Source organism: Dreissena polymorpha, chromosome 8 (assembly GCF_020536995.1).
Source record: "Dreissena polymorpha isolate Duluth1 chromosome 8, UMN_Dpol_1.0, whole genome shotgun sequence".
Classification (NCBI taxonomy): Eukaryota; Metazoa; Mollusca; class Bivalvia; order Myida; family Dreissenidae; genus Dreissena; species Dreissena polymorpha.
In genome coordinates, this window is record NC_068362.1 from 97,838,877 (window position 1) to 97,910,965 (window position 72,089).

General features: G+C 36.4%; 3 protein-coding genes across 3 annotated transcripts; all 3 read left to right on the forward strand.

Annotated features, from left to right (window-relative positions):
* Positions 1-3,202: 3,202 nt before the first annotated feature.
* Positions 3,203-14,233, forward strand: LOC127841941 (cell surface hyaluronidase-like). Its single transcript, XM_052371091.1, has 16 exons — positions 3,203-3,407; positions 3,846-4,007; positions 5,014-5,152; positions 5,628-5,816; positions 6,093-6,305; positions 6,742-6,846; positions 8,085-8,269; positions 8,560-8,763; positions 10,140-10,273; positions 10,906-11,122; positions 11,731-11,860; positions 12,214-12,277; positions 12,478-12,513; positions 12,723-12,851; positions 13,229-13,411; positions 14,102-14,233. The coding sequence occupies exons 2-16, from the start codon at positions 3,861-3,863 to the stop codon at positions 14,175-14,177; spliced, it is 2,151 nt and encodes a 716-aa protein (XP_052227051.1). The 5' UTR covers positions 3,203-3,407; positions 3,846-3,860; the 3' UTR covers positions 14,178-14,233.
* Positions 14,162-22,868, forward strand: LOC127841942 (uncharacterized). Its single transcript, XM_052371092.1, has 8 exons — positions 14,162-14,324; positions 15,107-15,303; positions 15,662-15,841; positions 16,448-16,616; positions 18,184-18,243; positions 18,596-18,692; positions 21,699-21,809; positions 22,071-22,868. Exons 1-8 carry the CDS (start codon positions 14,301-14,303, stop codon positions 22,262-22,264), a joined length of 1,032 nt encoding a protein of 343 aa, XP_052227052.1. The 5' UTR covers positions 14,162-14,300; the 3' UTR covers positions 22,265-22,868.
* Positions 22,869-30,860: 7,992 nt separating this feature from the next.
* Positions 30,861-50,011, forward strand: LOC127840754 (cell surface hyaluronidase-like). The gene is made up of 23 exons (XM_052369170.1): positions 30,861-30,983; positions 31,390-31,606; positions 32,030-32,190; positions 32,928-33,066; positions 33,582-33,770; positions 34,559-34,768; positions 35,123-35,227; positions 37,197-37,381; positions 37,657-37,860; positions 38,207-38,340; positions 38,676-38,892; positions 39,473-39,602; positions 39,938-40,001; positions 40,467-40,589; positions 41,152-41,335; positions 41,941-42,162; positions 42,713-42,909; positions 43,288-43,467; positions 45,804-45,972; positions 47,573-47,632; positions 47,998-48,094; positions 49,182-49,292; positions 49,652-50,011. Exons 1-23 carry the CDS (start codon positions 30,861-30,863, stop codon positions 49,843-49,845), a joined length of 3,615 nt encoding a protein of 1,204 aa, XP_052225130.1. The 3' UTR covers positions 49,846-50,011.
* Positions 50,012-72,089: the final 22,078 nt, after the last annotated feature.

Genomic DNA, 72,089 nt, shown 5'->3' on the forward strand with positions numbered 1-72,089 from the left:
TATTTTATTATGAGTATGAGCGTTACGCGAATTTAAATTTGGTTTAAATGTCGTTGATAAACAGAATTTACGGCAAATTTCACGTTACAGCGCCGCGTCGTCTTTAGACGCTGACTGGTATAGAGACACTTTTGACAAGTGGATTTCCCGACACATAAAGTGCATTCGCGTTGGAGGTGATTATGTGAAAAGATTTGACAGTTGTTAACTTCATAACGTCATTGACGTTGAACAGAAACGTTACACGTGCGTCGGTGTGCGCATTGTGCACATGTTTAAATCTCTTATATATATTTATTGTTTTATGTATTTCCATGATATTTGGAGAGTAGATTTGGAAAGGACGAAATATTCTTAACTTGCTATTTTTTGTCCATTTATGTTACCAAATGAAAGTTATAGCGAAAATCCACAAACTTCTGAAACACCCCTCGTAAGTTTAGATGCACATCGTACATGTATGGTATACATGCTGGCGATATATATATATATAATAAGTTTTTTTACACAGTTTATATAAATTCATAAATATTTGACAAAATCGTATATACCCGCTTTAAATACATCAAAGAAGCTTTTGTTATTAGAAAAAAACGATCCTATATAATACCGTAAAAATAATTTTCATCACCGTCTCAATAGAACGTATGTGTTCTTGCTATCAAGTCTGTCTGTCTGTCTGTCTGTCTGTCTGTCTGTCTGTCTGTCTGTCTGTCTGTCTGTCTGTCTGTCTGTCTGTCTGTCTGTCCGTCCGTCCGTCCGTCCGTCCGTCCGTCCGTCCGTCCGTCCGTCCGTCCGTTCCGTCCGTCCGTCCGTCTGTCTGTCTGTCTGTCTGTCTGTCTGTCTGTCTGTCTGTCTGTCTGTCTGTCTGTCTGTCGGTCTCTCCGCCATTCTGTCTGCCTCTCTGTCATTCTATCTGTCCGTCCACCCGTCCGTCCGTTCGTCTATCTGTTTCTGTCATGTACACATATCCGAACATTTACGAGCGATTGCTAGACTGGCTTCGAGCAGCGTCGGAAAAATGACGTATTCATGAGAACTTCCGATAATATATAATTGTTTGAGCTAGTGTTTTGCTACGTTATATTTATTCAATAATATGATTCATCAAACTTTTATTCAATAAACTTATTTTTTTTTGGCACATATTAAACATTCAAAAATTTTAATCAACACAACACATTCAGAGGTGCTGAATATGAAAAGAACGAGTGTGGTCTTCATAAATAAATTCTTCAGAAAACTTTCGAAGACCGTAACGCCTCTGTGTTTTTAATGCTTGAACAATAAGAATAACATCGTCCAAAATCAAATCAAAATTTATAAACTATTATGTATAGTATGTGCGTAGGCGTTGACACCAAAATAAAGCTTTATTAAGCTCTGAACCAGTATTGTTCCACCAGACAATGAAACATTACTCTTACATTTAAAAATAAATTACACAATAACATCTATCAGGTCGTTATAACACTGTGTCAACAACAACACCAGGAAAAATTGCCAAACAATAATAACCTATGACAATAACTTTTCCAGCGGCCTACGTCATGCGTAGGTTGGTACTTAACCACCCCGTACCCCCGGGCCAATACAAACCATCGTTTCATTAAATATCAAGTCTTCCATAAATAAGTATAAAATTAATTATCTAAAATCAGATAGGCATGTCAACAAATATTGTTGTTACCCACGAAATTGTTATGACACAGTGGCAAGATGCGCTTAAGTTTGTGTCGCCTTTCAATATTACTTACGTCATGTTCTAAATTAAAATCTACCCTACATCAGCTTTATTACACCACAACACATTATTGTATAATCATTTTTTCATTTATTTCCTTTATTTCGAAAATACTTCAAATCAATTACATCGCGGAATGCAGGATCTGCGCTCGAGTGCAATCGCAAAATATCCGGATCGCAAAATAACTGTTTTTTGTTTTGACGTTTATGAGGTCCTTTCGCGTCTGAGGCTGCATTGTGTGAGGATCCGGATTTCGCGTAATTAAATGTCCCTGATTGAACGCGTGCGAAAATTATATTTAATGTACCGTGTCGCGTCATCCACGTGGAATGCGTGGGTTTTAATATTTGATTGCTTCATAAAGTGCAGGGAATGTTGAGCTATGTACTTGTTTTTTTTTTAAATGTGCGCTGCATTTTCTACAAATATGGCAATTTTCCTTTCTTTAAGAAAACATGTCAAACAAAAAAGATACGTCAGTATTGATCTAATTGCATTCACCTCGTCGTGAAAAGCCTGTATTCGGCTGCCTGGTTGCTGATTGGTTGATAATCTATGGAGAAGAATTGATTGACAGCTTGCATATTGTCAAATTCAAAGATAAGACGTTGTAAAGGGTTGCAAGCGCAACGACGATAAACTGTTAATGTTGTTCCTATAGAACTAGCAGGGTTATTGTTGTCGCACTTCGAAAGCTAGAATGTGACCTACCATGAAAGCGCACAAATCTGGACCAAACTGGAAAATGTATTAAACAAACTGTAAAATAATTCGTATCATTTAATCATCTACATAGATCCGCGGACCTTACGACGAGACGCATCAACGTGCACACGACAATATCTATCATACTTGGGATTCAATCAATTATAGAAATATTTAAACATATATGATAACACGTATTTCAACATCGGTTAGGAAATCTCGTTGCAATGTTTGAAGGGCTGCTGACTGGGGCGGTGCTCATTAGTTCCGTACTGAGCGCGACGAGCGTCTGTCCGCACGAGAGCGGCTACCGGAAATGGTCGAACCCCGGCGGATGGACCGGCGGAAAGGCAAATAGCTCTTTTCTTTCACAGTACTGCGCATTTTGGGTCGTGGACACTGTGTTAATTATGATATTTGACAACTGAAACACATTTGCCTAAAAATAATTTCCTATCATAAATTTTGCATATATAATAAATATCGAACTGTTTAGTCTGCTGTGTAAGACAGAACATAAGTCGCACACGATGAATACACTGTCGAAAGTATGTAATGCTTTGTTCGTATATTATTCAATTGTTTTCAACAAACATTTATATTTTATGTAGGTAGCTATCATAAAAATAACGTTGCAAATCAGTTTCGGGGGAAAATATTTATCGAAAGGCTTTTAAAATTAATTCAATAATTCTAAGAATTTATGATGTATTAATGCTATGCAATTCACTATTTAGCCGACGGCCGGCTCTAACGTGATGATCAGCGACTCGGTCATCGTCGATGAGGACACGCCCGGGTTTTATAACGTCACCATTGCTGCTTCCGGCGCGCTGACGTTTGACCCGAAAGTTGACCTTAAGTTTCGAGCGGCGAACATTCATCGTCAACGGTCGGTTTGAGATTGGTAGCGAAGACTGTCATTACACCGGGAACCTCGAGATAACTCTGACTGGTGGGTATTGCATTTAGTAACGGCTTTTAACTTTTAATGATAAGTGTTCTTAAGAAAAATCAAATTTCTATGTGTATGCCCAAACAATTTATCTAACGCAAACACATTCGAGGCCCAATAAGATCACTTACATCTGCATACACGCGATCAATTTCTATATGGGGATGCCAACCGATACCATTGGTCGAATAAGGGACCATCCCCTTGCGTTCGAAGCCTACGGGCACTATTAGGAGAAATACTTTGTATTATCTGAAGCCAAGACGTAATACTAAATATTTCACATGAATCAACAGCAGTATACTGATCCGTTAATGACAGAAGAGCAGATGCACCACAAACTTATCCTTTAAATACTAATAGATGAAATGAGCGTTAATGCTGCACCTATAGAGCCGTTTTCACATTGTTAATTTCGCCGCTGTTTTGACACACCAGGAACGCGCACGGACCATGCTGGCGAAAGGGACCCCAAGGCCATTCCTGGTGACGTCGGGTGGCACCCTGGAGATCCACGGAGATCCCAAGCGCGCCTGGACCAAGCTACAAGGGACACTTCTTACGGACAATAAAAACAAGGCCATCCTTTATGACCATGAGGTAATGTTGACAATGAAAATCATTGATGTTCCATTTTAGTTTTTCAAGAATAATTATCCCAAAGGAACCATGTACTTACCGCTTTAAATTTAAAAAAAGGTTTTATTTGCTAATTGTACTTAATCAGTGATTCCCCCCTCCCCCCCCCTTCAAATTTGGGTTCGTTAAGGGGATCCATTCCCAATGGAAAAACATATTTTCCCCAAATAGGTCCCCAATTGAAGGTTTCCAAAAAAGAATATTTTTTTAATAAGTATAAACGTGCAAATTATCTCCAAGTCCAGCCCTATAAGTTTAACCGTAGAAAATATTATATTGAAATGACTTTTCAATTTCAAGGTATTTGTAAGCATAAAATCAACAACATTAATTTCTAACATTTATTCAAAAGAACGCGATAATTCCCAATTCAAAGGGACCCGGCCCAATTCCCAAAATGGTGGAAAAAAAACAAGAACTGGTATTCGTGTTATCCCTTCAGCAAGTTTGGAAAGCCAAATAAAGAAACATGAAAATATATAATTTTAGGTACCTTATCATAAATGACGAGGTATGCTATTTAAATATGTTGCCCGTGTCCATTGACACGCCAAATCGTTCCAAGTATTCTGGAGTTTATGAGCTATAGTGATTGAATAAAACAGTAGACATAAATATATTGCCATGCCTTTCGGATCAAAGGGTTAACAGTTAATCGATAAGATTATGCAAAAATGTTTTTTTTTAAGTATTGTCCAATGACTGGTCGCTAAAAATCTTGATTGATAAATATCTGAATGTCGTGTACCCGCGGGTCTTCTGTTTCGAATGCTTAAATACCTGGTATCGACACGGACACGTGTCAACTAGTATACATGCTCTCCTCAATAAAGTTTAGTCAGGCGGACATAGGCAAGAAGGTCCCGGACGTTTGCTTATATAATGAAATACCTTACGTTATTATACGAACACTGCACTGGCACGTTGTTATATGTCGATAGTAATTTTTAATTTGTATAAATTACAGATAAACGGAACAGAAAACACATGGATCGAAGGTATCGGGGCGTACACCGTGGCTCTGAAAGGGAACTCGTATGAGATTGTCAAGTGGGGAATCTACCACCTGAGCTGGATGAGCCAACAACTTGCTGCGCACATCAACAGTGAGCTTTCATTTGATAACAAAATTGAATAGTTCAGCACGATGTGGGTTTCGTGTGGACCAAGATGCTTCAACCGCGTACAATCACAATGAACTGTATAATTTAATTGTACTTGTTTTCAAAATAACGAATGCTGGTACTTTGCATACTATACAATACCCTGAATACTACCCCATTTAACTCGAACAACAGCAGCATTTACCCGTCCATTGTGGTCTCGTTCCTTTATGTATCGTCATTCTTAACAGCTCATTTTAATACGTCCGGTTCATAGGCTCCAGTCGCGGCAATTTTTCAGGAATCCGAGACGAGGCGATCCGAATAAGGGCCTCGTTCTCACACATGCCAATAATTCCGTCGTTACCGGAAGTACAACTCAAATCGTGATGATTATTAAGGCGTCTGAGGCCTAACGAACTGTTTCTGTTGATGACCATTTATTTTGCGCTTGTTTAAAGTCGCAGTTAATATTCAGGCGTTCGAGACGGAGAGATCCTGATGATGGCCAGCCAAATGCGGATATTCGTTGACGTCATCATAAAAGACCGCTTCCTCGTATACGACGCGCTCGAGACGCTGGTTTCCGGAGAGCAAACAGGGAAGTCCATTCTCCGGTCGCTGGACACAAGTGATGGAAGCACGTGGGCATTCATTATGCAGAAAGGTGAATTTCTCATATTCACATGCTGTATACTCAATCAAAGCAAATTTCACTACATATCCATCATACGTAAACGACATTTTCATTTTATAAATGAACATTTATGATAAACTGAATGATAACAATACACATATACTAATGGTAATTTTATATTTAAAAAGAAGATTGAGAAAAAATATCATACATGTAGTATTGACCTGTATATTGTATTATTTAGTCAACGAGATGGGTAACCATCGTCGTTAGCTTCTAGTTTAATCATTACCAATCTTAACACAGGAAACCCGGGCAGCGTTCAGGAGACCAGTCATCCCAAGGGCGTCACATCCCAGGCCGTGTTCAAAGCGCCTAACGGTCTCGTTCTTATGTCTGAGACCAAGGGAGACGCTGGTGCCCTATGGAACCAACGCGACAACTTCCGGATCGCCTCTAGCCTGGACGGAGTGTACCCACGTGTTACGGTCATTGATGACGTTACCACGTGGCTTCCAGGTGCAATATTATACAATATCACGGTGTTCACAAGTGTTCGTTTCTTATATGATTTCCCGGTGAAATTATATGATTTCGGATTGAAAAAGGAAATAACAATGCATCAGATATACTTTTATTATTTAATACCGTTTTCATACTTTCATAAAAAATATTTTATTTACGAAAGTATGGATCTTTTAAGTTGTTTACAAATGATGTATTGCAAGGTTACACGCAAATGTGGATATAAATTACCCAGCTCTGAGCTTGTAAATATGATGGATGCACTTTACATTTTGTATAAAAAAAATTCTTGTTTCGTGTAATCTTTTTTAAAAAAAATTGTTTTAGTACACATCTTTCTACATTCATAAAAGTGTCAGCTTTTGCATTTAGAAGGATGTTTTATCACCAAGAATTGTGTAACCATAGCTACGCATTGGTCATGTTGCAGGAGACAAGGTCGCCATAGCAACCACGGACTTCGACCCGATCCAGACAGAGGAAGCGGAGATAGTGTTCTGTGGGGACTGTCTACACAACCAGTTCCGGATCAGGCGTAAATACTTTGCTTTAATATACTTAGAACTACACTACGTTTTGATTTACCCGACCTGCATTAACAAATGCTCAAGTGCTACTGGATAAATATAGTTTTGTCATCTTTATATTGATTTGTTTAAGTGTTTGATTTTGCTATATTTTATTAAGATTTTCCCCGTTTGTTGGAATTATTGAATTTGTTGTTTTTTTGGTTTAAGAAATCTCGTTGTCAAAAGCATTTTCTTCAGAAAAATGCCGGTTATTACGGATACGTCTTCAGACTTAATTTAGTCAAAGAACGTGAAGTCTAATTATTTACTGAATTATTAAAAGAATGAGTAAAAAATTCCCCCACCGTCACGTATTCAGATTTATCTTTAGTTTAATCTTAACCAAATTTCTTTAGAACTACACAATCAAACCAGATGGTGTATAGCAAAATAAGTGTAGTTGCTATTGTTACAATACCACTTTACGACTAAGACGAAACAAGTTGTATCATTAAAATTTTGTCAAGCTATAAAAGTGTAGAGAAAAATTCTACAATGAAATTATCTGATGCATCTCCCCATTCTTAATAAACTTACATAAGGTATATACTAATCTTGTATATACTAATCTTGTTTTTCATAGATATACAATAAATTAAATATTTTATGGTTGGGATGTGCTAACCAAAACCATATTAATGAAAAATACAAGTTTTATTTTTTACATTTCGTAATTTCTTTTATACCTAATGAAAAAATATGACATTTCTGCAGTGAAATAAAAGCAGTGAAAATAAACAAATGGTTATTTTCACCGGTGAAAATAACAAATTTTCGGAACTACTTTTACTATTTTTAGATTATCATATCAAGCTTTGTTTAAGATTTATTTAATTTGTTATGATCACGAGTGACTTAAAATCGGTATTTCACCGAATCCAACAAATTTCATTTTTATTTTATGCTGTTTTCATCGTTTATTTAAGAGGATGATGCAAACACTAATGAGGTCATTTTGTGTATAAAAGGTATTGAGGCACGACACGGGAGAAAGGGTAACTTTTCAGCGAAAGGGACACAGCTGTTAATTATTTTATTGAAAAAGGGGCATGAAAGAAACAGAAAATTTGTTCATGTCATTGTAAGATCGTTTGCTATTTCACTCGTGATCATAGAAAAATAATATAATTTCTATGATCAGTCGTGAAATAACAAACGAACTTACACTGACATGTTTGTTAACATGTTCACGCTTGTTCGACAGAGCGTCCAGTGTACGAGCATTACGGAGAGATTGTGGCCGGAAGTGTGGACATGCGGGCGGAAGTGGCTATGCTGACCCGGAAGGTGGTTATCCGTGGAGCGATGGAGGCAGTGTGCCCGCAGAACAACGGAAACTGCCAAGACCCAATCGTAAACGGACTCGATACGTTTGGAGCGCACATCAAGGTTACTACTACTACAACCTGCAGATATTTACGTCTAAACGAGATCCAAACTAACGATATATCCTTAATCTTAGTTTAAATATACTAATTTTAGGTCGACTGCAAGTCGCAATCATTGTTGTATTTGAGTGATATCGTAAGATGGCTCTCACAGTGTTGATCGAACCCTGGCTAATCGCTTGGTTTACAGCATATCCGCACTGGCGACCTTCAATCGTTAACATGATGATGTTTTCAAATGTTTAATATGATATAATTATAAAATGGCACGCTTGATTTTGTTGTTAACAGATTCTACGTGGCTTCGCAAATGCCCGGATGTCCAATTTTGAGCTCCGCCAGGCCGGTCAGCAGACGGATTTGGGCCGCTATCCGATACACTTCCACATGACGTTCAACAAGACTACGTCTGCCGCCGTGCCTTACATCCGGTCTGTCAGCATTCACAATACGTTCGCCAGGTGCATCACGATACACGGTTCCCATGGCATAATGGTAAGTTCAGCTCTAAAGAAAGACAGTGGGAGCAGCGAACAGAATCATTACAGGATCCTTACCAAACGCTTAACATAACCTTCTGATCATAAACTGAAGCTTTTACCATTTTTTTTGTTTGTTATCATTGAATACCAACTGCTAGATATTCTGCATATATAATATTATTATACCTCACTTTTATTTACAATGCTAAACTCCCATAGGCCATCGTGACATAGAAAGACTGTCAGACCCAGCGGGAATAAATTTACTGTCCAAAATATACTGTATCCCGCTGCCATAGCAATCACGTGCCACCAGCGGGAAAAAATTACTGACAAAAAAATACTGCATCCCGCTGCCTTAGCAATCACGTGCGGAATGTTCGAAAATTATACTGTCCCATTCGCGCATGCGCAGTACGCAGTTTTTGCGTGTCCGTTGTATTTGGATAATTAAAATATCGATTGCAGCTGAAACTGTGCGGTAGAATAGATTAATGCCATTATTTAAGCTTTGACGGGAGTCAACAAGAAAATCAATTTAGTATAAACGACACGCTTACCTCAAAGGCAAATTTAATCCAATGCTAATAACAATAAAGTTACAACGATATACACTTCCAGTGTCTGTTCTTAATGTGTTATGCATGACAAACACGCAATCCGAAATACGTTTTGGATTCGCTCGATGCTTTAAACAAATATTTTACTGTTAAAAAAACCACCACGTCCATATTGTTGTCCCAAAATGTTTCGTCACCGAAATGACGCCACACAAGTACGTCATAAATTGCGTAATCAAGTGATGAAAATAAAATACGGAAAGCTGGTTCTGTAATATATTTTCAAAGAAATAATTGACGACTAAGAAAATTGATGAGATAAATTGATTACTAGGTCGGTGCCGAATAAAGCGAAGTTCATTTTGCTCTTCCCGTAAATCTGAACCACTCAACATATTAATGGTTGTTCATTGCTGAAGTTAAATTCAATTATTGAATATTAAAATTGTTCATGGTTCATATAAATTGTTCATGTTTGAATAGTTTATTCGGTATAATTATATAAATATTACATGGCTGACAGGGTGACAGTAAATTTGTCAACTTGAGGAAAAATACTGTCAACCTTGGCTTCGCCTCGGTTGACAGTATTTCCTCAAGTTGACAAATTTACTGTCACCCTGTCAGCCATGTAATATTTATATACTGTTAAAACATCCATACATTATGCATGTTGATAGAATCATAAAGGATATGTGTCCAATCAAAGTGGTATTTAATTTTAGAGCGAAAGATCTGTCCAAAGGGCGCCCGACCTTAAGTACAAACTTTTTCAATTAGCACAATAAATAATTGATGAACCCATGTTAAATTTCGCTTGACATTCCAGGTGAAGGACAACGTGTGCTATCGACCCATGGGCCACGGCTTCTTCCTGGAAGACGGCGGTGAGATGAACAACGTATTCGACGGCAACCTTGCCATGAACGTCCTAAAGGGCACGCTGGAACCTGCAGACAAGTTGTGAGTCATTCATTCACTTTTTATAGTATCATATTTTTTTCCAGTTGTGTACAACACATTTATGAAATCAGTTATTCAACTTCGCTTTATTTGTATGTACGTATGATGATGCTTGCATTCCTTCTAATTTCCACCGGTCAAAACTCGTCATGGAAATAAAAAAAACGTTAAGAACCAAGGTCATGTTTATAACGAAAATTGCTATTTTATAAATACACTTATCTTAATTCGATTGAAATCGTCAAACACATTTTGATACTAAAAATTATTTTTGATCGGCATTTCCGTAAACCGCTCGCGTATTGGTGGTTACGTAGACTCTTTCAAACGCACATGAGACGGAACTCGCCAATTCTTATTACGCATTGGAGCTTGAACACTTCGCGCTTAACGTCAACTTTGACAGTCAATATCGCTCATTTTTTTCTTACAACCCCATAAACATACTATAATGAAAAGTTTTGCATCTAATTGTAGAAACCAATGTATTATGATAAGCATTATACATGTATATAACAGAAGAAACAAAGGACCGATGATGAGCGACAGAACATAAATAAATAATTGCACATACATGTATATGCAGCGCATCTGTATAAACTTACCACGCTACCAGGCATTCACTGTTTCAGTCGCCCATCTGGATTCTGGATAACGAACCCCAAGAACTCCGTCCTGAACAACGTGGCGGCCGGAGGTTACGGCAACGGCATCTGGTTCATATTTCCGGAATCGCCACTTCCGCCCTCGAGGGACTTCATTCAGCAGGAGGGATTGATGACCGCGGGAGAGGCTAAAAGGACTATGATATCCGCCTTTGAGAATAACCTGGCTCACTCGCAGGACGGGGTATGAACAACGCACCAGTGCTCCAGTTGTCCAAAAATGCCCATTTGTTAACGAGGACATCGGTTTATTTTCTTTCGTACATAAAGACTTATTATAGATACTCATTGGTATATAAACACTTGTTCTGCAGAATTAAGCCTTTGTAGCGACCTAATTGCCATAAAAGAAAGAATAGTATGCCCAAACATTTAAACCATGGTTTATTAAGCTATCAGTAACACTTTTTAACAACTGCGTCCACATGATATGATCTTGTTCGTAGCATCGTTAGTACAAACTGTTTCTTTACTTTCAGCATCATGTCCAAGTTCTTGCGAATCAGCGCACTTTAACCTTCGCATTGTGATCTTTTTTCATTGAAGATGAACCATATTTTAAGAAAATAAAACAAAATCACATCGTTTTTATGGATTTAAAATTATAATATACACGCATTTGGGAAAAGTTAATTTTTCTTTTAAATTAAAATAACGAATTGCTGAGTTAATTCTTCTTATCCGAAAACGAATTACAACCTAAACAAAAATCATGTACTATGTACAATATTTAATTTAGCGGTTGCTACATCTATCCATCTGTTATCGTTGTGCTACCTGTGACTGTTTCAGTTCGGTATCATGATTGGCAACCGGCTCAAGGATGACCGCAACCTGGACTGCTGCAACATGTGGCAACCCCTTGCAGACCCCAAGAACAACACGTCGGCCGAGCTACAAATACCCCTGCAGCGGATCACAGGTATGGTGCATTACAACACATTTAACGTGCATAATGCAATGTTTGAGTATGTATTCGAACACCATTCTAAATTCTTTGGTATGCTGTTTTGCTTATTCTCATCAGTGAGTTTGTGCACGGACGAAGGATTGAAGCTTCATAAATAGATACATGTACAAGTTAAACTTACAAAACAAATAACGATAGCACAATCAACAACAAGCACACAAACAATAACGTCCATTTCTACTGTTCTGTCCGAATTAAACACTCAAAATATAGATGCGTTAGTCTTGAATGATAGTGGAAGTTATTCACATAAACTGTGAAGATAAAATGGTGGTTACTTTATTTACGTTGCGTTCATGTTATAGGCTATAAGAACAGGGGGGTCAATGTTTGGATCGAAGGAGGGCTTCTGGACGTGTCTCGTGTGTCGTAAGTCCACTTTAACATTGTTCGTCCGAATAGTCTTCTAGTTTCACGAACATAATTTGCAGCAAACTAACAATGTCAATGAAATATATTTAAAGTATTATTTTATATATAGACAAGCAGTTATTTGTTTTGATATGGTATAGTTTTACCCTGTTTTATTTTGATATGTTGTAGATTTACACTGTTTTGTTCCTTTTCAGATCTGCTGACAGCTTAAATGGCGTCTTTGTTACAAAGTGGGTACTTTTATACATAAACATTTAAATAAAAATATGGATAAAGAAAAGCACAAATTTCGTCGTCGTTGTTGAAAAATATGATCTTAATTATATAAATTAAAAACCCCAATAACAGGTAAAATTTAAGCATATAAACTTTATAACTTCACAATTAAATATCTATATGCTTGTCTCCTGACTTATCAAGTTGTTTCGTTCACTTTTAGCGAGGGTCAGCAGTTTCAGAGGGCGGGAAAGTTAAGCCGCTCAGTCGTGATTGGTCAGAGTCCCAACAAGGGTGTGCCCACCTTTGCTGGTGTGGACCACAGCATTCCCATCCCTTGGGCACCATGGGCGTAAGTTCCGGCATATTTAAGTTATTTTAATAATCATAGGTCATTCGGTATACCACACATAAATCAATGTTAAAAGAAATGTTAGCAAATCAACCATAATATGCAGAAAGCAAAAATAATTTTGCACTTCTATTCGCACCAAGAGAAATTCGGTAAGTATCTACAATCACAATGTTTATACCAACTATATAACATCTTATAAATTGTCTCTCAAAGCGCTCTCTTAAATTATCATGAATTAATAAATTTCCATTAACTGCTTTTGACCATATTTGTGATTATTCAAGATTGATTGTGGAACTTTATATGGTAACACATGTATACAACGAATAATTGCTAAAATGCGCGTTACCAACTGTTATTACTTCGTGCCTCAGGCATTTCGTCCAGACCGGGATCACGATGTGGAAGGGACCCACCAAATATAGCGACATCTGGTTTGATAAGTTCACCTCCAACAGCGTTTACGATATAGCTGCCATCGGCAAGAATCGCCAATCGCCTATTTCTTCTCCGTTCAGACAGAGTTCACAAATATCAGTTTCGCGTTCGACGATCAGGTAACAGATATTGGGACTGAGCTTTGCTTTTAAATAAAATACACCTACCGAATATTATAAAGGTTACCAGGTTAACGTCACAATGATATAATATTTGAAATTTTCTATCGTAATAGTTGACTGACTGGACTAGTCACAAAGGTACGTGACCAACTTGTACACATTCTTTACGTATACTTCAAGTTTAAAAAAAACTTTCGGCGGATTTGTCGTGATAGAAAAAGTATGGGTCTCTCACTGTTCATTGTGCTTTTATTTACGAGAAGATGTCTGATTATAACTAAACACGAGCCTTTGCTAAAAAGGCTTGATATGACTCGCCAACATAAGCTTCTTAACTCTACTAGCATGAATTAAACGCTTGAAATATTTTCTTTTCTTTATTATTACTCAACTTACATGTAACAAAGTCGATAAATGTACTGTTATTTTCTGGTCGTATCGTTCAATTTTACGACTCGTGTTATTGAATGATCTAAAGATCACATGGCATATTGTCTGTATGTAACGTTTTAAAAATATCAAACAAATCAAATAGGCTGTCGTATAAGAACGTGATTCACGCATATATGTGCAATATTCGGGAGTGTTTCTTTTTTCTTACATTTATATTTGTAGAAGTTTATATTCGAACAACACATGTACTCTTGCATTTATAACATAGTGAACAGTTAGTTGTTTTTTTCACAGGGAGGCGGAGGAACTTATGCAATTTCCGGTAACAAGACACATCGCGGCTGGGAAAACAATCTCGACGGAGAGCTGATTTCCGGTTTCACTTTAAATACCCGAACGGACGGATCTAACGTCAAGCAATACGTAAGTGAAACCCGATCCCTTCTCGGCGGCCGCTGCGAATTGCAAGCTCCGTCCCAACTGGCGTCTGGCAATGTGCACGACCAAATATGGAAATGTGAGACTTTGTTAAAACGTATTAATGTACACTTCATTGCGCAAAAAAATCGCAGAAGTTTGACATTTGATACCGCGGAGGTCGTATGCATCTCATCATTTGATTTTTCTTAAGAATTGTAAAGAATGTTATATTTTTCTTATAAATATTGACAACATTTCGTATTTCACAATGTTAAATATATTTCTATACTCAACGGACATGTGAATGCCATCATTTAGGTACACATAAAATTGACGCCATCATGACATGTTACTATTCATGTAGTTGAATAAAATGTTCTGGTTATGTTTGGAAAATATGCCTCATCTGATGCGCATGTGTTGATTCTTGTCATCTTAAGAAGTTAAATAATATAATATATATAATTCAGATGTTTTGTATTCCACTCGTTGATTGTGCGACATTGTATTCCACTCGCTCTGCGTAATTATGAAATACAAGGTTACCCTCGTTATCAACGTTATCAACTCGTCCAATACAACATTTCGGGACACCACATTCATCTAATATTCCCTATAAATTTAAATCTTGGGATTTCAAATGTTTGTGGTTAGGCCGCTGCTGTTGTTTTTATGATAAAGTAGCTGCTGATGCTGATGGTAATCATTGTAGTGAAGATTGATGAAAAATTATGTTGATGGCAATTGATTTTGCGAATGATGACATTATTAATGATGGTATTAATGAGTTTGATAATGATGATAGTGCTGGTTATGGTAATAGTTAAGATAATTAATTCTCGGCGCCCTATTTCTATTGTTACCGTGGATTGCTTTCAGCTGCAGTACAGCGGTAAAACGGACGATAAAATGAAGGTACAATTTGTGCGGGACCAGGTCCCCAGCGCCCAACTGCAGTTCGAAATGAAGACGGGCACAGGACCTCAAGTCGTGCTGGACGGAAGCAGCACATACACAGTCCATTTTACGCCTTTCATAAAAGACTGGTTGTGGTTCCGGGTTCCCGGGATGGAAAGGTACAGTGCGCTGACCACTAGTTATGCCCACTGTTTGTGTTCTGAAGCAATTGTAAGAAGGAACAAACTAGTTTGCTAAAGAGCGATAATAATACTTCTCAATATTAATTATTTTTATATAAACAAATAATTACTTATTTCAAGGACAACCAAATTGTATTAGTTTAAAATAACATGTGAATTGCATGCAAAATATAACACTTAGTAAAAATAGCCCGCTGTATTCCTCTATCGGCCATACTTCACAACAACAACAACAACATTATCAAAAGCCATCCCACTAGCTACCGATGTTTATATTATTAGAATCCGATATGTATATTATTAGAAAAATACATTTACTAACGTGCCACTGCAGAGGCGACGTTCTGCGAGTGGGTGTGTGCACTCCCCGAGGGGCCGGCTTCAACCTGCAGTCATTCTTTCCATACAATCTCTGGGGGAAGGACAGGTTCACAGCGGTAAACTCTCTTGCTGAGCTCGACCGTACGGACCCCTTGCTCGATGGCAAGAAATACTTCTACAACGCGACCACAGGGTGAGTTGGAACGACTCCATAGTAATTCCATGTAGGTGCACTTGTATTGAGTCGCGCCATGTTCAAGTTGTTCAGCATACGTAGTTTGTCATTGATAATATACAGTCATTATCCATGCATGATAGACCTGATCTTGAACGTGAAAGATTTTGGAAGAACAATACTAATCTGAGGATACCATCAAAGCTAAAAAGGTTTCGGGAAATGAGGAATCATTGTGCAAGTGCAGGATTATGGAATACTAAATACGAAAGGAATTTACCAACCATCCACATAATAAACTGTTATAAATAACCGTTCATCATTGTTTGACAGTGCAAATATTCGCCCAGAACCCGGGACTTCGAAGATCTCTAGAAAAACAAAACTGTTTTTCAAAAAGGTCTTATTCACATCTTGGTGATTTTAAATAATTACATTATTTTAATAAATATTGTCGGTTTTATATAGTTTGATTTAATGCTAGATATTGCTTATTCGAAATACAAAAGAACACAGAAAAAATGAGTTTTTATTTTAAATTTACCCGGTTTTCAAGAACCTCGAAACAATCACCGGTAACTCATACCTAGCTCTCTCTCTCTCTCTCTGTCTCTGTCTCTGCAGCATGGTCTACTACAAGTTCATCAACACGCAGACTCGCAACCCCGACGAGGACCTTGAGTGTAACAACGGCAGATGCCCGGAATTCCGCGTGATCATCAGTTCTGGTAACTGGAATGATAGCGACTGCAGGGGGAGGATTTACACCAGCAACCAGCTAAGCATGGCAGTGGTAAGCTTTAAAAAATGACATCTGTATTATATTTGTTGCGAGTTGTCATTTCATACCATATTTTATCCAACTAATACAAGAATTTGTTCTTAAATAGAAAGCTGACGAAAAAGGGAGCCACACATTTTTATCCTACACATGCTATACACATAACAAAAGGTTATATAAATGTGCAGATACGTTAAAATAACGAGGTTTAGACGTCCTTAACCGCAAACTTTAAGTTAAAGTAATGTGCAAATAGGAAAACATTCGGTCATAAGGTCAACGACTTCAATTAGTTGCAATAATCCAAATCCCAGCAATTGACCCTCCGGGTCGCTGCGAGTTGCAACTGGTAACAGCATCTTTCATGTCAAGTCTCCTTCCTGAAATCCAGGCGGCACTTTAATATGTCAAATGTGCAAAATTTGCTATTTTCTGGAGTTTATAACCACAAACAGGTAATAAAGACGTCCCTAATGTGCAAATTAAAACAATTTACTTGATATGGTGTGCACGCATAATAATAATATTAATCCAAATTTCAAACACGTCAACGGTTCACGAAACTGTGTTAAGTTTTTGGAAAGGAAAACGCCGAGTATTCCGATTAAAAAAAATGCTAATTTATACATCGACTAACTCCTGAATCTTCGGCAAGATAGATCTCATGTCTAATCAACCAATCGTGCTTCACCGACTATCTCCGGAATCTCCGTAAGATAGATTTGTAGATCAAATCGTCAATTCAAAACTTTGGCTTTCGAGTTGGTTAAGGTTTTTTTTATCAACTTGTTGTCTTGATCATTTATCCATAAACAACACTCAAATTCATGTTTTTTCGCAATGTTTAGGTTGATTGAATTTGATTTTGTAGACAAAGTTGAGACTTAATTTCAACTGAGGAAATATCTATATATACTAAAATGTGTTAAACACTTACCTGGCCTTATGTTTCCCATTAGTTCTGGCTTCCATAACTTTAAATGTCGCTTTTTATGATTTTTGACTGGCAATACTATATAAACTGTTCACTGAAGTTTCTTTAGCTAGTTTACCATCAGTTTCGCAGTGTTTTCTGTCTTTATTTCAAATGTTAACAAAAATCGCCGAAAACAACATTTACACATTAAATGACGTCATGAAAACCAACAAGATTACATCATTTTTATTGCGAATGTTTGCTTTATCAATAGTTTTGGATACACCTAAATTTATCAGATGGGATGTAAACTCGTGAAATCGTGGTTAATGATGGGATAAAGTAATGTATTACTACAAAGCCTTTTGAACGCTTATCTTTTCTCAGAACTGTAAACTTGTAGTGTTATGTGTTTTTATGGTACTGCGGTCTTTATTTGATAGACATTTATTTCAAAACACTTTGATTTACAATGTGAAAAGTGTTGTGCAAGTAGAGAATTTACTTACGTTGGCATTACTTTCAAAATATCAAAGGTATTTCCGTACATTACACGTTTTTGTCAGCATGTGTCAACACAGGTTAAATAATATTTGTCACAAAGTAAAGAAGTGCAGAAAACGCAGTTAGTTACTTAGCGATCGACACTTTTTTATTTTGCAGCCGACCCTCCCTGTGTTCAATGACGTCATTCCTGCCAATAGCGGCAACACTCCTCCAGTGGTACGTAATTGCATGCACATGCATCCACAAGCTACGATTCTATAGTTGCCAGGGTTGCGAGGCTTCAGATGTGTTCATTGGTGCTATGTAGAGAATGAATAATACTTATTCTAGTTTTTGATGGTATTTTTTTTAATTAGTAATCAGTGTTGTTTTTTGTAAATATTGTGTCCATTATGAGATGTCAAAACCCAAGGTATATGCTAATGTGTAACTTTTTCTAGCCGTTATGCCGTTGAAAAAAAAAACACTGTCGTATTACGTATACTTCTGAAATCATTCATTTGTAATAATGCAAAGGTCACGAACAAATTAATTCTGTCCAATAACTTAAATACACGTACATTTCCAGGGTTACGGTGCGGGTCCTATGACGCCGTTCCGGGCAGACGTGAATGGTGGATGGTCAGACTGGCAAATGTGGTCCGCGTGTAGTCGAACATGCGGTGGTTAGTGTTTTTATGAAAACATTATTTTACCTATGAAACGCGAATCGCGTGCTTTCAAATTTGTAGAAGTCAGTGCTTTCAGGCAAACAGTACATTTACTTAACAAACGCGGTCCGCATGCAGTCGAACATGCGGTGAGCAGTGCTTTTATGAAAAAGTTATTATATTAAACAAACACATGTTGATGGGTATACACAAAATGCCCGAATTGATTGATTGGTAGATGGGTCTGTTAGCATTTTTTAATCTTCACATTCGAACTATTTCTCCAATTGTTGTTTGATTTACCATAAACTCCACGATCTACATGCTCGTTAAGAGTAGTAATGTTTGACATATTTATTTCGCGATAAAATTCAAAATGGCCGAAACCCGGCAATAATTGATTCTTTTTTGTCATTCGAAATACTTTAATATTTATTCGATTTACGAATTTGAAGGAAATTTTACAGACTTCGAACTGAAACTATATAAACCATAAATGAGAAAACATGTTGCTTTTCTCCGTCAGATGGCACACATCTTGGATTTTACTTTGTTTTGAGTAGAATATTTTTATTCAACATTATGTAGATAATTAACAAGAAATGTCCATAAACATAGCCACAATATAAACATTACATGATGGACTATTTTTTTCTTTCACAAAAATCAAATGGTCTTCTTGCGGATATAGTGGGTTGTATTTTGACCAACGTTTGTCAATTTTGTCAAGCTAAATTCTTCTACGTTGTCTGATTTTCATGAAACATTATGCATCATCTATTGGATAAGGTATAGTGTGTGACATTTTCTATCGATCAAATTCATAAAGGTCGACTGGCGATCATCTCGGATAAAATTGTGTCGTTTGAAATTATTTTTCATTTTGGTTTTTCGATTACCATTCAACTATTTTAATTTTATGTTCAAATTAAAGGGGCCTTTTTACAGATTTTGGCATGTTTTGAGGTTTGTCACTAAATGCTTTATATTGATAAATGTAAACATTGGATCTAAAAAGCTCCAGTAAAAAATCAAGAATAAAATTGAAAAAAGGAAAAAAGTAGCCCGCAGCAGGGCTCGAACCAGTGACCCGCGGAGTCCTGGAGTAAAAACCTATTATTCCGCTCGGCCATCCTGCCAAGTATGCATGAGAGACGTATTTTATTCTTTATATAAGCAATCTTCGTAGTTTCACAAAATTTAACGACAACAACAGAACTCTCCAAATTATTCAATCGTTTCGCGTTGCAACTCTTTATAATGTTCAGATTTTGAAATCGTCAAAAGATGCATATAATAGCTATATAAGACCATGGTAAATGTTCAGTATTACTGTTTCCTCACAAATATCATAACTAAAACGAAAATTTGCAAATCTGAAACAACTTTTTTCAATTTTGTCAATTTACCAAAACGTAAAAAGATTCCTTTAAGATGTACAATGTGTCATTTTTTTGTTTGTTTAGTTGATAACATTCACAGAAATATATTTAAAAGTATATTCAGCGTATATTTACACGCATCCCGCAAACGCTTATGAGATACCGTGATATTATATACCGGGGCATGTTTTAAATAAGTTACTAAATTGATGTGTTTTAAACACCGACATAATATATACCACATATTATTAATTTAATACGAATTTAAAAAAATGTATTCTGTATGATCGCAATTATTTAAGATAATATAATAGCACATCTATTCGAGTCACATAGCGGCGAATATCAACATATAAAACAACAGTGTATTTACTTAGTTATATTCAATAAAGGTGTTTGTCTTAATACAGTTTGACCCTAGAGTGACCAGCCGAGAGCGAGGTATAGTCATTCCCACATTTCGCAAGTTTGTACCAAGACTATGTGATAAGCCGATCTTGAACACGAATGTAGGAAAAGTGTCAAACAAATAAATTGTTTCATTTATTAAAAATGTCTCTAAAGTTAACAAATCACCATAAAACCATATAAGCATAACACGTATACAATAAGCCGAGTTATCAACTAGTCTGCTCTTTTGCTGTATTTAGAACGTGTTCGTGAACATGACTTATTTCATTCCGCAAGAGGATTAGAGTAAGAGAGCAGTTCTTATCAATTACGAGATCACTGGCATTTAACTCATCGACGTTTTAAAGAGGTGAATACAAATGGTAAATTAGAGATCTATACTTGTCTAGTATATTACCATATGGTAAATAATTTTACTGACTGGCCTTTCATTGAAAACCCGTAACATATTAGTACATAATATTAAGGTAAAAGTCAGACTTACAAATCGAAAAAATCTTTCGAATTAGAGAATGGAAGCCAACCTTTGGTTGGAGGGATATCTCTCAAATAAACAAGGATTTATTTTTCGAGTTCTATTGATTGGAAAACTCTTCAACGTTCTAATGCATATTGGTAAAGGTCAAAACCTGGTTTAAACAATTACGTAAAAAGTCTGCCTCAAATTACTCTTCAATTGTAGAACAGTGTGTCATTTTGTTTAAATGACAACTTTAACTTTTTTTTTCATTCGAGGTACTTGTTAATTACTAAAATTTTCACTTTTCATAATCAAAATGTAAACTGTATGCAGTTCATGAACATAAACCCTAGTTTAAAATAATATTTTCTTTGACAACAAACAGAATGGCCGACTTGCACCTATATAGAGACAGTTTGATCTAACGAACTGCTTCTACATTATTTGGCAATTTTAATTTAACTACATCTACTTTATCTACATTATCAGATATCATATTTGACTTCTTGTCCCTATCAACTTCTAAAGGGTCGAGTGGCAGGCATATTTCATAACGTCTTTGTTTTAATTCTGATGAACTTCTCAAACTTCAATTTTGAAAGTAGAAGAGTGTCTATTATGTTTGCATTGATCATATTCTAAATGACCGACGATCTCAAATAAAAGTTTCATTGGTTAACCGTTGCATTAAAAAATAACTTGGTACAAATGTTATTCTTTATAAGACGGTGTGTCGCGTGTGTATAAAACTACATAACTATATTTAAGAGGGCATCCAGTACAGACTCCGGAAATGCAACAATCCTCTACCGGAAGGAAACGGCGCCACCTGTATAGGACCAAACTCCGAAACACGTGCATGTCAACTACGCTTCTGTGGTAAGAGACTGTCGGTCGCTGTCGTCCGCCAATAATTCGTTTACACACATTTACTGACAGCATATGAATTGTTATTGGACAGAGAGCGTTGAACATCTATACAGAAAAAGCATTTTTCCCCGTTCACGATTCGATAGAGATAAGTAACAAGTTTAAATGACCATAACGGCGTGCGAACACACACAATTATTACGAATTGGCCCATGTTTTAAAAGGTATCTTTACGTCATAACTGCAATAACCTTTGGTGTTCTTTTCAAGCTATAAACGGCAAATTCTCCGACTGGACTACATGGAGCGCGTGCTCGGCGTTGTCTAGCAACGACGGTACCTACAAGTGCAGTGGGGTATCAGAGAGGACACGTGCTTGTGACGCCCCACCCACGCAGTATGACGGAAAATTGTGCGAAGGGTTCAGCCGTGAAATCAAATCCTGCAGTCTTTGTAATAACTAGATCTGATTTGGCGAGAAATCTGCCCCTAAGCATGCTAGTATCAAATTGCAAACTTGTCGAATATAGTATATAAAAGCATTCAATATCTATTAACAATATACAATTATTCTAATTTGGCATCTACCTATCATTGTAGCAAATCCAAAATATGAAACAAACATATCTGGCGCTTTTCATGTATAAGATTTATTGAAAAAATGCTTCTTAATAAATCATGTTTATTGTAAATAAACGTTTTTATGTATGCGTAGATGTGGTTTTATTGTACCACACTAATCGACTAACATACATGTAGTTTTATTTCGGCTAAGCATAACTTTCTTGTTTAGTTCTATTATTTAGCATATGGAATAAAACTTATTAGTAGTTATTCAACCACCAATGTTTAATACATTAGTTTGATTAAGATACAATTGTCTAGCGTAACATGCATGGTCTGTTCAACACAGTTGTAGTTATACACCTGAAGCCATCACAAAATGTAGACAATTGGAATTTCAGACACTCCTAATTACTTTTCCATCAACTGATGCTTTGCATGTTGTTTTTTATTGTATGTTTTCCTACAATGTTCTTTGCCGCTGGTTGGTTAATATGTGTCCTTGGGTCCAGCAACACCAAGTATAAAATATACTTATAACTTAAGAATACTATGATTTGCGTTGTTCTAAAAACGTTTGGCATATACAGAAACACAATATACCAGAATAAATCGTCCGACATCACATGAGGAAACCAAAACTATAGTTGTCAATTTCAAAATTTTATTAATTGACTGGGTTTTTCCTAGAGCTGGCGCAATCATATTGGGATCACCGGATTGAAATGACAGAGCAAACAGTCGTTTCGCATATTGCAATTCTATTCGAAAAATATTTTTTCACTTTAGTGTGCTGTTCTTATGCATATCTGAAATAACCACAGACACAAGTGTTACTGCAGTATTCTAAATTCGAGATCATTACTTATCCTATAACCAGAAGAAAATTGATAGTATAACAACGATCGTATAAACTTGAGCTTTCTACTATCGCTATTTTTAGATCAGATTGAAGTTTTTCCAAAAATTGGAGATTCTGTTTTTGTCAACTACGGAAAACAAAATTGTCAACAAATGCGATATTTGATAATTATTAATGAAAAATAGGAAGGGAATAATAGGATGAATAGAATATTTTGTGAGTTTTGGATAAATATCAAGTTTATCAATCTCGGCTCGAACCATGTTAGCGCTCGGCAAGCCTCGCGCTACATCGGTTCTAAGCATCGCATGATAAACTTGATCTTTATCCAAATCTCACATAATATTCTCTATTTATTATGAATGAAGACCTATTTTAGAACAAAATCGTTGTTTTTTTATCGATCAAATATTCCATGGGGAGGAATGATCTACAAAATAGCATATCATTTGTTTGCCTACAATACCATATTTATACGATACAAATGATTAAAGTACATCCATACATCCATAAATAGTTGAGAGCTGACCGAACGTTATTGATGAAATGGTTAAACTAACCGAATCGCTAATGTGAACTTCCAAATTTGTATCATTAACCTTTTTATATAAATAAAAATTATAAAAGCGTTGATAGTGCGTTTTAAAAGTAAATATAGGATCTTGCATGACTGAGTGGTCGTTTTGTATCGAATTTATTAAACAAGTCATCTAAATAAAGATAAAAACGAGACTTATCGAGTTTTTATCTTCATTAAGATGACGAGTTTTATAAATTCAATACAAAATGACCACGAATCTAAGATTCTATTTATCACATAACCAACAAATTGTCGGTGAAATGACGTCATTATTCCAGCGAATTTCTTCTGTTAAACTTCACAGTTATTTAACTAGTGTTATAACACCCGTGTAATAAACAAAATTGAGCATTACGTTATCTCACTCCTGGAGCGTAGGTCATGTTATAAATACTATAAAATCCATGAATAAAGTAACGTTGTTTATCTGACGTTGGTATCCCACGATTGTAAAATATCATGTTAAGATCAGCACGTTCAATATTGCAAATTTAACGTGTTCTGACAACGATACATAATTCCGTATGAATAACTAGGAATGCACTACAATTATTGTTTTTCTTGTCGATCAGTGTATTGGTTGAAAACTTGTTTATACTCCCAATTACGGAATTATGAACTCAAACAGTTGGATCATCATGAAACTTGGTGATCATGTTAGTGGGCAAAATACATCGGCCGAGTTAAATAACAAGCCAGATTGTGTTGAGAAATTTTAAATTATGGCCCTTTAATGTAAAAAGACCATATTACATTGTCCACTCTCTACGTTAGATAGTTTAAATCGGATTATCATATACTAAGTACCTTAGGGATACTAGTTGTGGGCATAACGTCTTTACCATGTTCGATCAGGGACCTATACAAACAAATAGGTCCCTGGTTCGATAGATAACCATTCAGATTGCATCCAACTGATGTTACTTATTGTTGACGAATTACAACAGCATTTTGAGTTGAATAACTCTAACATTTTAAAAAGGATCATCATAAAATACTATATTTGATAATGTCTGTGGATATGTAATCTCATCCAAGTTCGATAGAAAGCTGAATCGAATTAAGCACTTCTAAACTGCAGCTCTTGAATTCAACAAATAAATTGGTACTTTTTATCTTTTCCGCGCTTAAACTCAATCAGTTCTAAAACGTAGCAGCCATGTTTGCGGGTAAAACATCGCAACCAAGTACGATAACCATGACCTTAAAACGAGCGTCTTTTTCACAAATAAGTAAACACACAATCGTATAAAAGCAAAACCAAATATACGAATGAATATAGTATAATTAATTTCGTTATCCAATTGTTCATTGGAATGAATGAGTAAATGTACATACATCCGGAAACTATTTGACATACATGATTACTGTTTGTTAAAAATGGACTTTACTTTACAACGTCATATGTTTAAGATTATAGATAATATGATTATAGGTGCTACCTAATTTACGGGCAAAGCTTTTTTAAGTTTTTTTTGATAACCATGTATTTTTAATAAATATATAGGGACATGATTGTGTTCAAAATGTTATAATTGTTGCAATAATTAAGTAATGCATCCAAAAAAAAAATCAATCTTAAAACGAGTTACATGTTCCTAGCTAAAAGATCTAGCATTTTATATATTTTTTGTTTTCTAGCCGCAGGAATTTAAAGCTGGTTCGGTGGCTGTGGTATAGTGGATGGGGTGTCTGCTAACTGGCTAAGTCACTGGGAGGTCTCTGTATTGATCCCCTAAGTGGGAGCATTCTTTAGATAACCCTAAAGACATACTATGGCGTACCATTTGGGTTGAAAGTCAAGATGACCTACAAGGTAAAAAGAGAAATGTACGTCGAAGTACAATAATTGTACGTCGACATACAAATATAAAATACACTTCGAAGTATATATTTGTACGTCGAAGTACATTGTGTACTTCGACATACATGTTTGTACTTCGACGTACAAATTTTCTGAACAGCCAATCAAAACACTTGTCTCTTGAGCCTCTTTTCCTTCAGATTTATTCATAATCAATGTTTAAATTCTCTTTTTTAATTGAGGACAAAATGAAAAAAATATCAGAATGGCAAAAAAAAAAACACATAGAAGTTTCAAGTATTTAATGCATTGAAATAGATTATATACAAATTTGAAGAAGATTAAATTGTTACCTTTTTTAAAATTAAAATTATTCAGCATATTGTGAGTATTTATTGATCATGCGGGCGGAGTATCACGACCGTCCAGCGCATTACTGTGTAGGAAATTCCCAACGGTAACCAAACAGTTACCAAACGATAACGGGATAAATAATGTATAATAACCTCCCCGGTTGATCGTATATTGTGATAACCATAATTTGCATAAGTCAGAGGTTTATTCCGCCACGCCAGGTCAATAAATACGCACAATATCTATGAGTTAGCGGTCGATATTCGCATAATTTGGTATAAATTATAATAATAATAATGTTTAATAAATACGCACAATATCTATGCGTAAGCGGTCGATAGTCGCATAATTTAGGATAAATAATAATAATAATAATAATAATAATGTTCAATGTCAAATATCTCTAAAAGCAACAGATGTAAGGTGTCTTCTGATTGGCTAACACTCAAGGGTCGGTTAACATTGTACGTCGAAGTATTTTTCTCGTTCTACCTAGTAGGTCTTGTAGACTTTCGACGTCATGGTACGTCATATAGACACTAAGTACTGGTCCTACCCAGGAAACAGTTTGTTTCATCAAATGTCTCAATTCAACTTAACAGCTTGCTAAGGCAGTTGCATTTAGCATACAGTACAATGATTTAACATAATCAAAATCATGTGATGTGTCAAATCAATTTTGATTGACAAATTTGACAGGATTTTTTTAATCCAATAAGTTTTAGACTGTCAAATTACACACACAACGTATTGAAAACCATACCTGGAGCTTTCGTCTGTATACCACTGACTTCATCAGCAGAATGATTTCTACTGTTGGGAAACGTTAACACCGCTAATTGTCTTCTTATTTATTGTCGATAATGTAAAAGGCTGAACTCATTTAGATCAGATAACACTTCCGCGCGTTCCTTTTGAAAAACTCTTCGTATATGTCCGTCCTTTCTAAACACTGTAAGAAACACCCCAAACATACTAGTTAATTTATTAAAAAATAAATATTTATCAAAATTTGTGTTCAGGAGAGTGATTTCAATGTGCAACCCAGCAAAGATCACAAATTACATGGCCAACATTTACTGCGAATATAGTCGAGGTCTACACCGAATTTTAATATAAAAAACGCTAGTCATTTTCTTACTGAAATGGCTAGAAAGTGGACTGCATAATGTTTTTAATAGAAGTAATAAAGGGTACCAAACGGCGGAAAATATCTGTTTCGGCATGGATGTCGCCATTTTTACCATCTTCTGATAATCACGTTATTACTCTCCCAGCTTGATGAAGGAAAATTTGTTAGAGCTGTATTGTGTGACATTAAAGGATAGGGTGTATAGTATAACACGATTGACATATTCATAAGCACCGACTGTGTGGTATATCCGGCTAACACGATTGACATATTCATAAGCACCGACTGTGTGGTATATCCGGCTAACACGATTGACATATTCATAAGCACCGACTGTGTGGTATATCCGGCAATCTTCTATCTTCGATAAAAGGCTATCTTAATGACAGAAGACAGTGTGTTGTAATTTCCAACTCATCAATGCTGGCGTTCCTAAAGGATCGATATCAGGTCCCTCCTTTTCCTCGTATACATACATAACATAGTGCGATATATCCACTGTACAGTTCGTCTTTTTGCGTCGATACTGCGCTATTTGTAATCGTCGACAATCCTGTTGATGCGGCTAATCAGCTCGTGTTCGATCTTGTCGAAATCAATACCTGGGTTGATAAGTGCTTGTTAACCTTCAATACATCCAAAAAGGTGTCCTTAGTAATATCCAGAAAAAACAAAACGGCGGACTTTTAATATTCTTCATGCACGTTTGCGAATGTATTGTAGAAACTTAAATGAAACTTAAATGAACTGTTGTACGCGAAATAATATATGGAATGTTTATTGTAAATGTAATGAGATTGAAGTTACAAATCACGTTTTCTTCGCTTCCCCAAATTAAATGAAATAAAGCTATCCTATTTGACAATCTGTTAAGTTTCAAACCCATAACTTCGCAAGCTCCTCGGTGTTGAATAGGGATCATAGGCAGCAAATGCGTCGATATTCAAGCATGTTGAGTATTTCACCAGAGATAATCATAGATTTTAACTTTACTCTATCTCACGACCAGTGCCTTTTTCATTCATAACATATAATACGTCTCTAACATTAATGTTATGCGACATAAAACAGCTAAAACGTGTTCATCCCATAAAGTAAATTATGGACAATGCCTTCTTTAATACTATTTAGTTTCAATGTTCTGATTTCTTTCGCTCGTTGTTATTTATCAGTGCAACATGCGGTTTAACTATTGGGTGGAAGGGTTTCCAGGGTTTTGCGGGATGTAATGAGTGGAGAGTTCGAATGAATTTTAAACCGATTATATATTTGATGAATAGACGTTCTAATCAATCCCTTCCTACCTATCTACGGTTCATGATTAATTACTTCGATACAAAGATCAGTATTTAGTATAAATTATAAACAAGTGAAATCATTATAAATTGTAAACTTAAATATTGTTTTAACTAAAGTGAAACCAACAAAAATGTGATTTCAACGCGGCTTAGCCAGCTTTAGCGACTTATAGTGTAAAATATACGACCTTTAATACTATAACAACAACATTTCTTATAAAACATATATTGATACGAGGAGAAATATGAACATTGCAATGAACACATATAAGCATATGCATAATATGCTTAATATATTCCATTCGAATGCTCTTGAACAGCAGCGTAATACCAACATTTTATTTTTCGATAGTGAAATGTAACTGGTTCGCAATAAAATACATTAAATAAAATGCATATCAGACTATCTGTTAATGAAACTACGAAATTAGGCCTATATTAAATTATTGCTACAATCAAAATTTAAATTATATCTAAATAAAAAGAAGCGGTGTTTAAAAAAAATATAACACAATAAACAAAGATCTAAACATTTTTAATAAACAAAAAAACATATGGATATATATATGTCATTTGCATTTAAAAACAAAAAATCAAAAAAATAATTATATATGAATAGCCATCGGATTCACTGTAAGGCTGTTTAATACAAGTTCAAAACCAATGTGAAATAAATGCTCATTTTTACAACGGATTTTTAGATGGTCGCTTCTTTGATACAAAATTGAATTTAAAATAGCAAACTTGTTAATAATGGCAGCCTATCCACACATTCAGGAATGATTTCCAGACGTGCTGTACTAAGTACGGCAAACATTGTGGTATGATATTTAAACGATTTCCACTATACTATTTCGCTTATGATTGTTTTCTCATCTTGGTGGCGAAAGTGAAATTCTGCGAAATGGATTGTAACGCGTAATTGTAACAGGGCCACAATTTGTGTCGTTTGAGCATACAGAGAGTAGTCCGGAATTCCTTACACTGAACAGTGCTACATCCTTTGAATTGAGCACATACGCAGTGATGTAGCAAAAATTCAGAGGTTGTATCTCGAATCAGCTTATTAAATATTCGAAAATATTCATGCGTGTCTGTTGGCGTTATGTAAAAGTCACTAAGATGAAAACTGAGTAAAACAGCTATGCCTAAAAGCGTATTAGTGCTCTATACCTATGTTTATGTCAGCGTTGTTGACACCGTGTGAACTGCTCGGGTAACAAGTAAAGCATAAACAGCAATGTTTATATACTTCTATTCCTCCATATACAAGATACGAAGATTATTGTATATTTTGAATTTGTATATGGTGTCAAAAATCAAAAGTTTTGTACACGGAACTTTCATTATGAATTTATATTCTTGGTGAGATAGTTATTTGATATTAAAAAAATATTCCTTTAATATGATGGTGACTGCAAAATTTCTTTATATTAAGTTCTCATTACCATTTTCATCATACTTTCTATGCTTTCAGAACGTCCAAAAAGCATGTTGTTTTTATTTTGTCTAAGTTATTTCTATGAAATAATAAGGATGATAAAAAGTGCACACAAAACTCGACCCGTGCGCTATGACACACACTGTATAAAGTTGAATGGCGTGTGTTCATTTCAAACTTGCAATTGATTTTGAAAAATGAATTGCGTGTTAAATTATGCAATAGCGAACATCTTCAGTGCCTTCAGCGCTTTGATTATTCAACTTCCTATAATATGTATATGAAACGTTTCTGATATTCTGTCGTTTACTCATTTATTTTGATTACGCCATTTCTCTCTAAAGCCTTTATGATTGTATTAAAGTTGTACACAGCAGTTTAGTTTAGTGTTTGGACTTTAACAATTTATGCTGTAGAAAATAGCACGAAGCATCGTTACAAATATAGTATTTTACTCGCAAAATCCACTATTTTTTCGATCTGCTTGTCGGAGTTTTCTAATCACTAGACCACGTGACTATGTGGGCGAAGCGATCGATAATTTGGCGACTGGTCAATTGTCCCATCAGACTATGGCGCATAAATATATAATTTATAAAACAAGCAACAGTAACACAATAGCCCTTGTCAGCCACTTTACCAACACAAACACCAGTAACAATGATCAGGCAACAATCAGCTCTGTTGACCACTTGTCAGCGGTCAAGCAAAGACGTCATTCGTGGGTTGAAACCAAGCCGCCACGACATCCAGACGAACAAACATCATCGCTTCATTAAATACCAAGTCTTCCATAAATAATTATCAATTATCTAAAATCAGATAGGCACATTGATAAACATATTTGTTTTCATAAGTGGGCTATAAATTTATTCGAATTCTTAAATCATTATTTATACTTGCTGATCGTACGACTATACGTACACTAGTGGACATGAGCGTGTCATACATTGGATCTGACTAGTAAAGTACTTACAAAAATACGACACAAAGTATATCAACATCGGTTGAGAAATCTCTTTGCAATGTTTGAAGGGCTGCTGACTGTGGCGGTGCTCATTAGTTCCGTACTGAGCGCGGCGAGCGTCTGTCCGCACGAGAGCGGCTACCGGAAATGGTCAAACCTCGGCGGATGGACCGGCGGAAAGGTACGTAAGCAACGTCTTTCACGGTTTTGCTCCTTCTGCGACATAAGTATGAGCAGTAAATGTATGTCAAGTATTTTATATGTAAGAGGAAACACCTTCTCATTTAAACTTCTTTAATAACATGTGCGTGCTAGAAGGAATGTCGAACTATTTAGTCTGCTTGGTAGGGCAACACATGTGCTGCCTAAAAGGAATGCACTGTCCTATCTCTTAAGTCAGTTGTTTCTATACTTTATTATGGATTTAACAATACATGTGTATTTTATAATGCACTTATGTACTTAGCTTAAATGTAAAAATATCATTGCAAACCAGTTTTGGGAATAAAATATTCAACGACGGATTGTTTAAATATTTGCCATAATTCTAAGAGTGAATGATGAATAGATACTCTGTTACTATTTAGCCGACGGCCGGCTCTAACGTGATGATCAGCGACTCGGTCATCGTTGACGAGGACACTCCCGGGTTTTATAACGTCACCATTGCTGCTTCCGGCGCTCTGACGTTTGACCCGAAAGTTGACCTTCAGTTTCGAGCGGCGAACATCATCGTCAACGGTCGTTTTGAGATTGGTAGCGAAGACTGCCCTTACACCGGCAACCTCGAGATAACACTGACTGGTGGGTGTTGCATTCCGTAGTGGCTTGAACATGTTAATGATTAGTATTCACAAGAAAATTCATTTTCTATGTTTTTGCCGAATCATTTATCTTACGAGAACACGCGCTCGAGGCCCAACATAATAATATTTATGTGCATACACATGATTAATTTCATACGAGGATGCAAACAGCTATACCGGTTATATTGATCTATCTTGGTACCAAACTTTTTTGCCCAAAGCCTGAGTGCACTTTTCGGAATAAATATTTTGTATAATCTGAAGCCAAAAACGAACTACACAACTAAATTCTGAATCATAAATGGTAGATGAGAAGAAAAACCACAATAGCTTACAGTAAATAGATGCTATGAGGATTAGTGCTGCACCTATAGAGTAGTTTTCACACAGTCAATTTCGCATCTGTTTCTGACAAACACAGGAACGCGCGCGGACCACGCGGGCGAACGGGACCCCAAAGCCATCCTGGTGACGTCAGGGGGCACCATTGAGATCCACGGAGAGCCCAAGCGCGCCTGGACCAAGCTACAGGGGACGCTTCTTCCGGACAATAAAAACAAGGCCATTCTTTATGACCATGAGGTGCTGTTAACAATGTGTTACCTTCTTTTTTTTCAATAAAATTTTCTTAAAGGAACCAGTTGTTTTAAAGCTTTTAACGCTTAAATACGAATTATTTGTACGTGTACTTAATTCGTGTTATTTTTGCAGTCAGTTTGTAATCAAAATGACGAAAATATAATTTAAGGCACTGACTCGAGAATGGCTGAGTATACTAGATTGCTCACGATGCTGGGCGATCGGTCCGTCGGTCGGGCGATAGACGTTCGTCATTTAACTTCTTTGGGTCAAATATGTTTTCAAAATTATATTGCCCAAATCCAACGACCTTCCAATTTTATCTAGATATTCTGTATACTATGACTTTTCAAAACAGAATATACTAATAAATATAAGGCCACGCCGTTCGGATCCAAGTTATAGCAGTTGATCGATTGGATCATGCAACCATGTGTTTAAGCAAATATTTCCAATGGCTGGTCACTACAATCTCTGATTGACAAATAGCTGGATTGTGTGTACCCACGGTTCATCTGTTTTGGATGCTTAAATGTCATAAATACATGGTATCATCTAGGACATGTGTCAACTAGGATATGCCCCCTCCCAATAAAGTAAGGCGGACATAGCCTGTAGGAGCCCGGAACATTTGCTTATATAGTGAAACGCCATACTGTATTCTACAAACAATGCTCTGGTTCCGCTGTTATGCCGGGCTGTAGATAATGATATTTTTAACGTCATGTTTGCCCTTACAGATAAACGGTACAGAGAACACATGGACCAACGGTATTGGAGCGTACACCGTGGCTCTGAGAGGAGACTCCTATGAAATTTTGAAGTGGGGAATCTACAATCTGCGCTCAAACAGTCAACAGCTGGCGGCGCACATCAACAGTGAGCTTTACATTGTGATCAGCTTTGAATATTTAAGCTCGATGTGGCTGTTATGTGGGTTTTATCTGGGCACAGATGCCTAAATGTACCTGTATGCTTCTTTGGGACGTCAAATCCCGGTCGCCACACATTATATCAATATGAGAACCTCTTATCAGGTCGTGTCAAATCGTAATTTTGTCGTCCATGATGGGTTGGTATGAACCACATTTTTTTTTATAAACAATAACATTTACACATTGATTGTAGTCCCATTTTAATATGTATTCATCCAGCTTAAATTCTCCTAGTCCATAGACTCCAGTCGCGGCGATTATGAGGGCATCCGAGCAGGGGCGATCTGGATAACGGCCTCTGTCTCAAGCATGTCAATTTCGTCAGTACCTGTTATGAAATCGCGATGATTATAAAAGGGTATTGAGCGAAATTATTTTGAGATGAGGCATTTCTATTGAAGACGTTGTTTTCATATATGCCCAGCTTTGACACTTTTTAAAGTCGCAGTTACTATTCAGGCGTTCAAGTCGGAGAGATCCTGATGATGGCTAGCCAGAAGCGGATTGACGTCGACGTCAACCAAACCGACCGCTTCCTCGTATACGACGCGCTCGAGACGCTGGTTTCCGGTGAGCGAACAGGGAAGTCCATTCTTCGGTCGATGGACAAAAGTGACGGAAGAACGTGGGCATTCATCATGCAGAAAGGTGACTTTCTCATATTCATATGTTGTAGACGCGAAAACAGCAAAGAACATCACATATTATTCATCATACGAAGACAATCCCCAGATTTGAAGGCAGATTAAATTCATATTATTATTGGTAAAATTGTTAAAGGGGCCTTTTCACGTTTGGGTAAATTGACAAAGTTTGAAAAAGTTGTTTCAGATTCGCAAATTTTTGTTTTAGTTATGATATTTGTGAGGAAACAGTAATACTGAGCATTTACCATGCTCTAAAATAGCCATGATATGCATCTTTTGACAATTTAAAAACCCGAAAACTATAAAGCGTTGCAACGCGAAACGAATTAATAATTTGGAGAGTTCTGTTGTCGTCATATTTTGTGGAACTATGAGGATTGCTTATATAATGTATAAAATACATTTACCATTGCATCCAGAAGAATGGTCTAAGTCGTAGACTTTTTAATCCAGGACTCCAGGGGTCAGTGGTTCGAGCCCTGCTGAGGGTTATCTTTTTTTTCATTTTAATTTTTATTCTTGATTTTTTACTGGACCTTTTTATATTCAATGCTTACATTTATCAATATAAAATATTTAATGACAAACTTCAAAACATGCCAAAATCTGTGAAAAGGCCCCTCTAACCTGAATACTAACTATATACATACGGGTATATTAATTGTATATGTGGACGAGATATTAAGATTAAGGTTTCATAGTATTAAGCCGTTTATCGGATTATTTGTGAACAAGATGGGTGACCACAGTAATAAGCTTCTAGTTTAAACCCTACGCATCTTTCCATAGGAAACCAGGGCAGCGTTCAGGAGACCAGTAACAACCAGGGCATCACATCCCAAACCGTTTTCCAAGCGCCCAACGGCCTCGTTCTTATGTCTGAGACCAAGGGCACCAAGGACTTTTTTAACCAGGGCGACAACTTCCGGATTGCCTCTAGCCTGGACGGCGTATACCCGCGCGTCACAGTTATTGATGACGTAACCACGTGGCTGCCAGGTGCGATATTATACGATATTATGGTGCTTACAAGTAAACGTTTCTTATATAATTTCATATCTGTAAGCCAATTACTTCGGATTTTTTAAAGAAAACAACCTAATTTTTTTTAATAAGAAATGGATATAGATAAACCGGCCCAAGCTTGTTACAACGACGAGCGCACATTTACACATTTTACTGACTATGAATTGTGTTTGTATTTCTGTCAGTAACGTTTGTTTTTTAGTACAATATCTTTCTAAATACAGAAAACTGTTAAGTATTTCAATTTAAAGGATGTTTTTACAATCGAAAATGTGTTACCATAGTAACGGAATGGTCATCATATTAAAGAAAATGGTCATGTTGCAGGTGACAAGGTCGCCATAGCAACCACGGACTACGATCCGATCCAGACTGAGGAGACGCAGATAGTTTTCTGTGGGGACTGTCTACACAACCAGTTCCGGATAAACAGTAAGTGCATGTGAACAAGAAATGCCAATCTTAGTTTAACCCACGAATGCACGGTGGAGAAAGCAAAAAGCAAAAAAGTTTTTCACTTTAGGCGAAAATGCTATTTCTGTTTACATTTACCCGACCTGCCCTTTAAGTAGACCAGTAATATTTATTTGTTGTATGTGTTTCATTTTGCCATATTAAAAAAATATATGTTCAAGTATTATTTGGTTAAATACATATCTTTATTTGGCGCAGTTACTGCAGAAAAAATCTCGGTTACTACCGATACGTTTTCAATCTTTGTTTTGTTTTAAAATACGCAAGTTATTTGTTTTTGGAGTTATAAAAAAACTATGAAAAACGTTCCCAAACTACATTCTCTTTAATTTTAGTGTATGTTGCCTGAAGCAAACACATTTCTTCATGACTTCTACACAATTAGACTAGAGCGTGCAATACAAAATATCAATAAGCCAGAGACGTTATCGTATAAAGCTTTGTCAGTATTGAACAGTTGTGATTTGTATGCAGGGGCGGTTCCAGGATTTCTGGTTGGGGGGGGGGGGGTATTGAAAGATTTGCTGGGGGTCTAGAAGGCCGATAGGGCCCCTGGTGGGTACATGGCAAAGCCCTGGTAGGTGGTCAAGGGGGGCGAAGCTCCACGATTTTAGTGATTTTGAAGGCTTTGACAACCACTTCTCGAATAAGTCACGCCTTATATGTTTTTCATCAAAGTACCTTCGTACATGTATAATGCCCAAAAAGTGCATAGTTTATCGTTTAGGGGGTCCAGGGGGCGAAGCCCCCCCGGAAGATTCACGATTTTAATGACTTTAAAGGCTTTGACAACCACTTCTCCAGCATGTTGCGCCTTATATGCTTTCATCAAAGTACCTTCTTATGATGCCAAAACAGTTCATAGTTTATAGTTTTGGGGGTCCAGGGGAAGCCCCCCGGAAGGCCGATAGGGCCCCTGGTGGGTGCATGGCAAAGCCCTGGTAGGTGGTCAAGGGGGGCGAAGCTCCACGATTTTTGTGATTTTGAAGGCTTGACCAGTTTTAATAGGTGATTTAGATCTAGTTAAGTGTGAAACATCAAATGAATGTACTTTACTTTGGCGATTTTAGAGGGGGGGGGGGCGTACGCCGCGTCCGCCCCCTCCCCCCCTGGATTCGCCTATGGTATGGGTTGTTTATGCTCGATACTCAATAGCGGGGTATATTGCTCTGCAAATGTCCGTCGGTTGGCCACGCATTTTCGTTTCTGCACGAAATCTAGAAAATGCTTCAACCTGCAATCATACAAATTGGTTTGATGGTTATATTGAAGGAAATGAAGGACGACCCGTAATCGAATTGAGGTAAAAAAAATCCAAAGTAATTGAAAGTAACATGTCAATTTAGAGATCGTCGATAACATATTTTGTAGTATTTGAATATAGTATATAAATATACAACTAATTTAACTAATTTAACAATTCACGAAATTAACGTTAAATACACAATACACCCAAACAAATCATTCCGCTGTCCGTGGTATACGCTCGTTCATTGTGTGCTGGGCTATACGTAAGTTTCAAAGAAGCCTCCATAAAGCATACATCCTTTGCAGTAGAAAAGAACTGTCTTGAAGCAACCAGGTGTAGACTGCCGGTTGTTCAATACATACCACCAATTTATACATATAGATAATACCCAGAAATACTTTTATTGCGTTTAATATATCAAGTACCATAGGCCAGAGCAGAATTCCGTATCTTATTGTGTGGAATCTGATCACGTTCTATACTGCTGGAAAATAAATAATTGGTTGTGTTTGTGACATGTTATGATTTTCATCATTTGAAAGTATTAACTAAATGTAATTAATGGTTGTGGTGTTCTTACCGCAAACGATTGTCGTGAAATATTTTCTTTCTATTGTGTAATATCGTTATTCGTTTATTTCTAACATGCATGTGTACATTTTCACGCCTGTTTGTTAGGGCGTCCCGTGTACACGCACTACGGTGAGATTGTGGCCGGAAGTGTCGACATGAGGGCGGAAGTGGCTATGCTGACCCGGAACGTCGTTATCCGCGGAGCGATGGAGGCGGTGTGTCCGCAGAACAACGGAAACTGCAATGACTCGATCGTAAACGGACTCGATACGTTCGGAGCGCATATCAAGGTTAGTACAACAAAATAATGCTGATATTTACATGTGAAGATAATCCAAACCACATCGTTAACCCTAATTTCAATCTCCTAATTTAGATCGACTGCAAGTTGCATGTAGCAATCATGGTCGCATTTGAGTAAGAATTTAAGAACGCTCCCACAGTGGCATTTGAGTCTGACCGCTTGCTTGGTGTAAATCATATCCACCATAAATCGTTTAGGATGTTTTTAAATGTGTAATATGATATGATTATAAAATGACACGCTTGATTTTGTTGTTAAAAGATCCTACGTGGCTTCGCAAATGCCCGGATGTCCAATTTTGAGCTCCGCCAGGCCGGTCAGCAGACGGATTTGGGCCGCTACCCGATACACTTCCACATGACGTTCAACAAGACTACGTCTGCCGCCGTGCCTTACATCCGGTCTGTCAGCATCCACAATACGTTCGCCAGATGCATCACGATACACGGTTCCCATGGCATAATGGTAAGTTCAGCTCTAAAGAAAGACAGTGGGAGCAGCGAACAGGATCATTACAGGATCCTTACAAAACGCTTAACAGAACCATCTGATCCTAAACTGAAGCTTTTACTATTTGTTTGTTTGTTATCATTTAATACCAACCGCTAGATATTCGGCATAAAGTATACTGTTAAAACATCTCTAAATTATGCATGTTGATAGAATCATAAAGGATATATGTTCAATCAAAGTGGCTTTTACTTTTAGAGCGAAAGATCTGTCAAAAAGGCGCCCGACCTTAGTACAAACTATTTCAATTAGCACAATAAATAATTGATGAACCCGTGTTAAATGTCCATTGACATTACAGGTTAAGGACAACGTGTGCTATCGACCCATGGGCCACGGTTTCTTCCTGGAAGACGGCGGTGAGATGAACAACGTATTCGACGGCAACCTGGCCATGGATGTCCTAAAGGGAACGCTGGAACCTGCAGACAAAACGTCAGTCATTCATTTCCTTCCCTTTTTATACTAATGCATTGTTTCAAGTAATGTACATCAAATTGATTAAAGCAGTTATCCAACTGCGCTCATGTAAATCAATGCTTTTCTTCAAATATCCACTTGTCCACAATTCATCATGTCAATGAAACACTTAACAGTTAAAATTATTCTTATCAATTACTGTTATTTTAATCATTAACATAATACAACACATTGCATTTAAAAAAAGAAACAAAGGGGCGATTGTGTGCCCAAGACCATTACATACTTAATGCACACATAGTCAGCGCAACTGTATGAACATACCACGTGACCAAGCATGCACATTTTAGTCGCCCATCTGGATTCTGGATGACGAACCCCAAGAACTCCTTCGTGAATAACGTGGCGGCGGGCGGTAACGGTAATGGCATTTGGTTCGTATTCCCGGACACGCCACTTCCGCCCTCGAGGGAACTCATTCAGCAGGAGGGACTAATGACAACGGGGGAGGCTAAACGGACCATGATATCCGTCTTTGAGAACAACCTGGCTCACTCGCAGGCAGGGGTATGCACAACGCACCAGTGAACTAGCTAGTTGTCCCAAAATGTCTCATTGGTTAATGATGACATCGGTTTATTTTCTTTCGCGAATATAGATACCCATCGGTAACTAGACTATTGCTCTGAAGAATTTATCATTCATAGCGACGTTTTTGCCAATAAAAAGATAAATTTGTGTATCCAAACGTTAAAAATGCTTAATAAAGCAATCGCTTAATTTTTTTGACAACTGTGTCCTTTTGATATGATCTCGTTCGAAATATCGTATGTACAAACTGTTTCAGCATCGTCTTCACGTTCTTGTGAATAAACGAATGTTGGTCGCAATCAAACCTTCGTGGTGTGATATATTTTTTATACTTTGATAAATCACAAATCCTTTTGATAAATTTGAAAATGTTGTTTGACACATTTCTATAAATGTAACACATTTTTTATAAAGTTTAAATAAAGCATTACCGAGTTTACTTCTGCTTATCAGACAACATAAGACCTTTACATAAATTACTATGTAAAATACTCCATTAAATGATTGTTACAATTAACCATCTATTATTTGAGTGTTTCCCCTACGCCTGTTTCAGTTTGGTATCCTGATTGGCAACTCTCTTAAGGATGACCGCACCACGCACTGCTGCAACATGTGGCAACCTCTTGTTGACCCCAAGAACAACAAGTCGGCTGAGCTACAAATACCCCTTCGGCGGATCACAGGTTAGGCGCATAACAACACATTTAATGTGAACGACATCGCGTTTAAATGTGAAGTCTAACTACTTTGGTTTTGTGTTTTTGTTTATTCTCAACGGCGAGTTTGTGCGCAAAAAAAGGTTTTGAAGCTTGATAAATATATCATCAGTTTCAACAGAAAATAACGATAGCAAAAGCAACAATAAGAACACAAACAATAACGTATAATTCTATAGTCCTGCCTAAAATAAACACTTTTTCATAAGAATCGCTTTTGCCTCGAAACAATCTAGAAATATCACTAAACGGTTAAGATAAAATGTGGGTTAATATATTTACAGTGTATAATTATGTTATAGGCTACAAGAACAGGAATTTCAATGTTTGGATCGAAGGCGGGCTTCTGGACGTGTCTCGTGTGTCGTAAGTCCACTTTAACATTGTTCGCAAGGTCCAAATTATTTAACATGAACATGTCTTAAAACAGTCTGCTAGTTTAACGGAGTACTTTGCAGCAAACATTCAAGTTAACAACATCTAGTTATTGTACAATTTCTCTATATAGATAAACATTTATTTGTGTTGATATGTTGTAGTTTTACCTTGTGTTTTCCCGTTGCAGATCTGCTGACAGCGCTAATGGCGTTCTTGTTACAAAGTGGGTAGTTTTATACGTAAACATTTAAGAACACATATTGAAAAAGAATAACACAAATCGCGTAATTTATGCCTTACCAAATATTTTATAATTATATCATGTTGAAATGGTCGAATGGCACTTAAATGTACACTAGCATGTAACATTTTAAACATTTAAACAATGTATTGTCACAATTTAATATATATATGTTTATCCCACAACTTACAATGCGTTTCGTTCACTTTTAGCGAGGGTCAGCAGTTTCAGAGGGCGGGAAAGTTAAGCCGTTCAGTCGTGATTGGTCAGAGCCCTAACAAGGGTGTGCCTATCTTTGCGGGTTTGGACCACAGCCTTCCATTCACATGGAGTCCGTAAGTTCCGGCATACCTGATTTTTGAGGACTACAGGAATAGCTCATTCGTAATGACATATATAACTCTGTTTATAATGAAATAATGTAATTTTGCGAGAAACATAAGGATCGATAAGTTTAACAATATTTTGAAAATAAACCACACTTGCAAGAAAACGTGAATGTTTTTAACCCTGTTATTCGCACCAAAGGGACTTTGTGATGTTTCTACAAGCTCAATTTTAATAATATGCTACATACTACATGTAATATAATTAATCGTCCCACAAATCGCTCTCTAAAATTATCATTAATATTTACATTTCCAGACAGTGCTGATGTCTACATTTGTGATTAGTCCAGTTTCATTGCTATTGATAGTTTATTCCTCGAGATTTGATAGCGATCTCAAGACGCCTCCTTTAATGTAGAGTAACGCATGCTCACATTCACTCGTCGAGTATGCGGCTGAATATGAAATATGCAGAATGACTTTAAGACCCATTATTTTGTAACTATATATAGTAAAACATTTATTAAAAAACATGCATGTAATCAACTGGCACGCTTTCGTGTCTCAGGAATGCCGTGCAGACCGGGATCACGATGTGGAAGGGACCCACCAAATTCAGCGACATCTGGCTTGATAGCTTCACCTCCAACAGCGTGTACGATATCGCTGCCATCGGCAAGAATCGCAATTCACCTTATTTCTTCTCCGTCCTGACCGAGTTCACAAATATCAGTTTCGCGTTTGACGATCAGGTAACAGACATGGCTTAGCTTTAAAAAAAATACACGAACCGTTTATAATATTTGAAAAGTCATAAGGTAAACGTGGCAATTTTATGTACTTGAAAGTCAACTGTTCTATCGTAATGGTTTACTTACTGGGCTAGTCACAGAGGAACGTGACAGACAACAAATTCGCTACGAAGACTTCACAATTGTTTAGTAGTTTGCCATTTAAGTAAAACTATGGTTCTCGCACTGCACACGGTGCATTTATAAATGATAACAGAAGAATGATTGATTTGTTTAGCAATGTCAAAATAGCACGAGCCTTTGCTTCATTTGGCAGGCTTAACGTGTAAACTCTCTTAGCAAACATTTCAGTACGAACGCTAGTTGAATACCTTCATATAACAAAGTCAATGTATTTTTTTTTCTTACCGTGTCTGTTCAATTTCATGACTCATGTTATTGAATGATTTAAATAACACATTCACAATCGTCTTTATATAAGTTTAAGAAAAAATCTTATTATCATGCACTTTCCGCTGTATTTATTTAGCCTATATCATAAACGTTTGTGTTCGAACAGAACAAGTGCATTTATAACATAATGCATAATTCGTTTTATTTCACAGACAGGTGGTGGAACATATGCCATTTCGGGAAGTAAGACCAACCGCGGTTGGGAGCTCAATCGTGACGGAGAGCAGATTTCCGGGTTCACTTTAAATACCCAGCAGAACGGACATGCCGTCAAGTATTACGTGGTGAAACCCGATCCTCTCTCGGCGGCCGCTGCGGATTGCAAGCTCCGTCCGAACTGGCGTCTGGCAATGTGCAAGACCAAATATGGAAACGTGAGAATTCATTCAAACTTACTAATGTAAAATCCATTGCGCTGAAAGTCGCAGAGTTACAAATATTGATAGGGCGGAAAACTGGAAATTTTTCGAGACTTCTAAAGAATGCGAAGTTTCTAGTCTAATATGACAAAATGATTTTTTTCGCACTCGTTGATTGTCACTCGCCCTGTGTGATTATGACAAACATGGTTACCCAATAAACTCGTGCTATACAACCCATCCAACAACCACACACATGTAATGTTACCTATACACTGAAATCTGTGAACACAATTGGATTGCAAACGATTGTGGTGATGTCGCTTCTATTTACACAATGCTGTTGAAAAATTAAGGTTATGATGGCACTAATGATTGTGGTGACAATTGCATAAGCTGTTGATCATACAAATTATGATGGCGTGAATGAGTGTGTTAATGATGATATAACTGCTTATTGAAAAGTAAATATACTATGGTAACAAATACTTTTCATTTTAGAGAAACAACGTATCAGGCTTTAGAGTAAACCAATATTACGCCCTATTTCTACTTTTACTTTCAGCTTCGATACACCGGTTTAACGGACGATACAATGAAGGTACAATTTGTGCGGGACCAGATCCCCAGCGCCCAACTGCAGTTCGAAATGAAGACGGGCACGGGGCCGCAGGTCGTACTGGACGGCAGCAGCACATACACAGTCCACTTTACGCCTTTCACGAGAGACGTCGTGCAGTTCAAGGTTCCAGGGATGGAAAGGTATAAGGTGCTGAACCGTCGTTATGTTTCTTGTTAGTTTTCTGAGTCGATGTAAGATAATACGAAACAGTTTACGAATTAAAATAATAATAGTACTTCCCAATATGATTTTTTTGTATAAATATTTTTTATATTAATTGATATTAAATTTAAAAAAATCAATGACAAACATTTTTAATAGTTTAAAATAATATGTGAAATCAATTGTTCAATTTACCATTATTCTACATTGCTCTGTTGACTATAGGGTAACGAAACAATAACATCAACAACACTCATAATAGCAGCACCATCAGCTACACCACCTCCTTGTGTACAACAACCTATGTATATATACATTAGAGATACATATATACATTAACTAACGTGACATTGCAGAGGCGACGTTCTGCGAGTGGGTGTGTGCACTCCCCGAGGGGCCGCGTTCGACCTGCAGTCATTTTTCCCGTACTCCCTCAATGGAAAGGGCAAGTTTACAGTGGTTAGCTCCCTTGCTGAGCTCGACCGTACGGACCCCTTGTTCGATGGCAAGAAATACTACTACGATGCGACTACCGGGTAAGTTTGAACAAATCCATTTTAATACAATGTTAGTGGCACTTGTCAAACGCGTCTACCACTGCTAGAAAACTAGCTAGCGAGAAGATGTATGTGGAAACGCCTCGCAAAACAAACCACATGAAACAAAAGATGATAAGACGGCTAAACAATGAAGAAGGGCGGTCGCCTGGATAAACAAGCGCCCCGTCGAAAGCCTACGGCAAGCCTGGAGTCTCCTTCGAAAAATCGTTTACAGGGACGAAACGGAGAAAAGACAGAGCTGATGCGGAAAACCAAACTTGAATAAGCACATGGAACTTAATGACGCTTTGGAAGGATGTCAACATTGAACTTCTTATCGTTCATACTTACTAAGTGGTTCAGGTGGGGCGTTTGTGGTGTCTTACAGGTGGGCAGAACAAGGCGGGGCATAGTGGAGTAGGATGCATAAAACATCTTTATTTTGGCGAAGGGCAGTTACATCAAGGACGTGTTAGATTTCTACTCTCGAATGTCGCTTCCAATAGCTTAATAGACTGAAGTAATGTGTCTCCAAAAATCATCAGTGCGCATTTCATTGGACAAAGCTACAAAATCACCTACATTCAATTGTTGGCACCAACAACAAGGCTGTTGAATGCTTCTACCAGACACTGCATCCTGACAAAACAGAGATGTCAAGATCAAAATTTGAGACATCAACGAGCAAGTCGGTGCTGACTGCGACACATAACGTGGGTCATTAAGACGCTTTATCTACGCCACAATGAATACAATAGGTGCAGGCTTAACAAACTAATCGCAAAGTCAGCCATAAGAAAATTGGCATGGAAATAATTTTGAGACCGACGCAACACATGATCGAGTACATCATGATTGTACGGAGATGGCGTAGCTGTACGAACCATGCACGCCGCCTCCCAAGCGCGACAGTGCCGAAAGTTCTCAACGATCAAACCCTTTTGATGGCCAACTTCAGACTAAGATTCGATGTCCATAACATATCGCTCACGAGAAGGTTCTTAATTATTAATTGCCGAACTGTAAGAGAGAGAGGAGAAATAACAAAACCTCGAAATCTAAATCCGAGCAGCTATTAACAAAGCAAGACACTGAAAGCACATGTACTCGATGACAGTGAATGACAGGGCAGTATCTTGTCACCGGATCTCTTCAATATCTATCTGGAGAACATCATGCGAGAGGCGTTCGAAGGAGTTAAAGACAAAAGAGCTTGTGTGAATGGCAGAAAAAATTAACAACCTAAGTTGTGTTGGCCACATCGGACCAATGGCTGAACTTCGCAGTCACGCACAACTCCTCCTGGATAGAGTGGGTAGCGTCGGCTCAATGTATAGGCTAGAGATAAGCGTCACTCAGACCGACTGGAGGCTGCTGGACTCAACATCTGAGCCAACAGTGAAAAAGCGAGAGGAAGATGCTGATAGAGTAAAGACACTATAACATACAGACAGCTTCGAGTATCTCTTATGTCGTCTATTCATGTGAGAACGATGACGCGCCAAAGCACTGAGCTATGCCGAAGAAGAGAAGTGGCATTTGTTTTGAGTCACGTCATGTTCAGCTTGTTCAGCATGCACACTTTGTAGAGGTCGCCGTAGCATTATGGATTTTGTGTCCGCCTAGCGACCAGGAGGTCACGTGTTCGATCCCCACTGTAGGAGCGTTTTTAAATCTCCCCATTGACAACAAGTACTGGTTCTAGTCCCAGGAAACGGATTTGGGAGCGTTTCAAACAAGCCTTATGCTTTACTGTGCAATCAAGCTAAAATAATAGGTTTAAACTAAAATCGGTCATACTCTGTGCATGATATACCTCATCTTGAATCCTTAAGGCTTTTGAACAACTATAACAAAACTTATATGACAATACAATCTAAGGTTTACAATTTCAACACGTTTAAAATGCACAGGTATTTCAACCATAATTTATTTGAATCAAAATCATTGGTAAAGCGCAGGATTTTTTAATGCTATGAAAACCACATACGAAATGAATTCCAATATTACTCACCAGAAAAAACAGTTATAAATCACCGATCGAAATTGTTTGACAAAGCCAGTATCTTTCAAAATCTGGGGATTCATCATTGGTTGGAATTGTCTTGAAAAACTATTTGGATTGATGAAAAAAGTAATTGTTCAAATATTGGTGATCTTTACTATTTTTTCCGGTTTTTATGCAGTGTGATATAATGAAAGAAATTTCTTATTCTAAAAAATGATCAGAAAAATTAATTTAAACTAGGTGAAGGATTGCTGGAATTGTAACCGAATTTCAAGAACCTGAACAATATTAACTAATATTTTGCTATCTTTATCTCTCTCTGCAGCATGATCTACTACAAATTCATCAACACGCAGACTCGCAACCCCGACGAGGATCAGGAATGTAACAACGGCAGTTGCCCGGAATTCCGCGTGATCATCAGTTCTGGTAACAGGAATGATAGCGACTGCAGGGCGAGGATTTACACCAGCAACCAGCTGAGCATGGCGGTGGTAAGCTTTTTAATGGTTTGCCTTTATGTCATAGATATAGTATCGGACGTTAGTTGAAGTTCATATTTACATGTTATCAAACTTATTGAATAATTTGATTAAGAAGTTCGACCTAAGCGAAAACGCAGACGACACGAAAGATCCAAGTAAATATTAATTTTTCATATACATGGAATATAAATAATGGGAGGCGATATACACATACATGTAAGTTGTATAGGCTTAGAACTAGTGATATATACATAATGGAAGGCGATATACATATACATATACGTTGTATAGGCTAGTTATATATACATAATGGAAGGCGATATACATATACATGTACGTTGTATAGGCTTAGAACTAGTTATATATACATAATGGAAGGCGAAATACATATACATATACGTTGTATAGGCTAGTGATATATACATAATGGAAGGCGATATACATATACATGTACGTTGCATAGGCTTAGAACTAGTTATATATACATAATGGAAGGCGATATACATATACATATACGTTGTATAGGCTAATGATATATACATGATGGAAGGCGATATACATATACATATACGTTGTATAGGCTAGTGATATATACATAATGGAAGGCGATATACATATACATATACGTTGTATAGGCTAGTGATATATGCATAATGGAAGGCGATATACATATACATATACGTTGTATAGGCTTAGAACTAGTGATACATACATAATGGAAGGCGATATACATATACATATACATAAACGTTGTATAGGCTAGTGATATATGCATAATGGAAGGCGATATACTTATACATATACGTTGTATAGGCTTAGAACTTGTTATATATACATAATGGAAGGCGCTATACATATTCAGGTTCGTTGTATAGGCTTAGAACTTATCTACCACCAGCTTAAAGATAAAATAATGTATAACTTAGAAATTTTTGTGACGTCATTAGAGATAAAACAATGTCGCAGAAAGGCATTTATACACTCAGGTAAATAGAGAATACTAGGGTTAAATACAAGTTTATTTACGGAGGCTCAGCAAACATTTACCGCGAGTTGCGGCCAAAGGTTGAGATTTTCGTGTCGAAGAAATATACTCATGTGTGTGCAATACTTACCTGGCTTTCTTAAACCGATTAATTTTCCGTTTTTGTTTGTCATTATCAAACGAAAATGAAGAAAAACATATTTACACATAAAATGACGTGCTAGAAATTAACAAAAACAATTCATTGTTTAAAGTTTTAAATAATGGTGTGTTATCTCATTCAATCGGATATAGTGATGGAATAAAAATGGGATTACTTCTCGGCCTTTTTAACTCTTAACTTTTCTCAAAACCGTAAAGATGTAGTGTTATATACCAAGCCCTTATAATGGCACTTTTCTTTATTTAATTTACAGTACATGTACTTCAAAACCATTCTATTTATAATGTAAACAGTATTAAGCATGTGGAAAATTGACTTTGGTTAGCGTTATTATAAGTATCCCAAACATATTAGTACATAATACGTTTTTGTGTCAACATAAGTATAATTAAATTTTCATGAAGAAAAGTAGTGCAGAAAACGCATGTAGTGACTGTGTTTTCGACACTTTGCTTTTGCAGCCAACTCTGCCTGAGTTCAATGACGTCATGCCTGCCAATAGCGACAAAACTGCTCCAGAGGTACGTTATTGCATGAACATGCATCCACAAGCTACGATTCTGCAGTAGACAGGGTTGAAACGCTTCATACGTGACCCTTGGTGCTATGTAGATACAAATTAATATTAATAATAGTTTGTTTATATCATATTTTGTCCATATCTATTCAGTTCTATATAAAAATTGTGTCCATTCTTTGAATGCAAAAATAAAATAAAAATATATATCAATTTGTTACTTAAAGTAACCTTTATGGCGATAAAATAAATATTGCATAAAAAGAACCGTATTGCGTATAGCTCTAAAATCATATAAATATTTAAACAGGATAACGTCATGAACTTAATTATGTTTCCCCAATAAGCTAAATACCCGTGCATTTCCAGGGTTACGGTGCGGGTCCTATGGCGCCGTTCCGGGCAGACGTGAATGGTGGATGGTCAGAGTGGCAAACGTGGTCCGCGTGCAGTCGAACATGCGGAGGTCAGTAATTTAATGACCTACATTATTGAACCTAATAAAAGTGGGCCGCATGCAGTCGTAAATGCGGTAGTTAGTCCTTTAATATTAACATTATTTAACATAACAAGCGTGGGCAGTGTGCAGTCGTGTATGCCGCGGCCTGTGTTTATATGACAACTTTATTTAACAAACAAACGTGTTCAGTCGAATTCAATGCTTTATGAAAACATTATTTTACCAAACTCACGTGGTCCTTATGCAGTCGGACATGCGATGTTCAGTGCTTTCATGAACAATATTTTACTTGAGAAAATTGGTCCGCGTGCAGTCAAACATAGATTGGCAAGTGCTTTCTAATTATTACACATGTACATAAGCTGGTTTGTCTGTTAGCAATTATAAATATTTCTATTTGAACTATTTCTGTAATTGTTTTCGTTTATAACGACACAACACCCTCTTGATATTTATCAAGGGTAGTAGTATGTGACATATTTATTTCCCGATTAAATTCGATATGGCCGACTGTCAGCAATCTTGGATACTAGTTCGACATTCGAACTGCTTAAATTTGGATTAAATTTACAGATTTAAATTTAATTTTACAGGCTTCGCAACGAAACTTTAAACCGTGAATGATAAACAAATTACTTTAATCAGATGGCAGCAATCTTGGATATTGTTCATTTTTGGATTGGAATATTTCGATGCCACTTTATTGAGCACATGCATAGCATTACCATAAACATAGTCCACATTTATATCATTACATCTTGTGTTTAGTGTTTTGCATTTTCTTCCGACTGGCAAATATCTATGATAAGTATTGATCTTCTGACAGTCTTCTTGCTTTTGGTTGTTTGTTATTAATATGGCACTTCTATCATGACATGTAAGAAAGGAGAAGTCCAGGGTGTCATATTTGGTGTCATTTTTGTGTTGTTGATGACAGCAAACAACATCACTTTTCCCAGTCTTAATCAACAAACACCAATTGGAATTATGTATGCCAAGCATGTTTTCCACTTGTTCGATCTCCGACATATATCAACATAGCATGCTTTTATCAATCATGAATGTGCATATAACTTCAAGGCACCTATTTCAGAGGGAAGCCAATACCGACTCCGGAAATGCAACAATCCTCTTCCGGAAGGAAACGGCGCCCCATGTGTAGGACTAAATGCCGAGACACGTGTGTGTCAGCTCCGTTTCTGTGGTAAGATCACGTACACTGTCATCCACCAATACTGCATGTGCACATATTTACTGATAGCGTTAACATTTATATTTGGCAAATGCGTTAAACATCTCATTAAAAAAAATATATATTTGTTTCACCTTATACGATTCGATAGAGATAGGCAAATATGCACTGATAACATGGATATTTGGCCAAGAACGTTTAACATATATTACAGCAAAAATCATTTGTTTCACCTTATACGATCCGATAAGGAAAATCGACCTGTTAAAATGGCTTACATTACCGCGGGTGTACATACGGAATAAAAACGATTTTGCATATGTTTCTTTTGTTTAATAACTACGGTAACATTGAATGTGTTTTGTTTTAAGCTATTAATGGCGAATTCTCCGACTGGACTGCATGGAGTGCGTGCTCGGCGTTGTCTAGCAACGACGGCACCTACAAGTGCAGCGGGATATCAGAGAGGACACGTGCTTGTGACGCCCCACCCACCCAGTATGACGGTGAATTGTGTGAAGGGTCCAGCCGTGAAATAAAACCCTGCAGACTTTGTAATAACTAGATTTAATCCAGCGAGAAATCTGTTCTGTAGCATTGGACAAATCAAGGACAAACTTGTCAACAATAGTATTCGACAAAAATGAAATAATTATAAACTAACAATATCCTTAACATTTTTTGCATTTTTTTGTAAATCTTCATAATAGTTAATAAAAAATATGAAACTACCTTATCTGCCGTACGTGTTATGCATATGTTTGATTGAAAAAGGCTTCTCAACGAATCATGTATATCACTATTAACAGCGTCCTGATTTGTGCCTATATGTGGTTACATGGTATCCTCTAATTGACAAATAAAATAGACAAAGAAGTTTTATTTTGGCAGTGCATAACTTCATTTTTAGTTCAATTATGCAGCAAATGCATTCTGTGTTGTTTTCAACACACTTGTTGTAATACACCGTCAGATATTCAAAATATTGACAATAAGCATAGAAGCACTCATTCTTATTCCTTTTACCTAAACTGATTAGAATTTTGTTTGTCGTAGTTGCACAGTGTTACGGTTAATTGTTATGTAAACTTGTGTCCCTTGGTCAAGTAACGTATCAAATGAACCGGACTTACTAATAACTTATTAATAATATGAATTGCGTTGTGCATACACAGAAACACACTATTTTAGTAGAAAACGTACGTGGAAACCCGAATTATCGACACTTTAAACATGATGTTTATGACTTAGTTTTTTCCTAAAACTGGCACACACATATCGGGATCCGGTGAGTATGAGAACAGAGCAAACAGTCTTTACGAACATAGCGATTCTTTTGATCAGGACTGTTGGCGCAATACGCTGCTGATCTTTTTAGAACATTTCGAACGTAACCACACACACACACATGAAGTATTCTTTAGTATAAACATATTTATTTTAGCTCGATTGCATCGAAAGCCTAAGGCGTATATAAACGCTCTCGAGTCCGTTTCCTGGGCCTAGAACCAGTACTTGGTGTCTTTGGGAGAGATCTTAAGAACGCTCCCACGGTGGGGATCGAACCCGTGACCTCCCGGTCGCTAGGCGGACACCATATCCATTACACCACGGCGACTTAATTCTTTAATTCTTTAATTGAAATCAGTTCTTTAATACACACGCAAACCTGTTGTAGATCAAATATGTTTTTGTTTCGATCAATTTCAACGAGATTTCTTTTTCTAACGATACCCTTACGTAGCCGTAAAGCACCATCAGTTAATCAGCAACTGACCGATAGTTGACCGAACGTCAATGATGAGATGGTTGATAAAGATGTGCATATGAGAAATTCAAACCGCGAGGTTTCATATTTTACATTAGAATCATTAACCGTCTGGTCGTAATAATAATACTTAAAGCGTTGCATTAATAGTGCGTTTTAAGAGTACATACCATCAAAAACAGACACAATCAAATGCTGTATATCTCACTTGAAATCATAAGGTTTTCAACTTCAAGTTAAGAGCAACACACGCAAATTTGTCAGGCAAATGTATTTCAACAACGATACATTATTCCGTAAAACAATATAGAATGCACGGTAATGATTATTATTTTTCTTGTCACTTAATTTATGGCGTGGATACTTTTCATTCACCCATCTAAGAAATAGGGCTAATTATAGGAACATATGTATGGGGCGACGGGCTGGCGGTCTTACGGTCTCCGTCCAGGAGAATAATGAGCGGCCATGAACTCAAACAGTAATATCAAAATCATCATGAAACTTCTTTTGGGCATGTACTCTTAGCAAAGTTAGATAACCAGCCGGGTCGCATGAAGATATCTTTAATGAAGCCAATAGAAAGTCAAAAAAAGGCAAATTTAATTGTTCCCAACGTTTACCTCAAACAGTTCTAATAAAATAATCATAAAATGAAGCAACACTTTTTGTGGGCATACATTTGCGACCAAGAACGATAAAACATTTCTAAACGAAAGACCTTGAATATACCGAGCTTTGTCAAATTAATATCATCAGCTATCTTGTATATAAAAAATGTTTCTATTACAGTCATCAAACTTCATAAAACTTGATCAGACTTTTAAAATTGCGCGGTAAGTCATAAACACGTTAACACACAATCGTAAAAAAGTAACAGTATAAAAAATATTGAATGTTATTTACTGAGCGAACAAATAGTTCCTCAGAAAATGGAAAATGTATCTTCATCTTATGTCTTTGAGCTGATTAACAGTCATCGCGAAACCATTTAACAAACATCATTGGAAAATGCACATGTCAGCTGTTACCATTTCTTAACAATAACTTTGACTTCACAACGTTATTTGATATTGTTAAAGGAACTGTCAACCACGACGACGAAGAAAAGAAAAGTTGTAAAATAAGCATTGTATCCAAGTTTCATGAACATTCTTCAATTATTATAGAATATATGGACCGGGCATTCATAAAGGCTAAAACGTTTCACCTTTAAGTCTGAACTTCACATTGAGCCGGCGTAAGATACTCATGCCTTATGCACATCTTCTATATAAACTTAAAATTTAAGCAATAATTCAAAGGGTGAGGTCGATATGTTTCGAACACTTATATGGAGACTTTCACCTTCGACACAAAGTATTACAATGGCATGCACATATCTTGTGTACATCGTCGCAATGCCCAAAATTGGATGCAAGACATCATCAAAACGTATAGGACACATTGAGCGAATATGACACCGTCGACATTGATGTAAAGCACTGACATTGCGTCAGCAATTGTGACTCATACCACCTGCACATAGCACTGACATTGCGTCAGCAATTGTGACTCATACCACCTGCACATTGTCTCAGTAGCCTTAACAATTGAAGTTTCATCACTGTCTGTCAAAGAGTACACTGTAAATAAAGCAGTCAATAAAACGGAAAAACGGAAACGATGAGAAAGAATGACATTTCTATATTTCCCCTTCAATTTTGTGGCGGGAAATTAAAAATACAGCTCAATGTCAGGACCAGACAATACGCCAACAAAAACAAATATTGCACGTGCCTTCTAACAATATACGACATTTGAATGTTGTTTATGAAAAATAGTAATAATACCGTGTTGTTTGTCATTCTAAAAAAAAAGAAGTTTAACAACTAACATACAATTAGGGTTCAAAATAAAAATAATCCAGTTCTTCCACACGCAGATTATTCACTTTATAGGATTGTTGTCTTCGCGTTTATCACTTTGAACATAAAAATCACCAATGAGTCTAATTCATTAAAAATCTTGAAGACTACATGTGTAAAATTATTATGCATGTTTAGTGAAAAATACCTATATTCGTCCTTTATTAAAAAATTAAAGCGACATATTATAAATAACATTATTGTTGTATTTATCACACTGGTAGTTTCACTTCAAATCAAGAACCTTTTGTTGGAAAAGCCCTTAAGGCGATGAATATTTTACTTTTAAATGTAAGCAGCATGTTAGCCGAATTTATTGTGTCAGTTGTTGGGTCTTATTTATGCAATGACTGAGAAATATTGGATTTACATAAATCTAAAGAGATTGATAGCATTCATTTAAAAATGTAAACTTACAGAGTTAGGTCATTTTGGAAGATACAAGCTATATGTACATACTTTTTAAATAGATATGCACAGCTGTTAAAATTTGTTTTACGAAATGATGTAAACCAGTGTTAAACGAACATTCAGTTTCATATTGTTACTAAAAAGCCAATATAAACAATATTCACGTTTTATTGTTAATAAAAATGAAGAATTTTGACAGGAATGGTTTTTAAATATGATTTTAAGTTATAGTATAGATATTTGCAATATATTTAAAACTTCTCTTGAATATGAATACTACTTGAATACTACTTAGATGTATTGCCCCCAGAGCCAATGTTTGTTCTTTTTTTAAATTACGGTCCACCCATTGTATATTCAGAACGGAAGATACTCACGCAACCAAATCCCCATGTGAAGAACGTTATTTCATGTGTTGTTATCAACGGGACATAGAGGATTGTGTTCGGGATACCTAAACACGTCTTTATTTATACCGAAATGAAACTCATTTATCTAACATTTTAAGCAATTATGTCGGTAAACTGTATTAGTGTTTAGATTTATTTTTTGCTTTATACATTCGTCCATTGACAAAATCTTTATAGACGACACACTATTTAATGAGATTTATTGAATTCAATACAGTCACATAGGCTATTCCAAGTTCGTAGATTTATGAGAAAAAAGTCAAGGGCAACGTCCGTAAAGGCTTTATCCTGATACATAATTTATCGAGTCTCTTTTTTTTATATAAATATTTTATAAACAAGATACGTTATTAAGGAGATTTGTTTATTTTAATAGGATCAATTGAAGTGGTCGAGTGCCAGTGAAACACTTGAGGTTCTTAATTACGGATTGCTTATAAAACAAAAATTTGGACATTATAGTGCTCAGGCATTTATTATTACTTTGTAATTGAAATATAAATCTCAGAAAATACAGTGGCCGTTGATAATTTGAGACCAATGTTTGGTTGAATGTCTTTCTTGCTTGTCCAATACTACCAATACCATACTTCAACTACAGATTCTGATGACGTCCGGCAGCATTTACTACTACCTTTTGAAACAAATACAGAGAACAAAAGGACACGGCTCCTCAGGGGGGGGGGGGGGGGCACAAGACATAGACACATTCTTAACATTACGTTATTCAGTTTGCTTTGATAATACGAAATGTTTCTGTAGTGTATGTGGTTGATATCACGTGTTGGAATAAACGCCTTGTTAAAATGGTGTTTCTTGCGCATTGAGAAGTTGCAAAGAAAGGAAACACAATTGGGTTCAAAATATATTTATAAATACTTATCGAATAAACAACAAAGAGATATTGTGGTACTACGGAAAAACCCAGGAGATAAGTTTTTTATAACTTGTTACAGACAGACAGACAGACAGACAGACAGACAGACAGACAGACAGACAGACAGACAGACAGACAGACAGACAGACAGACAGACAGACAGACAGACAGACAGACAGACAGACAGACAGACAGACAGACAGACAGACAGACAGACAGACAGACAGACAGACAGACAGACAGACAGACAGACAGACAGACAGACAGACAGACAGACAGACAGACAGACAGACAGACAGACAGACAGACAGACAGACAGACAGACAGACAGACAGACAGACAGACAGACAGACAGACAGACAGACAGACAGACAGACAGACAGACAGACAGACAGACAGACAGACAGACAGACAGACAGACAGACAGACAGACAGACAGACAGACAGACAGACAGACAGACAGACAGACAGACAGACAGACAGACAGACAGACAGACAGACAGACAGACAGACAGACAGACAGACAGACAGACAGACAGACAGACAGACAGACAGACAGACAGACAGACAGACAGACAGACAGACAGACAGACAGACAGACAGACAGACAGACAGACAGACAGACAGACAGACAGACAGACAGACAGACAGACAGACAGACAGACAGACAGACAGACAGACAGACAGACAGACAGACAGACAGACAGACAGCATTAACACATGTTGTTCATTTTCTATATATGTGAGGCAATAAAAGCAAGTCCGTTCATGCTCGGGTACTCCTTCGTATGTGCCTGTTTCTATGCTAAGGGGTGAAACCCCGCATCAAAATTTAGCTAGTGCACTTCTTCTTATCCTATGCTATACTATAACATTTCAGATACGGTTCAGTCTCAAAACTAGTTTTAAAGGTTTTATAAGTTCTTAGCTTATTTCGTCCGCCTGTGGCGGTGTTAACGCATGTTTTCTAGTTGTTGTTTTTTATTTTCAAACATAATAGTCACTACTTGGTCGGTTATCCGTTTGCATGTTGAGGTTGGTATAACATTGTCAGTATATATTCCCGCGATGTTGTTTGGTGAGAATGCATTTTCTATGTCTATGTAAATATTTTTGAGACGTATTCGGTTACGATACGACCAAACGAAAACATGTTTTGTTCAGTCGCGTTCTGTCCATGTTCACACAGCGGAAGTAGTGTCAAATTATGCACTTCCACTAACGGACGATCGGAGGTTCCCATCCCATGTCGCCGTTGACCGCCGCATTCGGTGTGTACCTGCCGACGCCAAGGAAGTATCTTCATTCGCGGTGCTGTACAGCGTTGATGCAGGAGAATTTCCTTAGCTCCCCATATGGCGGCGCCGTAGCTGATGATCGGTCATAATATTATATAGTAGATCTTGTTGAAAACATCAAACGGCATCCCTCCGAACGCTTTATCTTTGGAAATTAGTAACCCCAGAGCACGTGTTGCTGAGTTAGCTACAAATTTAGCGGTAATATTTAAGTTAAGTCTAAATGTTCTGTGAGTACGAGTCCCAGATATCTGTAATGGTCTGTGTTTTCATGATTTAACTCACAGCAACTGAAGACAGCGTTTGGGCAGCGGAAGTGCATTTTTTTAGTTTTCTTAGTATTTATCGTCATGTTATTTCCCTTACACCATGTACTTAAGATGGCGAGTAGTTTTGAAGAGCTTTTTCGCTCTCAGCAATAAGAACAAGGTCATCGACTGTTATATTCATAAAGGTCCAGCAATGAGGTCACATAGCTGTAGTGCACGTCTCACGTGACAGGCTAGCCATCAACAACACTCGTAATACACGTAGCGATACACGTGCAGCTGAGTCTGTTTTGAACAATGAGTTATACACGTAGCGTATGTTTTACGAACGTAAGTATATTTCCAAAAACAGACGTATCGCTGGCTTAATACGCTTTACATGAAAAAAGGCGGTGATAATTCAGAAAGTGTTTTACATCGTTCAGTATTTGAATCATACTTGTGTTCTTTTTTCTTTCTATGAGCCGCCTGATGTGAAAAATGGTCTAATGCCGACATCTTCGGTCCATACTAGCCTGCCCATTTTATGAGACTACGAAACCTTATTTTATATCTGATAGCTACATTGTAAGCTTCTGACCAGACTGCGCGATCGCTAAAGCTTGTATATACCGTAGCAATGAGCTAAATTGAAGAATCTTGCCAACATGGAAAACATATTTAAAAATTCACCGCCGTTGATAAGCATAGCCACAGACACAGAGTATGATTATGAATCACATAATCTCCGTTTTGAAGCAGCCTCATTCACCAATGCGGCTTAATTAATACTATGATATCAATATGATTCAATTAGAATGATAACACACTTTATAATCTGTACGTTTATATTTCATCAGCTTTTTAAAAAGTCCTTCAATGTTTGGAGTTCCATATATGCTCTGATTTATACATGAAATGTTTTTTATGTTTCTACGTTCAAGTTACATGCAAATATGAAATTTACTTGAATTATAAAACCACGGAAAAATGATAAGTTGTGGACAAACAAAGGCGCGAACTCGCTGACAGACCACACAAACTGATGTACACGCAAATAAAATATGTAGAGATATTATGGCATTTGTCTTTTTTTTTCGTGATAGCGTTTGTCGTTATGTCGCCTTTTAAACCCCAAATTACGACACCTTAGGGACGCCAATATGCCAAAAAATGGGCGCTAAACCGAGAGATTTATGTATAATGTTCTCGTTTGGATGAGTACAAATGCTTTGTGTTTGCGCTTCTGATTGATCGGTCTGGTAGATATACGCTATTGAAAATTGTCCACAAACCAAAACGACAGATGCCTTTATTAGTCGTTTCGGTTTGTGTTTTGGCATGTTTTCGTATTGTCGCTCTTAAAATCTAATCGCCACAATGCCAGAACGCACGAACGACACATCGAAGGCTCCAATACGAACAATAAATATATACATATATATATACTGTTATTTTCTCCAGGGTAGGAGAGCAGAACATATATACAGTACATAGTATGTTATACAGCATATTTCATGTTATAGTGACATATACATGTTTATAGCAGAAAATAAAATACATGTACTTCATAGAAACTGCTCTTTCAATTAACATAACTATATAAACGACACATTAATAATATTAATTTAATATTTTTGTATAATATGCGAACAGCATGAATTGACGCAGTTATATCTAAAGATCTCTTGTCTTGTTACATGTAGTGTAGAAGTGAATATTTGTTTGTGACCCGGTCAATAACAAAAATAGCAATTTAATGACTGTGCTGTTACTGCATTATTGTTACGCATGCTTTGCAACAAATTAAAATATTCAGAATTTATAAATGTTCATAAGTGTTTAGTTATATTATTATTTAAGTTATAAAGATCAAGGTTTAAACCGATCATTGTTAAAGTAAACTTACAGGAAAATAATCTACAAGAAACATATATTTTATAAAGTCGTCATGGTCATCGAATTGATAATTTTGTTTTCTACATGCATATCTTAATGGACATGGATTTGATATATGTCATTACAAAGTTAACATTACACAGCGATCTTTAATTGAACTAATCACCGTACATATATATTCAATGTTGTCATCGTTCAGTCTTCAGAGGCCAATAGGTAATATAACTATGTTCTGTTATGTGGATGAAACATGCTTTTCTAAAAAAAGGCTGTGTGATAAACGTCTGTTAGCACATCGCTCACTTGACAGAGTTATACATTTTTATATGGACCATGGATCATCACGTGATGATCTTAAGGAAGTCAATATGTCGACGTGCATGTGGGCACAGGTGTTTTTCGCCGTTTTGTATCCTTCGTTATTTTTTTTTTCAATATTTTAAATGCCGCTCACTTTCCAGCCATATCAGCAAGAACGTTAAAGGCGTTTATTTAGTATTAATATTCGCACTATACATTTTCTCTCGACTTTACTCGCTGCGAAATTTATTATCGGGATGACACAATTACATCTCCCGCTAATAAAATATGTAGCGAGTAAAGTCGAGATATAAATCGTACATTAATACGAACTTAACTTTTAAATCTTTCCAACTGATATGGCTAGAATACACTTTATAGCGATGAATTTGATTCAATTTAAATTTCATGTGACATGGAAATTTGTGAGAGTAAAGAAATGGAGGCGTACTGGATTTTGACAAGGAAGTTACGCTGTTTCATTACATGCCATCGCAAAATAAATTCGACATAGAAAAACATATTTCTACAAGTAATATCACACCAATACTCGACGGTTCAGAATATGGTATTTTTTCGTTCCGATAATTTCTACAATATGCGCATTTTCATAAACTGTTAATTGAATGAACATATCTATTCAAATGAGAATCAGTTGTTTACAAAATAACTTTATCCCACTTTTGTCAGGGTTATTGTAATTTGTCAATGGAATATTAAAATTGTTGGCAACATATATATGTATTTGCATATGCATTTTACCCCTTCGAAGATGCGCATGTCGATCAGTGGTTTGACTTGCAACAATGGAAATAATAAATACAGCAATTACCCTTATAAACACTATATGGATTTATGCTTACACGTGTTCTTTAAAGCACAAACAGTACATCGTAAATATGTGCGAATTTCTTAACCTGTGCTACATGTATATATTATGTAAAATATCTAGCTTGCTTGAGTTTGTATCAGTTCTTCGATTTTTGTTACGAATGTATTTTACGACTTTGATATTTTGTGTATAATGAAAATAATTTTAATAAATTGATCTTATAAAGACATTGTTTTGTTCAGTTGTGTGTTAAACGTGTTTAATATCGTATTCAAAGTGTTGTTATGTTGGTAGTGTTGTTATCATTATGTCATATGCGGCTAGCGCAGCTCGATATCAGCCTGCGAATCCGCAAAGTCTTTTCAGGAACTACTTTATCCGCTGATCAGACCTTCCGTGATTTTATATCTGATAATGTGGATTCTGAACTCCCTGCACCATCGCACAGGCTTGTCTGGATCTGCTTTAGCCGCAATAATCATAAGACCCATTTTCGCATGACGCGACTTATTTACCTTTGCAGTGTGCTACATTTAAAAATCTCGCAAAAGTGAAAAAAACGTGTTTTTATTTAACACAGTTTATTGTTCGGACAGAGACTAAAGTTCGATTATGAAACAAGCGCATAAAGCATCGTTTTGATTCACATCATTGCAGCCAGTGGAATGTCCATTAACTCTAATGGGAAAAAGATGTCGAAACAGTGTAAAAATTGACACAGTGAATGTTGCTGAGATATGCGCTTTGAATGTTGCTTACACTACGTAACCTTTATTTTGAACACGTTTCAACCACACAACAGAGATGAGAGGGATGGGCTATATTTCGTTTGTAGGACATTGTACTTTGGAAAAAAGGCTCTCGTGGCGTTATATGCACAGCAGAGACATATATCATTGTATTAGGTATTCAATAGTAAAATAAAATAAAAGCAGTCGATGGTTTTCTAAAAGATTCTTACTGTTATGTGTTCCGCTCATAGCTGGTGTATTTTAAATAATTATTTTAGACATAATCAAACGAAGAAAACTAATTAAACTTAAAACTTGAAATAACTTGTTCATAATGAGGTTAACGACTTTATAAAGTGAAAACAGTTGAAAACAGGCATTTATGTCAAGAGTATAGCACTTTTATCAAAGGATTACATAGAAAAAATGCAATGCATTAAACAACAATTAACAGCTGATTCTTCCAAAACGCTTAGAAACACAATTATCATTGTGCGTTTTAATGTGAATTAGCTATTCATGTTAGTTGTTTAGAAAACGTAAAAGCGACATAACGATCACACGATGATTGTTTTGTAGTGTGGTTTATTAACCTATTAGAAAGGGAAAGTGTGAACATTATGTGAACAGTACTTAAGAACTCATGGCTTAAATCAGATTCGTTTTTTACTTTGCATGTCAAAAACACAATTAAATGAATTACCATTGGCACGAACGGTATAGTACTGACCCGTAATAGTTATTTAATTGAGCAACTGTACGCATGCTCTTGGATTGAAATAGTGAATTGTCTCACAAGGTTTGTCTGACGCACATCAAATATTATAAACACAAACAAGTATATATATCATTGGACCAAAACTATGAATTTGTGTATTTTCCGATTCTAGAAAATAGCACTTAAATATGCTATCATTAAAATTTACCGTTCATGAAAAGTTAACTTCCTAAATAATAGTCTTAACATATAGTGAAATGTAAAGAAAACATTTAAGTTTACGGCATTTTTCTCTATCATTTTCCATATATTATCTAATAAGAAGGTTAATTCATTTAAAATAATCTCCATGAAAACTACTTCTAAATGTTCGTGTTGTAAATTGATTGTCCACAATATTTGCATAGCCCATCACATATTGAAAATGAATAAATACAGCTGAAGAAACAAATTCCACATACGGATAGGAATAAGATACACTTTTTATGTTTATAAATAGAAATATAAAACTTCTTTTAAATATTATATGACAACCAACAATTGATGATCTCGAAAAAATTCATGGAAATATGATACCACATTTATATTTGCAGTTGGAAAAAATAGTTAACTTCCAATGTACTATTATTTTACAACTCATTTTCACTTAATGAGCTATTTACATTGATATTTAACTACAAGATAAAAATATTCGCTCTGAAATCTAAATTTAGTTGAAGATAAAATGTTTAATTTAAAATGATAACTCTAGTATTGGTCGTTATCCAATTAAAAGGTAAGCTCAACTAGTACATGCAAGGTCAATGCATATTAGTGAGGGTTGGAAAGGTAAGCTCAACTAGTACATACAAGGTCAATTCATAGAAGTAAGGTTTGGAAAGGTAAGCTCAACTAGTACATGCAAGGTCAATGCATAGTAGTGAGGTTTGGAAAGGTAAGCTCAACTAGTACATGCAAGGTCAATGCAAAGTAGTGAGGTTTGGAAAGGTAAGCTCAACTAGTACATGCAAGGTCAATGCATAGAAGTAAGGTTTGGAAAAGGTAAGCTCAACTAGTACATGCAAGGTCAATGCATAGTAGTGAGGTTTGGAAAGGTAATCTCAACTAGTACATGCAAGGTCAATGCATAGAAGTAAGGTTTGGACTTTCACACCATCATTTAATGGAGATATTTTGAAGCGGTGTTCGCGAATTAAAATATCTTAAAGGAAATGTTAGTATTTAAGTTTTCAATTTATTAAACTCATTTGTATCAAAAGGATATGATGTTAATGTACTTAAAAACACGTGCTTGTTAATTTTCGATTCAGTATATCTTTCTTCTCTTAAAATTTGGAATCATTAATGGTATTACCATTTTATACGTTTGATTCTTAAATATTTAATCATCGCAGCTGGTTTCATTGGTTATTCAATTTTACAGTACCACCTCTTTAATATTTTTATTTTAATGTTACATTATTGCCCCTGGATTTTGTTCACGTCATCGTGTCTTCGCTTGTCAATTACGTCATATGATACTCTATCTCTGTTCCTGGCTACATTGATTTGTGTTACGTCATCGCTTTTATAATGCTTCACGCCACATACTTTAACTTTTTTAATCAACATGCATAGGTCATTGAGTTTAAAACGTTCAATTTTAATTTTATTTTCTCTCTAACAGGCGTTTCTTGTTTGATTTATTTTTTGCAGTCACATAAACAACCAAGCTATCTATATGCAATATGGAACTTTTACACCCATTATTGCTGCTTCTCCCTGTATGTGCGCGATGATTATCTGAAATATTAACTTCATGACGCTATATTCTAAACTCTTTTTCTATAAAGAAAGAATGTAGTTGATACTTGTTCGTAGTTTTATTTCATCGTTCCTCAAAAAGTTGTAACTCTGTTGCTCTGGTATCTTCCCCCTACTATTAAGTAACTAAATGGTAATTAATTTGAATGCGTTTTAATTCCCTTTTATTATTGTTTAACTTGAGTTAAAATGCTATGAGGTCAAATTTTATTTACACGTAAATGTATCATGAATATTGCTGGGCCAAGTGTGAGGTTGAGCGCTCTATAACCGGTTTAAACCCCCAATGCTTTGCATTGACCGTTCCAAGGCGGTGTCCCCAGCTTTATTCTTATATGCGTTTATGTTGTTTTGTATTGTGCTGTTTTGTGCCGTTTTGTACTGTTTGAGCAATCGGTCACTTGCCTTAAATAAAGGACCAACTAATTGTTTATAATAATAATTAAATACTGCTCCAGCAGCTGGAGTTTCAAATAAACAGTTTGATGTGTGCTGCGTGTATGCAGTAGCGTGTATCCCCGTACACATCCTCGATATTGTTATATTTTCAGCCTTCAGAGGCTGGAAGAGGTATTGTTATTTTTATTATTTTTAGAAACCTTGTTTAAGACCTTTCTTATACTTAGATTCGTATACATTCTCTGTATTTATAAAGTAAACTTGTATGTACATCAATTGAGAGTTCTGCAGGTTATCCTGAATTTTTACAGACTATTATCTGACAAGCTGCCTTTTACTCTTTTATGTATGTTGACTTGGTAATGTGTATTAATGTAACTACGAGATTGGTGGTTTCGCCAAATTATACAACTTTGAACAGATTAATAACAAACAACCCTAAAGTTGTTCTCTCCCCATTGGGAATTCCGATTACACGTAGTATTCATTTGCCGTTTACTTATAGACAGCTACTTTTTTCTAAACCTACAGTCAAAACAAGTTTACTTCGAACATCTTTCATTGGAGATACATTGCAGCAGAGTTCTAGTTCGCAGCGTAATCAAGCTCCGTGTAATCGGTATCCTTCAATAAATAAGTGCAACTCCAGGAAGTGTTTATGTTGCAAGTTTTTAAATATGTCCTCTTTTATTCTTTCATCTGTTAATAACCGTAAATGTTCAGTTAACATTAAATCCGATGTCTCATGAAATTTTATGCATGTAGTGTATGTCTTTAATTGAATTGTACCCTGTTGTGGTGCGCAATTCGTAGATCACTTAAAACACGTTTTAGAGAACATTTTTTTTAAATTAAAAAAAAAACAATAAATTTTACAACTTTATTTACCAGCATTTTAATAAAACGGGTCATAGCGTAACAAATATTTCTATTCGACCTGTGGAGCAACTTATTTTTGATAATAATACTTCAAATCAGTACCAATTAAAAGCAAGATAAACTTATTTTACTTCAATCTGACCCACTATATGAATGTGCTTGTATTATTGAATCTTTCACTGATTACTATCTCAAACCTTTTATTGAAAGTGCACATAACAAAATTAGAAATCGTATCAAAATTGAGTTTTATAACAAAGGTCTTGATTTATTTGACCTTCCAAAAATATTCAATGATAAAAATGTGCGCCGGTTGATAACCCCTTATTTCCGCAATACTGAATCAACACTTATTTGCTACAAATCTAGTAAACCTTTTAGAAGTATCGTTTTTGATTATAATTCTTTTTCCACAGATATTAAAGTAATAAGAAATTGTCCTACATCATGTGACTGCTCTAGTTCTAAATATATATATATATATGGTCCAGTTGGACATGTTATTACTGGGGACCTTAATTTCATTCAAAATAAAAACCTTAGAAATTTACTACGCAGAGGCCCTAAGTATGGTCTGCCTATTCCTGTTGATTTTGATGACTGCATTATAGTCCTTCAGCCAAGTACCCAAAATTGAGGTGGGGTGTACCAGTAAGGGGGGCAAAACTACACCTATATATCTTGGAAGATGCATGCCAGTAGCATATGAAATGGTTGATAACAGTCTGGTACTGGCAGCTTTTGGCATTTTTTTCTCCTTTGAAAATGGGGCCTCAATCAGCTTAAATTTCATAAATTGTCTTGGAGAAATTGAACCGAAGTAGGGTCAATATACACTTTGACCCCCCAACAAATTGCTACACAACGTATTTTAACTGATCCTTTTAGGGTAGAATGTCCTTAAAAACATATTAAAAGTTTACCACAATCGGACCTCCGGAAAGTTGTTTTTTGCAAGATGGCCGCCAAGACCTATTAATGATCATAACTATGTACCTATCCAATCAAATTTGATGAATTTGATGTCTATACCTAGATTTCAAGGGGCAAAGAACACATAATGATCATCAGAAATTGTTTAAGTTTTATTGAGTACACACAAATTCAACATGGCGTCGAAATTGGCTGCAAAGATGGCCGCCAAAACCTATTTATGGTCATAACTATGTAACTATCAACTTAAATTTGATGAATTTGGTGTCTATACCCAGGTTTCAGGGGACAAAGAACACATTACTATCATCAGACAAAGTGTTAGTTAATTATGTTACACAGAAATTTAACATGGCGTCGAAAATGGCCGCCAAGATAGTCGCAAAAATCTATAAAATTATCATAACTATGTTACTATCAACTCAAATTTGACGATTTTGGTGTCTATACATATGATACAGGGTGCAAAGAACACATTAAGATAATCAGACATTGCTTAAGTTTATTATATCACACACAAATCAAACACAGCGTCCATAATGGCCGCCAAAACATATTTATGAATATAAAAAATAACTTTGTAATTATCCACTTAAATTTGATGAATTTGGTGAACAAACCCAGGTTTCAGAGAGCAAACAACACATTAATATCACATTTAGATCATCAGACAAAATGTAAGCTAATTAGTTTACACAGAAATCCAACACGACGTCCAAAATGGCCATCAACACAATACGAAGGAACACAAGTTCATAACTTGTTACTCAAACGTTATGGTTGATATGTTAAATGCCATAGTTTAGGAGACAAGAAACCCTTTAATCGAATTGAGGTTATCACAAAGGAGTTGAATAATCATACAATCCAATTTACGACATTTGGAAGAGAGAATGAACCAGCACATGACTTCATGATAGGATCAGGTTTTACTAACCTCTGTAGACTTGATTTTTTACCGATGCTGAAAATCATTTACAGCCTGAATAAGCACGAGTTTTTTCAAAAGGTTAATATTTTACACTTTGCGTTCCTTTGACTATTTATCTTCGTAAAAGAGGAAGTAGATGGTCTTATTGTCTCTTTCGGAGTAATGCAGGATCAAGATGAGCAAATCTGTATCCTCGCCCACAAACGTTGTGGTGCTACGACGGGATCGTTATACTGTATTTTACAATTTGAACGTCTGCATCCCCTAAAGACAGAACATAATAGCATCCCATTTTAGTCAGAGTTGTGCTGATCAGAGCCATCATGCATGCCTTGTTTATGTCACGAGACAAAGGGTCTTCCTTTTTTACATGAGCATTCTGTTTCTTTGCTGAAACTCACAATATGATTCACGTTTCCGGTGCGTTTTGTCTTTGTTATAATCACCGACTTCGTAGCCATCAAACCCCAGTGTCGCTTGTCCGTAATACATTTCACTGAATCTACATAAGACTCGGCTATTGCGTTATATGAGTCGCCCTTCTTCATGGTTAACGATGCAGCAAAGTACCACCATCAAGCATCTGTTTCATGAATACAGTTCATCACAGCCTCACATGATGTGTCTACAGCATACTCTTAAATTGCCTGAGCGATCTGAGGCTTATCTGCTGTACAAAGTATGTTCTTGGCTTTAAAGAAGGCAGCAGGATGGGAGCTCAGTTCATAAGACAATACGACTGCAAGGGAATGATCTCCATATTTTGACACCACCAGAAAACGCTGGAACAGAAGAGCAGGATCAAAACCACTGTCAGAAGCGATCTTAACAGCCAAGCTATTCCAAAGAGATTTGGCTCTGTATTTTCTCGTGAATTTATAAGCAAAGACAGACTTTCATATGATATATCTTATGATCGTTTTCCCAACCGCCTCCATTGCATGAACATTCATATGTGGCCCGGCCACTATCACATTGACCATGTTTCTGAGAGTAGGGTCAGATAAGTATGGTGATCGGGTTGTAATCTGTGGCTGCATTTTCTCTAGATCAGAAGAATCGCCTTTGATGCACAGGTCTGTGAAATCCTGCATCGCACTGTTGTGCTCGGATGTTGCAGATAGGGTCCAAGGGGTTTGCAGTTCCTTAGTCATTCCATTGCCGCGAGTTAGACCACATGTGCTCTATAAAAACATTATCAATGTTTGCTCAATAACAAGATCAAGTCCTAGCCCAGCCCAGCACTGATGGCTCCTACAAACAACGTGAAAACCAATACCGAACTTTCGATAAACGTCCGGATGCGTTTCCTCTAGGTAGCTTATTTGCTGCAGATATATGTAGTAATACTCAGATTGCAGGTAATGTATCCAGCAGCAGCAAAGATGGATAGCAAATTGGGCACTGCCTAACGTATCAACCAACACCCAGTACGATGTGCTTTAATCAACACCCTTGAATTGTTAATCATAAGCTAATTATTCAGCCATACTATGTTTGTCTTTGAGGTCTGGGCAATTTCATGTTTCTACTTCTCTGTAGCCCTCTTGAGCTTGATCAAAATCGCATAACATATCATCTGCTAGCGTCGTTTTGCCTCTCAAAAGTACAAATCCTTGGCAGGATCCAGCAGTATCTGAATGTCTGGATCTTCCTTGGTCATTTCGGCTGAAAGCTGGCTGTGTATACACTTTTCAACAAAAAGATGGTCCCGTGAAGCCCTCTGGACAGCTTTTCGTGTCACAATGTGCACAATTGCATTTCTCAATAGACAGCCTCAAGTATGTTTTGAGAGCGGTTTCTTCCATGAGGGATCCTTTGCCCCCCCCCCCCCCCCCCGCAAGTTCATACGTTTATGAAACATCCCAAATTCTGAACAACATTTTCAACTACTTTGTGGCGCATCAATGATGATTTCGGCAGCTTTCCAACAATTGTGTGAAGGATGTGGCAAGGTTGCAAACTACGACTTATGTTGACAGAATGCACGCTTTGTCTCCATTGTACAAATTGCTTGAAGACTTAAAATCTAAATTCGTCATAGTTCCTGCAGATAAGGCTGCTAATAATATTATAATAATATGACGAGTGTTTTATGTTCAAACTATTACACAAGAACTTTCACAAACTACATCATATTGTGATTACAATAAGCAACCTAATGAAATTATTGCCGACCATATTGCCGAATGCAAATATTAAATGCAATAGTCAATATTACTGACAAGAAATTGCCATCACTTTACTGGATACCTAAATTACATAAAACGCCATATGAAAGTCGTTTTATCGCAAATTCAGTGTCTTGTACCACCAAGCAATTATCAGTGTATCTTACATCTGCATTGAGTGCTATTAGATATCATATAGCTAAATATTGTAATAAAGTTTATGAAAATAGTAATATTAACATATTTTGTTCAATAAAAAACTCCTTAGAAGTAGTTGATAAAATTGAAAAGAAAAAATATAAGGTGTCACAAGTAAGTACTTATGATTTTTCTACACTATATACAACGCTTCCTCACGCTTCAATAAAATCCAAACTTTTTTTGCATAAAAACTTATGCTAGAGAGAAGTGTTCATATCTAGCTTTAAACACTAAAACAGCTTTTTTTACTAATTAGATATTAGATAATTACATCATTTGGACTTGTCTTGACTTTTGTGCAGCATTTACTTTTCTTCTGGATAACTTGTTCGTTGAATTTAATGGTAAAATATTTAAACAAATAATCGGCGTTCCTATGGGTACTAATTGTGCGCCACTTATAGCTGATCTTTTTTTTATTGTTATGAAGGCAATTTTATGTTAGAATTGACATGACGCCTGGACGGTGATCGCTCCGCCCACTTAATCACGTGGCTCAGCGGGTAGCAAACCTAGACAAGCTAACACCAAAATGGTTTCTTTGCCTATAGACTGCATATAGATTTACGCGATATTCCGGATGATTTTTATGGACTTTTTGACACCATATAACACTTGTAAAAGGGGTTTGTGTCATTAAGTTATTCTGCAAATGCAAAAAATATACGTTTATAGAGAGCATCAGCTATTTAAAACGGGTTTTTCGGTACATGAAACACGCTCTCAAACGCTTGCGCGCTTACCGGAATCGAACCGTTTACTACGTGTAATGGTAGTATTAGCAATAAATTTACACCTTTTCATCTGTATTTACGAAAATATTAACGAAACATCCCCCCGTGTATTTGACACGAAATAGCGCTTTAAAACTAGGATTTCGGTGAAGTTTTACGCGCTTTTTGACACCGAGTGGGTACCAAAATCCCACATGTTATTACGTATAGAAGTGATATTAATAATGTTAAACATTGCTTATGGAACATTTATCAATCACTATAATTGAACGTGCAAGACAACACAATCCGTTTGGTCATTGTCTGATATAAAGTAGCGTGGTATGAAGGGGAATTCCAGCTACCAGTATCAGACGCTCGCCCAGGTACCGACTTCCCCCAAGTTACCGCATTTATTGGTTATATCAGTAACAATAACTCTTATCGATACATTTTTATTAAAATATAAAAATAAAATCGTTTTTACTTGTTTCTGACACACACAAACTCGATTTATAACGGAAATTTCGTAAAGATACGCAAAGTGGTTACCAATATTCTCTATTAATCTACATACACATGTGATATAATTCATACTTAATAATGCGTTATTATTGCTTACATGACATTTCCAGTTTTTGAAATAAATTAATGTTCTATGAGGTTTAAAACGGTAATTCCACACATTGAAGCTTCCACTCGCTCTTGTCAAGACCGCATTTCCGCGTTGGAAATGGTATGTACCGTAATTACTCTATGTTTTCGGACACTTAAAAATAATAATTTTTTTCGTGTCCGAAAACCTAGATACGAACAATATTCACAAAATACAGGTGTCCGAATACTAAGAGTCGAAAATTGAAGTGTCCGAAAATAGCGTCAGTTGTATCAACGACTACCGGTAATAGCACGAGCTTGTAAAATACCATTCCGTATAGTATAAATTACAGTTATATATATTTGCACTGCATTTTAAATAATTTTAAATGCTTAATTTATTTGACAGAAAGTTACAACAAGGTTGTACTTTGACCAACGAGTTCAAAGATGAGCATGTGGTGTACCGGTTCTCGCTAGTATGAACTTGTAATTAACGCAATAAGAAAGCAAACTATGAATTATTTGTTTGTTCATTTTCGATAGTTGTTGTCTAACACCTTCCATTTTTCGTAAAACTTGAAATAGGGTGCATCACACTTTGAAGCGTTGAGTATTTGTCACAGTTATTTTGTTGAGAAGAGGTAGATAATTTAACTGTTAATTGGCACTACCCCTGGTAATTGTCATAACGCTTATGCTATCAGGCGAAACCATTGTTTAATACCGGTTTTCAAGGTTATTTACCAAATAACTTAAATGTAATGGTCCGTTGCACTAAGGCATGCACATGCCATGTTTTATGATGTTAATCAGCACCCGATTGTATAAACGCTGGTTAAAGTTACCGCACGGTAACATTCAAACCTTGGTAAGTTTGCGGTTATTCAGGTATAGTAACCTTCAAGGTAACTCGATTGTATAAACACGATATACCGCAAAGTAACCTAACCGCGCATAGTGGAATTTAACCACTGGTAACTTTAACCAAAACATTCCCACAATGCATTTTCTAATGACGTAATTTTCGCGCGAAGTGTCACGCTTATAAACAGCGACATGTATTTTTTTTTATCAAATTCATTAACAAATGAATTCACAATAAAATAAAGTGTAAATTTTAACTATGAGTTCATCAAATGACCAGGGACAAATTGATAATGATGTCGGGATTTGCATCATTTAGCGGAATCCCTGGTGCTTCCAAACTGCAAGAGAGTGCTTACAAAGACGTCTATTCTTCTAGTTGTTCTAGATGTAACATAAAAATTATACATGGTCGTCGTAACATGCTAGACTATTCTTCTAATTTGGCTAATGTTTACAATAAACTTACTTACTTTCTTGTGCAATAAGGGAATTTACCATAGACAAATAAAACATTGTCCAAGTTTAAATATATCTTTGTATGCAGAAATCTGCAAATGCAACCGAGTTCACCAACGGCTATTAATTGTGTCGTGTTCTGAGAAAACTGGGCATAATGCATGTGCGTAAAGTGTCGTCCCAGATTAGCTTGTTAAGTTCGCACAGGCTAATCAGGGACGACACTTTCCGCGAAAAATTTATTTTTGCTAAGAAGGGACTTCATTTTAACAAAAAAAGGTCATAAAAGCGGAAAGTGTCGTCCCTGATTAGCCTGTGCAACCTGCACATGCTAATATGGGACGACACTTTAAGCACATGCATTATGCCCTTTTTTCTCAGAACACGACACATTTGATAAACTGGTCCGGTTCATTTAAACAGCAGTAATGTACATAGAGTACATGACGTAGCGTGTGACGAGGAAGAAAGTTTATTGAGTTCTCATTTGAATATAATGATATGATGGCATAAGGGTCTTTATTCAACTATGCTAAAATAATTATCAAAGACCCTAGATGCAAACTCGTCAATTATTGAATTAAATGGATTATTTATGGATTTTAAAGGATTATTAAAGGTAAGATACTAGTTCGAACGTGTTTTGTTTTTTGTTTGTACTTTTGTTGTTCCCTGTTCTCGGAGAAATGATTTTAACATGGGCGCCATTGATGCATCGGATCACACACGGCATACCCATAACATAATATAAGAAACACGTTCTGTGCGCCCTAAATTCGTTGTCCGAAGTCGGAAATCGTATTGCCCTGTAAATTAAGTCAAATAAAGTGTCAGTCGCTGCAATTTTGTTGTCTACTCGTCGAAATTGTGAAGGTCGTCGGTGGTTAGCTTTTATGATGTCGCGCGCCGCGGCCATTTTGTGTAAGTTACCTCTCGGTTACTTGTACTTACCCACCTAGGGAAGCAGGGTATGTTTTAACTGGGTTTTAACCGATCGGTATAACTAACCAAATTTTATACAAACGCTTACCGACCAGTATACAACATGTTACCGACTTTTAACCGCCGGTATGTGGTTAACCGCCGGTTTAACTGTTTATACAATCGGGTGCTGGTTGTAAAACCCCATGATCGAAGTGTCATTAGATATCGAAAACAGGACCGAAATTTGGTAAAATAGCGCTGTAACATATACTGTCCGAAAATTTAGAGACATTAATTATGGACGAAAACTCGTCTGTCCGAAAATTAGGAGTCACGAAAAATAATTATTTTTGCAAAAAAAGGGGTGTACGAAAACTTAGAGTGTCCGAAAAAATAGAGTAATTACGGTATTTAATTAATCTATCTTATCTTTCTGGATACCGAATGTCAGAATTTTATAAACTCTATTTACCCCGTTTTTGCAATATTTAATTTCCGTTTTTTTTCGAAAAAAATTAACGAAACTTGTGAAA

Bases quoted from the DNA above. Each gene is read 5' to 3' on its own strand.
- LOC127841941 (XM_052371091.1), top strand. From the start codon at position 3,861: ATGCTGGCGAAAGGGACCCCAAGGCCATTCCTGGTGACGTCGGGTGGC. The intron at 4,008-5,013 runs GTAATGTTGACA...TATAAATTACAG, and splicing joins CCATCCTTTATGACCATGAG to ATAAACGGAACAGAAAACAC. The intron at 13,412-14,101 runs GTAACAGATATT...TTTTTTTCACAG, and splicing joins GTTTCGCGTTCGACGATCAG to GGAGGCGGAGGAACTTATGC.
- LOC127841942 (XM_052371092.1), top strand. From the start codon at position 14,301: ATGTGCACGACCAAATATGGAAAT. The intron at 14,325-15,106 runs GTGAGACTTTGT...GATTGCTTTCAG, and splicing joins GCACGACCAAATATGGAAAT to CTGCAGTACAGCGGTAAAAC. The intron at 18,693-21,698 runs GTTAGTGTTTTT...ACTATATTTAAG, and splicing joins GTGTAGTCGAACATGCGGTG to AGGGCATCCAGTACAGACTC.
- LOC127840754 (XM_052369170.1), top strand. From the start codon at position 30,861: ATGTTTGAAGGGCTGCTGACTGTGGCGGTGCTCATTAGTTCCGTACTG. The intron at 47,633-47,997 runs GTACGTTATTGC...GTGCATTTCCAG, and splicing joins GCGACAAAACTGCTCCAGAG to GGTTACGGTGCGGGTCCTAT. The intron at 49,293-49,651 runs GTAAGATCACGT...TTTTGTTTTAAG, and splicing joins GTGTCAGCTCCGTTTCTGTG to CTATTAATGGCGAATTCTCC.